This window comes from Danio aesculapii, chromosome 4, assembly GCF_903798145.1.
Source record: "Danio aesculapii chromosome 4, fDanAes4.1, whole genome shotgun sequence".
Classification (NCBI taxonomy): Eukaryota; Metazoa; Chordata; class Actinopteri; order Cypriniformes; family Danionidae; genus Danio; species Danio aesculapii.
Window position 1 is genome coordinate 19,951,392 of NC_079438.1, and position 70,627 is coordinate 20,022,018.

General features: G+C 41.0%; 18 non-coding genes and 1 pseudogene across 18 annotated transcripts; 16 read left to right on the forward strand and 3 right to left on the reverse strand.

The window, feature by feature from the left end:
• Positions 1-5,976, forward strand: part of LOC130222116 (gastrula zinc finger protein XlCGF57.1-like) — a 17,303-nt pseudogene extending 11,327 nt beyond the window's left edge.
• Positions 5,977-14,497: 8,521 nt separating this feature from the next.
• Positions 14,498-14,638, forward strand: LOC130224157 (U4 spliceosomal RNA). Its single transcript, XR_008837230.1, has one exon. It is a non-coding gene; the product is annotated as a U4 spliceosomal RNA (small nuclear RNA).
• A 358-nt stretch (positions 14,639-14,996) lies between these two features.
• Positions 14,997-15,078, reverse strand: trnas-gcu (transfer RNA serine (anticodon GCU)). Its single transcript has one exon. It is a non-coding gene; the product is annotated as a tRNA-Ser (tRNA).
• A 4,370-nt stretch (positions 15,079-19,448) lies between these two features.
• trnay-gua (transfer RNA tyrosine (anticodon GUA)) lies at positions 19,449-19,535 on the forward strand. Its single transcript is given in 2 exon segments — positions 19,449-19,485; positions 19,500-19,535. It is a non-coding gene; the product is annotated as a tRNA-Tyr (tRNA).
• Positions 19,536-21,842: 2,307 nt separating this feature from the next.
• trnar-acg (transfer RNA arginine (anticodon ACG)) lies at positions 21,843-21,915 on the forward strand. The gene has a single exon. It is a non-coding gene; the product is annotated as a tRNA-Arg (tRNA).
• An 825-nt stretch (positions 21,916-22,740) lies between these two features.
• On the forward strand, positions 22,741-22,827 carry trnay-gua (transfer RNA tyrosine (anticodon GUA)). Its single transcript is given in 2 exon segments — positions 22,741-22,777; positions 22,792-22,827. It is a non-coding gene; the product is annotated as a tRNA-Tyr (tRNA).
• Positions 22,828-22,921: 94 nt separating this feature from the next.
• Positions 22,922-22,993, reverse strand: trnae-cuc (transfer RNA glutamic acid (anticodon CUC)). The gene has a single exon. It is a non-coding gene; the product is annotated as a tRNA-Glu (tRNA).
• A 2,424-nt stretch (positions 22,994-25,417) lies between these two features.
• trnar-acg (transfer RNA arginine (anticodon ACG)) lies at positions 25,418-25,490 on the forward strand. Its single transcript has one exon. It is a non-coding gene; the product is annotated as a tRNA-Arg (tRNA).
• Positions 25,491-26,660: 1,170 nt separating this feature from the next.
• On the forward strand, positions 26,661-26,733 carry trnar-acg (transfer RNA arginine (anticodon ACG)). Its single transcript has one exon. It is a non-coding gene; the product is annotated as a tRNA-Arg (tRNA).
• Positions 26,734-27,558: 825 nt separating this feature from the next.
• Positions 27,559-27,645, forward strand: trnay-gua (transfer RNA tyrosine (anticodon GUA)). The gene is given in 2 exon segments: positions 27,559-27,595; positions 27,610-27,645. It is a non-coding gene; the product is annotated as a tRNA-Tyr (tRNA).
• Positions 27,646-27,739: 94 nt separating this feature from the next.
• Positions 27,740-27,811, reverse strand: trnae-cuc (transfer RNA glutamic acid (anticodon CUC)). Its single transcript has one exon. It is a non-coding gene; the product is annotated as a tRNA-Glu (tRNA).
• Positions 27,812-29,170: 1,359 nt separating this feature from the next.
• Positions 29,171-29,243, forward strand: trnar-acg (transfer RNA arginine (anticodon ACG)). Its single transcript has one exon. It is a non-coding gene; the product is annotated as a tRNA-Arg (tRNA).
• Positions 29,244-39,126: 9,883 nt separating this feature from the next.
• trnaq-cug (transfer RNA glutamine (anticodon CUG)) lies at positions 39,127-39,198 on the forward strand. Its single transcript has one exon. It is a non-coding gene; the product is annotated as a tRNA-Gln (tRNA).
• A 109-nt stretch (positions 39,199-39,307) lies between these two features.
• Positions 39,308-39,381, forward strand: trnai-aau (transfer RNA isoleucine (anticodon AAU)). Its single transcript has one exon. It is a non-coding gene; the product is annotated as a tRNA-Ile (tRNA).
• Positions 39,382-39,469: 88 nt separating this feature from the next.
• Positions 39,470-39,542, forward strand: trnaf-gaa (transfer RNA phenylalanine (anticodon GAA)). Its single transcript has one exon. It is a non-coding gene; the product is annotated as a tRNA-Phe (tRNA).
• A 1,637-nt stretch (positions 39,543-41,179) lies between these two features.
• On the forward strand, positions 41,180-41,251 carry trnaq-cug (transfer RNA glutamine (anticodon CUG)). Its single transcript has one exon. It is a non-coding gene; the product is annotated as a tRNA-Gln (tRNA).
• A 109-nt stretch (positions 41,252-41,360) lies between these two features.
• Positions 41,361-41,434, forward strand: trnai-aau (transfer RNA isoleucine (anticodon AAU)). The gene has a single exon. It is a non-coding gene; the product is annotated as a tRNA-Ile (tRNA).
• Positions 41,435-41,522: 88 nt separating this feature from the next.
• Positions 41,523-41,595, forward strand: trnaf-gaa (transfer RNA phenylalanine (anticodon GAA)). Its single transcript has one exon. It is a non-coding gene; the product is annotated as a tRNA-Phe (tRNA).
• A 6,571-nt stretch (positions 41,596-48,166) lies between these two features.
• LOC130224390 (5S ribosomal RNA) lies at positions 48,167-48,285 on the forward strand. The gene has a single exon (XR_008837448.1). It is a non-coding gene; the product is annotated as a 5S ribosomal RNA (ribosomal RNA).
• Positions 48,286-70,627: the final 22,342 nt, after the last annotated feature.

Sequence of the window (70,627 nt, forward strand, 5' to 3'; positions counted from 1 at the left end):
CACCACACTTATCGGCCTCATTCAGGACGGTGATGAGTCTGCCTACAGACAGGAGGTTAAGGAGTTGGCTGTCTGGTGCAGTAACAACAACCTGGAGCTCAACACGCTCAAAACAGTGGAGATGATAGTGGACTTCAGGAGAAACCCCCCTGCTCTCCCCCCACTGAGCATCATGGACAGCATTGTGGCAGCAGTGGAGTCATTCAAGTTCCTGGGCACCACCATCTCTAAGGACCTGAAGTGGGACACTCACATTGACTCCATTGTCAAAAAAGCTCAACAGAGGATGTACTTTCTTCGTCAGCTGAGGAAGTTTAACCTCCCAAAGGAGCTGCTGAAACAGTTCTACACCTCCATCATTGAATCAGTCATCTGCACATCAATAACTGTCTGGTTTAGGTCAGCTACTAAATACGACCTCCAAAGACTACGTCGAATAGTTCGGACTGCTGAGCGAATCACTGGTACAAACCTTCCTACTCCCCAAGAACTGTACTTATCCAGAGCGAGCAGAAGGGCTGCCAAAATCACTCTGGACCCCTCACACCCAGCACACTGCCTCTTTGAACTCTTACCTTCTGGTCGACGCTACAGAGCACTGCGCACCAGAACAGCCCGACACAGAAACAGTTTCTTCCCTCAGGCAATCCATCTCATGAACACTTGATGATAATAATTGCGGAACCAACATCACTACTTGCTATACACTTTTATACACATATACACTTATTTAACAACACACTTTACATGCCAATTTGCACATAACAGCTGCACATACAACGTTGTATATAGTAATAAACATGTACATACACTTGTCAATCTGTATATTTGCACTCACTACTTACTTCTATTTTTAAAAAAATATATTTATTATCTGTTTTTTGTCCTGTCTCTGTAATCCTGTTGCACTGTAGAAGCTCTGTCACGAAAACAAATTCCTCGTATGTGTGAACATACCTGGCAATAAAGCTCTTTCTGATTCTGATTCTGATTCTGATAAATAGCTTGAAGGACCGCACTGTTATCCCTCGCGGGAGCCGTCTCTTTCTTAGATGCAGCTTGCGCTCTGGGGTTAAAATTAGCATGGAGACTAGTAGGGAATTCCGCCACCCTACAGTTGCTTCGGCCTATATTCATCCTGATTCAAGTTGAATTACGCTCAGAATAGCTAGACTCCGACACTTAAACACTTATTTTCCAGTGTAGGTTTAAGGTAATAGTATTTAGAATAAGAGCAATATTAAACCGCCGCTCCAATCGCAAGTCCAAAACAAACAATATAACAATAATCACAATAAAACACAATACCCTCAGCCCGTATAACTCAAATGAAAGTGAAAGGTAAAAATACAAATGATTTCAGGCCAGCAGATTCATCAGATTTGAAAACGGGGAAAAATAATGGTTTCGGCAGCTGACTCCATGCCAGCGAGATAAATCGGTAAGTTGATTTTGTTCAGGACACGCTGCACTGAAGTCTTTGGTGACGCACTCATTCACAGACGTCACAAGCACTTCAGTAACAAGACAGCGGTTTTTGCTCTGTTGCTTTGATACGTACTTTTACTTTTGGTTTCTCACAGCCAGTCGTTAAGTTTACACTGCTCGTCTCGACCCAGTTTCTCCACTCGTTTCCTCTCACTGCAACAGTTCAGTCAACTTCTCTTTCTTCGACACACACAACATATTCCTGCCCTCTTCAACTCTCCCACTCTTTCTTTGTACTCTCACCCATTTCCTTTTTGCCGTCCCATGGGTGGAGACCAATGAAACAATGTTGACTGTCATCACAGAAAACACCAACAATCATAAATGCATGATTATATGCTGTCATGGCTTTGCAATCAAAAAAAAGTTGTTATAATAGAGGCCAATTAAGAAAAAACAGCCTTGAATATAACGAAAAGGGAGAAAATTTGCCCAGAGTGTATTGAGGTTTTTTTTATTTCAAAGCATTTTCCCAGAATATGTCAAAATAAGATGTCCAAAAATATCAGTTGGTTTGCTGAAACAGAGAAAGTTTTGGCCAAATTAAGCATTAAAATCACCCCAGAATGGATGAAAATGACCCAACAGCACACAAGGGGAAAGGTGCACATTTCAGCCTTTATGCAGATGCTGTACAGGCATGTCTCAGGTCTGTGAGGAAAATATTCAGCTGTTTGCTCAGCTGTTACCCCAAACTTTTTTTCTGATGCGTTTACCAGTCAGGCACAGAATGAACAAGTATTCCCTGTCTGCTTTACAAATTTTAGAAAAAAAATTGTTGTAATTATGAATATATATATGAATAAAAATAGGCCATTTACAGCTTTCAAATCTGTGTCTTATCAATATGACCAAAATGACTTTATGAGAAACGCTGAAAACTGGACTGACACAGTTTCAGTTTGCTACAACTTCTATGTTTAGCGGCTTTGACACAGTTACGTTGTAAAAGCACTAGATAAATAAAGTGGAATTGAATTGAATCTGCTTAAATGTGTACATGTTAATGGACCGAACATAATATTATCTGATTTATTTTACATTTAATGTGCATCAAAATTACACTGTGTGTAGCCAATGTTTCCAGTGTCTTTTCACTTTTCAGCTTTTGATGAGAAATTTTAAGATTTAATGAAAACTAATGTTTTATTTATTTATTTCAGACCTAATTGAAGAGAATGAGGGGAGTAAAGAGGAGGAACATCATGTCAAAATTGAGGAAAAAACCCATTTTCAGACTGATGGTATTTTGAAAAGGAGAGACAAGAATCGTTGCACCTGCACTCAGTGTGGAAAGACGTTGGCAAGCAAAAGCAAACTTAAGATTCACATGATGAACCACACTGGAGAGAAACCATTCAAATGCACTCAGTGTGGGAAGAGTTTCAGCCAATCATCACACCTTAATCTACACATGAGGATCCACACGGGAGAGAAACCATTTCACATGCACTCGGTGTGGGAAGAGTTTTAGCCAATCATCATCCCTTAATCAACACATGATGATCCACACTGGAGAGAAACCATTCACATGCACTCAGTGTGGAAAGAGTTTTAACTGCTCATCACACCTTAATCTACACACGAGGATCCACACTGGAGAGAAACCATTCACATGCACTCAATGTGGGAAGAGTTTCAGCCAATCATCATCCCTTAATCTACATGTGATGAGCCACACTGGTGACAAACCATTCACATGCACTCAATGTGGGAAAAGTTTTAGTCTGTCATCATCCCTTAATCTACACATAAGGATCCACACTGGAGAGAAACCATTCACATGCACTCAGTGTGGGAAGAGTTTTAGCCAATCATCACACCTTAATCAACACATGATGATCCACACTGGAGAGAAACCATTCACATGCACTCAGTGTGGGAAGAGTTTCAGCTGCTCATCATCTCTTAATAAACACATGAGGATCCACACTGGAGAGAAACCATTCACTTGCACTCAGTGTAGGAAAGAGTTTCAGCTGCTCATCACTCCTTAATCAACACATGAGGATCCACACTGGAGAGAAACCATTCACATGTACTCAGTGTGGAAAGAGTTTTAACTGCTTATCACACCTTAATAAACACATGAGGGTCCATACTGGAGAGAAACCATTTACATGCACTCAGTGTGGGAAGAGTTTCAGCCAATCATCATCACTTAATAAACACACGAGGATCCACACTGGAGAGAAACCATTCACATGCTCTCAATGTGGGAAAAGTTTCAGCCGATCATCATCCCTTAATCTACACAGGATGAGCCACACTGACGAGAAACCATTTACTTGCACTTAAGCCGCGGTCACACTGGACTTTTCTCCCCATAGACTTCCATTCATATGCACGCGAATGCGTCACACCGGAAACCAAGTTCGTGCGTCAAGTTTCACAGTTCACTGCGTTGCAAAGTTCAAGCTTGGTGAACTCTGACGTGCAAAATCGTATCACTTGACTGTAAGGCCAAACAAAGATCAAAATATGACCTCTCTGGATAGAATTTTAAAATGGCCAAACGCTCACTTTTTAAAATGTCTAATCATTTGTTTAATCCCGCCCCATTTTGCAGAGCCATACAACAGAATTTTGCATGCTCAAACTGTAGAGGTGGAACATCTGGATTGTTCTGATAGTCCTTAAAAACTGGAGACTCCGGTAAGAGAGTAAAGGGCTCAGAGAATTTCATCCAACAAAATCTTTAATGAGTGCCTATATTAGTACAGGTCACCTGTTGTTGGTATAGGTACAAAGGGGGTGTGAGTGTATGTGTGGTCTGAAACATAAAATGGGCAAATTGAATATCAAAAAAATATTACAGGTTTATCACTTAACAACAATCGTTTTCATTCTGATTACAACAGAAAACAATCTCCAAATATATTAATAAATTCCCTGTCAAACTGTAGTATATAAGGATGACTTTACACCATCAATCAAAATGTATACGTTAATTCAACAAAGAAATATGCTGTAGCATAAATAGTTTGAACTAGTATATTAGCTTCCCAACACAGATTGACATATAACATCAGATTATGCAAATATATGCATTAAAGGATTAATATAACATTACATATATTATCACAACAGTATTAATATAAGTATTGTACATATTTTTGGTGGAAATCAGTAAATAAACTCACTTTCTTGGCATGAACGCACACAGGGTAGATATCTTGCAGTCTCACCATGCCTCACATGTGATTTGTGCCATGTGCGTGCTCTTAAATTGATAGTTGTAAATGTCTGTGAAATGAGAGGTCCGCCATCTAGTGGGTACTCATAAGAACTGCAACCCCATTATAGGACATTCCTACACAAACTAGTGTGACTGCAGCTTCTGTGTGGGATGAGTTTCAGCAACTCCTCAGACCTTAATAAACACATGAAGATCCACACTGGAGAGAAACCATTCACATGAACTCAGTGTGGGAAGAGTTTCAACCGATCAGCAAACCTTAATGAACACATGAAGATCCACGCTGGTGTGAAAGAGTATACGTGCTTGAGTGTGAGAAGACTTTTGTTACAGCTTCAAAATTAAAACCACCAGACGGTTTAAACTGTAAAAAGAGGTTTAATCAGTTAACACATCTGAAAACAGAAGAGGATTCACACTGGAGTGAAACCGTACAGATCTGATCAGTGTCTACAGTTTCGCTCATTCGGCGCAGCTTAAGAAACACATGGACAAAAAGTTGCACACATGACATGAATGCAGCAAAACATTTTCTCAAGTGCAAAAAATGTTTTATGTCTGAATAATGTTTGAAAAGGCTGAGTGATGGTATACTGTTTTCCAACACTCCTACACTGCAGTAGGTGGGGTTGTAAATGTGTTGCGCTTCTCGCGTTTACCGTAAACACAATGATGGCAGCTGAGAGAAGAACAGTTTCATAAACATCTGGCAAAGAGAACCTCTGTGGCTTAAAATCTCTTTGCAGGTGATTGTACAGGTGTTGATACATCTGTACTCTACTCTCCAGTGTATTCATGTGGCTAGTGTAGTTTTGGATGATGTTCTCTGTCTTACTCCTGAATGAGAAACAAATCATTGTGAAGGCACCACACATTAAAGGTGGAGCTCCAGGACGGTTAGTTTGCAGTATACCAGTGCCTCAAGTTTAGAAAGCTCATTCAATTGTCCTGTGTTGCATCTTTTATTAGTGTTTTATTAGTTAAGTTTCTTCATTTTTAGGTTTAAGATTCTTTCTAGTTTACTACATTTACCTTTTTGAGTAGAATACAAACTTGATAAATATTTTATGATTTAGGCAGAGCGACAGGTATTAAGTTTTACAATATAAATACACTGTGATGATCCCAAGACTCCAGATTGGAGTATGTGGTAAATCTTGATTGGATGCCTGCATTACTTATGCATTACTACAATGGGTATATAAAAGTTGTTGTGCTAGCTACCCCAGGACGCTGTGGCTACTCAGGAGTCCTCATGTCAAGACCTGCCATCTCATTGACTCTTTAACCTTATGGTTTGTTTTGCATTACTTGTATTATGTGTTGTTGTGATTATATCCTAAGTTTTTTATCTTCATTATTATCCCTAGACATTTGTTGGTTGCTTTGATTGATTTTTCTATGAGTTACATTTTTATAATAAATAATTAGCATTCAGGCTATTTTGTTGGCTCATCTCTCTTTTATGTTGCAACTTAAACAAGCGGGTCATAACACTTTGAGATATTTTCCTTTCAGTCATGACCATAGGTGAGAGTAGGAACCTAGATTATGCGGTAAATTGAGAACATTGCCTTTCGTCTCAGCTCCTTCACCACAACAGACAATCACATCAACTGCATTAGCGCTGCCGCTGCACTGATCCATCTCTAAATCTCACATTCCATTGCTCATGAAAAAAATGCAGATACTTGAACTCCATTTGGGGTAAGGACTCTCTTCCAAACTGGAGATGGCTACCTTTTTTCAGTCAAGCACCATGGTTTCTGACCTAGAGGTGCTGTTTCTTTCCCTGCCATGTCACACTCAGCAGCAAACCCTCCCACTGCTTGATGAAGGTCCATGTCCTATGATGCCAAAAAGACGTTGTCTGCAAATGGCAGAAACAGTTCTAGCCTGCACCTTAAATTCTGTCAGTAAAAATTATTATATTTTTGAGATCAGCCTCTAAAATAACACATTTACAAAACAAAATAAATAAATAGATGGATGCATAGACATTGTAGTGGTGGAAGGGGAGGTAGGATGGCTTGTTCAACTATAAACCAAGATGGAGCTCTCTCAGGAGGGATGGACTAGTGCACAAGATGTCTCAGACTGAATGTGTAATAATGAAATAATTGCTCAGGAAGCTCCAACCCTTTTTTATCAACTGGCTGTTGCAATGTACTCCTATGCAACCAAGGATGCTTATTGTTTCAAAGAAATTAATTGACAGAGCAGAGCAGTGGTTCTCAATTCTGGTGCTTGTGCAAAATAAGTTGACAACAGTCCCAAATTAGTTTTAGCTCTTATTACTAGATCTTAGAATCACACCTGAGAAACCACAAAAGCAGAGATTTGGCTTATCTTTAACTGCTTAAGGTCAATTTGCACCAGATCAGCAAGAGACAACATTTGTTTGAGTTTCCTTCGCCGACTGACCTCGACAAAACACGGCGTTCCTGATTGGTTGGTGACTTCACTTCAGTGATGTCCTTGGGATTCACTCGCTTGTAAGTGGAAGTTTGTTCTGGGTTACAGGAAGAACATAGAACAGGAAGAGCTAGACAAAATTATAAATAGCTCTAAACCAGCTGCGTGTATATTGGACCCAATTCCAACAAAATTACTGAAAGAATTGCTACCTGTTATAGGAGAACCTCTTCTTAACGTTATCAACTCTTCTTTATCTTTAGGCCATGTTCCAAATCCTTACAAGTTAGCTGTTATTAAACCTATTATTAAGAAACCACAACTGGACCCCAGCAACTTAGCTAATTATAGGCCTATTTCAAATCTTCCATTTATATCTAAAATACTAGAAAAAGTTGTCTCAGCTCAATTATGCTCCTTTCTGCAGACGAACAATGTTTTTGAAGTGTTTCAGTCAGGTTTCAGAGCTCATCACAGTACAGAAACTGCATTAGTGAAAATAACCAACGATTTACTCTTAGCTGCTGACCAAGGGTGCATCTCGCTATTAGTTTTACTTGATCTTAGTGCGGCATTTGACACCATTGACCATGGTATCCTCATTAATCGCTTAAAGTCTACAGGTGTCCAGGGACAGGCCCTTCAATGGTTTAAGTCATACTTAGCTGACCGTTACCAGTTTGTGAATATTAATGGACAGCCTTCACAAATCAGCCCAGTAAAATACGGGGTGCCTCAAGGATCAGTTTTAGGCCCTTTGCTGTTTACAATATACATGCTACCCCTGGGAGACATTATTAGAAGACATGGGATCAGCTTTCACTGCTATGCAGATAATACTCAATTATATATTTCAACTCTAAACTGTCTAAACTGTCCAAGCTAACTGAGTGTATTAAAGATGTTAAAGACTGGATGACCAACAATTATCTTCTCTTAAACTCAGACAAAACAGAATTATTACTTATTGGGCCTAAATCCTGTACACAGCAGATCTCACAACTCGGCCTACAATTAGAGGGATACAAAGTTAGCGTTAGCTCTACTATAAAAGATCTGGGTGTCATATTAGACAGCAATTTAACTTTTAAAAATCATATATCCCATGTAACAAAAACTGCTTTCTTTCATCTGAGAAATATCGCTAAGTTACGAAGTATTCTATCCATCTCAGATGCAGAAAAGCTAGTCCATGCTTTTATGACTTCTAGGCTGGACTACTGTAATGCACTGTTTGCTGGCTGCCCAGCATCCTCTATTAACAAACTTCAATTAGTACAAAATGCAGCTGCCAGAGTTCTTACCAGGTCTAGAAAATTTGATCACATCACCCCAATTTTATCCTCCTTACACTGGCTGCCTGTTAAGTTTCGTATTGAATTTAAAATATTGCTTCTTACATATAAAGCTTTAAATAATCTAGCTTCTGTTTATCTAACCAATCTTCTGTCTTGCTACAGTCCAACTCGCTCTTTAAGGTCTCAAAATTTAGGGCTTCTGGTAGTACCTAGAATAGCAAAGTCGAGTAAAGGAGGTCGAGCCTTCTCATTTATAGCTCCTAAACTCTGGAATAGCCTTCCTGATAACGTTCGAGGCTCAGACACACTCTCCCAATTCAAAACTAGATAAAAGACCTATCTGTTCAGTAAAGCATACACTTAGTGCACCACTTAGCGGGCTTCCACACAGGTTTCTGCATCTTGCTGATATACACTGTGAACATCAGCTACGCTAATTATTTTCTTTATTCTCCATTTCCACCTGGGAATACTCTTCCCGAGGCCCTCAGACTATGCAGAGTCACTGATTCGATCCAAGACCAACGACGAGATGATCCCAAGGTTGGTTTCCATATCCTGGACCAGGCCGTATCCTGAGCAGCTACTGTGATGGTCATGGAAGAGTGGAGAACATGAGACTGATTCCTGTGACGCTCCAGAGACAGACAAGTCTTCGCTGAGGCCAGCTTCCAGCCTCCGCCACTGAGACTGCAGCTCTGCACAAGACGTTTGGCCAGCGGAGAAATTAAAATGATCGTCCCCAACTGAGCCTGGTTTCTCTCAAGGTTTTTTTTCTTCACTTTCGCCATTTAGTGAAGTTTTTTTTCCCCTCTCCGCTGTCGCCACTAGCTTGCATGGTTCGGGATCTGTAGAGGTGCGCATCGTTGGATTTGCCCTTCAATATTTGGACTCTCAGTAGTGATTATTAAACCACACTGAACTGAGCTCAACTGAACTGAACTACACTGTTCCTATTTACTGTGACCTTTTATGTGAAGCTGCTTTGACACAATCTACATTGTAAAAGCGCTATACAAATAAAGGTGAATTGAATTGAATTGAATTGAATGAAGCTGTAAAGTCTGCTGTGAGGAATAAGACACATTTGACCTCAGAAGGACATCTTAAAGTAATGATGTTCATAATTCTGTTAAAACTAAATTTGCAATCTCACAACTCATCAGTAAGAATCAAAAATCAAGAGGTGATTAATATTACAGCAATAAGGTACTGTAAGCAGTAACAGTTCTGTGTAAAGCAGTTGTGAAAAAACTGTGCACTTTTATTGCAACTAATATAAAAATTTATTCGGACATATGTGTAGTTAGTTTCATATTTGCTTCTGAAGAGCAGTCGTTCATAGTAATATGCTACTTAAGTGATTGTAAGAAGCCCAACTTACCGTGATGACACTGTAGTAGTGTTGACTGTAACTAACACCAAGTTGGTCTTGTCCAGAATCTCTCTGCAGTCCTCAAGCAGCTGCTTAATGTGCCTGTACATCATCACAATTGCCTGAGGAATGGGTAAGATTTTGTCCTTCTGGTCTTTGGGCCTGTTTCTTGCTTCCCTGAAGTTCTTCAAAAGCTTTAGCGTCACACATTCTGAAACCCAGTTGACATTAGGTCTCTGGGCAGCCTGGCCATGAATCATGAACAGTCTGTGGATATAAAAATGTTTTGAATAAATTATGTATGATCTGTATTTAATGTCTCATTATAGTTTTTTAGACATATAGATAGATTTTTTACATAGGCAGCATCAAAAGACTAATGTCAAATGTTACAGTTTAACCTGCCTCTCAGCTGCTTGTTGACCAGGGGCTGAGCCACTGCGCTTCAGTGAAGCTCTCCAAGGACCTTCCAAGGTTTTTTTTTTTTTGTTCTTAAGCGAATACTTGGAGGGGAACTGGTCAATGGCATCCAAACATGAATACAACCGCAAGATCTCTGCTATCTTGTTGGTAGATAAAGCAGTGATAGTGCAGTTGAGGCTGACGAGATACCCTGCCAAGTTGTCCACCGCATCCCATCCAGAAACACCCCTTAAGTCACATCTACTGTCCTGGGCCTCAAAGACAGCTACTAGAGGGTCAGGATCGCCAGCTGCAAGGTCAGCTGCATGGCACACAATTGTGTCAATTTCACTGTCATCTTTAGGCTCCTCTGCAGGAATTTCAGGCATGTCATTTTGATGTGGAATCAACTGGTCTCCTCTATTAGACTGAACCAACAAGTACTCCACTGCAATGCGCTCACCTGCAATAGGTTTAACACATTTTAAACACAGGAGACAGAGAAAGCAATAATCCAATGCTTTGTCCTGAGACATACTCTTACCAGTGGGTTTTCCTGGAGGGGTGAATTCTGGCATCGAAGCCCTACCAAGGACTCGTTAGCTTATGCTATTTAAATAAGACATTAAACACACATCAAATGTCCTGATGTTTGAGTATCTCGCCACAGACACAGCTTCTTTTCCCCGGCTCATGTTCAATCTCGAGGCCCCCTCTAACATGTACATTTGTGTGTGCATGGCATTGCATCTCCATCCTAGGAATTAAAAAAATCAGGTAACAGTTATTTTAAACTGAGAAAACAAAAATTTTATGACAGTAATAGAACAGTAACAAAATACAGAGACAACTATGGTTGTAAATTCCATGATAACAACTTAAATCAATAAATTTAATGAAAAGAAGCCAAATCCAGTTAGTGGCCAGGGTGCGACTATAATGCTTAAACAATAGTAGTAGTTCACTTATTTGCTAATAAGCTTAAAAATATACAGAACATTTTGCAATTTAACACTCAAAATTTACCAGGAATGAAGGCACAATGATGGCGGTTAAAACTTTCCAGTGAGGATGACCCCCTGCCACATCTAAGCACATTTAGGACTTTACCACCCTTCTGGAGTGTCCCTGTCTTTGTGTATGACTCCACATGGGGATTGTCCTGGATGCCCTCCAAGTGTTTTTGTTGTGTCTTCCAGACATGGTCCATGCTGTCAGGGTTAACCAGACGAAGACCTGTGGTGTCAGTAAGCTCCCACACTGACTCCAGCAGCCCTGAAATCATGACCCGAATCTCCTCAGTCTTGGTGTTCGCCGCCTACAATGCTTTGCGAGTTCACCTGGGCTGATGCTGGCCATAAGCTGTGCCTCAGTAGGAGTCTGTCCTACATGGCTACTCTTCCACTCCCCTCTTTTGGCTGCTTTCACATCGTCCTGATCCCAATCAAATATACAAGAGGAAAGTTTTGAACAAAAAAATACCATAGAGAGGGTGGTGCTTTGTTGTAAAGCCACAGTTAAATCTTCTCATAAAATGGAAGATATCTAGCCCAACAATAGACTTTCATGGCCGGAAAAGATTTAGCACCACAGGTGCACCTGTGAAAAAAATAAATGTTAGAGGGAAAATATAAAAAAAGAAAATCATGCATTTGATTTGATTTCAATTCACAATTCATTTTCATTTACAATTTAAAAACAATTACAAACATAAAAAAGACACATTTATCAAGATGATTACACAAAAACTTAATTTAATCAGAAATTAGTTCATTACAGTTTATGGTAAAAATTCAGATAAGAAAAGAAACTGCATTTTGTTGTTGATGTTGTTTTTCAGATATTTATTTATTTTTAAACGTAAAAAGTCAAATGTTTTAAATACAATTATAATTATAATATTTATAGTTATAAAATACATTAATGATGGGGTCAGTATTTATTAATTAATAATTGATTTTCATCATCAATAGGGAAAGGAGGCATTTTTAAGATTTTAAAGATTTAAAATTTTTGTCAAATGCACTGCACATTTAATACGATTTCAGCTGACTGACTGCAGCAATCCCGGTCAACATAGATGACCTCAGGCTCTGATTCCCCAGCATTCTGGTAGCGTCTGACGATGCCCTGGCACAGCTCCTTCAGTCCTGCACCTTCAGCTGTTGTAAGAACACTGTTCAAAACCTGACCAAGCTCGTTCCCAATGTTAGTCATCCACGCAGCCCTGTCCCCAATGGCACCAGCCACCTTTTTGGTAACCTCAAAAACAAACATAAAAAACGTAGACATTTTGGCAGGCCTGATATACATTTCCTTCTTTTTTTTGTCACAAATGCACACACTTTGATTACAATTAAATTAAATCTATTCTAATTATTTACATGAATTGCTGAAGATAAACTTTATAGTCAAACCTTCATGTATTGTATCTTTTTGTAGAAGTCCGTTTTCAGGATATGGCCATAGGTTGAGGTAATCACCCCTTTCACCTCATCCAGATGGCTGACAATGTCCGATGTGAACTCCTTCAAAATGCTAAGAGGGTGCGAGTAAAACACCTCCCACAGAATCACCAGTGCTCTCTCAAATACCAGAGGATAGTGAGCGACAGGGATGGGATTGGAACACATGCATGCAAAGCACAATCGATTAGCAGTCCATCACCCTTACCACTCAGCCACCTTGTCACATATGTTCTCACTTTCCTGATGGAGGCTAGACTGTGGCACAAATGTGTACATGTATGTTTTTGCAACTATTTTCGGTAAGATGACACTCAATTTTGCCATAACATGCTTCGAAGAGGGTGCAAGTAAGTTACCTACCACGTAAATACCGGGCTCTCTTAAACGAATGACCAGGCTGGAATTCGACTCACACATGCAAAGCACAACGGATTAACAGTCCATCGCCTTAACCACTCAGCCCCCTCGCTGCACATATGGGTGCTCTCCTAATGGAGGCTGAACTATGGCATATACGTATGTTTTTGCAGCTATTTTTACTAAATATTACATACAATTTTGCCATAAACATCCCTTAAGACGCTGAGAGGTGCAAGTAGGAAACCTTAGACAGAAGCAGTTGCCTCTCTCAAAACAGTGAAATCATGAGGATGGGATTTAAACCAGAACTTGCAGAGTACAACATACTAACCTAAGCACTCGGCCACCTCGTCATGCGTACGCACAGCGTTGTGCTAGAGAAAGGATTAACTTTTGGGACTCGAATGGATGTTCTTACAGAAAAGATGAAGATAAAGGTTGTCATAAGGAGCTTTATCAGTAGCTCTGATCAGTGCCCCAGAGTTAAGGCTGATTTATACCTCGGCGTCAAGCTCACGCGTATGCTACGGCGCAGCCTACACGTGGTTGCATAGCACCTCGCTGTGGCCGTCGGCGACATTGACGCGCACCTCTCAAAAAATGTAACGCGTACGCGTAGCTCTGAGATTGGTCGACTTGGTAGCGCTGACGAGTGTGGCCGGAGGTGAGAGCCGCACGAGCGTGAAGCAGCGGGTGTTTAAAAGTGTGGAGTCCTATGAAGGAGCTCCGCATGGAGACTGTTGTTTTGTTGTTACCTTTTAATGAAAGTTGTTGCACGTCCACTGGTTCCTGCCTCAAAATGAGGGAATTTGAGCCACATGCACATTAAGGAAGCGTTCAGACAACAAAACACCAGCGAAGAAACTCAACACAGAGAAACATAAACACCTACTGCCAGCTAGCGTTTCGGAAGTGTATTGCAGAGCAACAGAAACAGTGCGCAGAAGTATAAGTGCACGGCTACGCGCAAGGCTTGCGCCGTGGATCACGCTGATCACTTGACACAGAAGTATAAACCAGGCTTCATGGTTCAACATTAACTGCAACATGTTTCTTCTGGTTTTGTTGGAGAGAAACTAGACAGAATGCCTGAGTCTAAAAACGGCAGCATAGCTGACCTTGGATTTCTGTCAAAATATGGTTTCAGTGCCCTTGCATTCTTCATTACCTTACCCCAATCCCTGTACAGCCCAATAAATACATACCAATCTCAACCCTTTTCTCTGCCGTTCAACGTTGTGACTCCGCCCCCTTTACCAGATTACCTACAATTCTCTTCTCCCAGATTCACATAAGTAGTGTATACTTTTCTTTAAGTAAAAATGAAACAATGTATAAGTAATTATTTTTGGACAAATCAATAACCTGTTCTGCAGACACAGCATGCACTCATTGGTGCCAGAAGGCTGATTGCTGGCAGTTTAAAGTTTCATGCCACCTTGTCGTTGCATGTCCAGATTGGTACACAGAAGAGTTCGTAGCTGTTATAGCTATACTTTCGCAGAGGCAATATCGTAGCCTATGAGGTCTATCCGAGGCGTGATCATTGCTGGTTGAAAACTTTACCCAATACCTCGCTGAGATGACTTGAAATACAGTCAGCTCTGGCAATTTTTGTCAGCCTCTTAGTAGGCTTAATGTTCTGTTGAAAAGATAGCTGTGCTTCTGTTTCTTTAACATGTTGCAACTTTCGTGTAGCTCCTAAACATGCAGCAGGCTGGATTAACCTGTACCATAACATTCTTCAGAATGCAAGCAGAGTGCGTGTAAGAAACCTTCCATGGATGCACCAGGCTCTCTAAAACACTAAAGCAATTGAACGACAAGAATGGGATTTGAACTTACACAGGCGGAGCACAATGGATTAGCGGTCCATCCCTGCCAGAGGCTGGATTAACTTTTACCATAACATCCTTCAAAACGCTAAGAGGGTGCGAGTAAAACACCTTCCACGGAAGCACCGGGCTCTCTCAAAAACCAGAGCATTTGAGCGACGAGGATGGGATTCGAACCCATGCGTGCAGAGCACAATGGATTAGCAGTCCATCGCCTTAACCACTCGGCCACCTCGTCACATACGTTTCCACTTTACTGATGGAAGCTGGACTGTGGCACATATGTGTACGTGTATGTTTTTGCAACTATTTTCGGTAAGATCACACTCAATTTTGCCATAACATGCTTCAAAGCACGAAGATTACCTTCCACGTAAACACCGGGCTCTCTTAAACGAACGACCAGGCTGGAATTCGACTCACACATGCAAAGCACAACGGATTAGCAGTCCATCGCCTTAACCACTCAGCCACCTCGCTGCGCACATAGGTGCTCTTCTAATGGAGGCTGGACTATGGCATATACGTATGTTTTTGCAGCTGTTTTCGCTAAATATTACATACAATTTTGCCATAAACATCCTTTAAGACGCTGAGAGGTGCAAGTAGGAAACCTTAGACAGAAGCAGTTGCCTCTCTCAAAACAGTGAAATCATGAGGATGGGATTTAAACCAGAACTTGCAGAGTACAACATACTAACCTAAGCACTCGGCCACCTCGTCACGTGTAAGCACAGCATTGTGCTAGAGAAAGGATTAACTTTTGGGACTCGAATGGATGTTCTTACAGAAAAGAAGATAAAGGTTGTCATAAGGAGCTTTATCAGTAGCTCTGATTAGTGCCCCAGAGTTAAGGCTGATTTATACCTCGGCGTCAAGCTCACGCGTATGCCACGGCGCAGCCTACACGTGGTTGCATAGCACCTCGCTGTGGCTGTCAGCGACATTGACGCGCACCTCTCAAAAAATGTAATGCGTACGCGTAGCTCTGAGATTGGTCGACTTGGTAGCGCTGACGAGTGTGGGCGGAGGTGAGAGCCACACGAGCGTGAAGCAGCGGGTGTTTACAAGTGTGGAGTCCCATGGAGGAGCTCCGGATGGAGACTGTTGCTTTGTGTTTACCTTTTAATTAAAGTTGTTGCACGTCCACTGGTTCCTGCCTCAAAATGAGCGAATTTGAGCCACTTGCACATTAAGGAAGCGTTCAGAAAAAAACAAAACACCAGCGAAGAAACTCAATACAGAGAAACATAAACACCTACTGCCAGCTAGCGTTTCGGAAGTGTATTGCAGAGCAACAGAAACAGTGCGCAGAAGTATAAGTGCACGGCTACACGCAAGGCTTGCGCTGTGGATCACGCTGATCACTTGACACAGAAGTATAAACCAGGCTTTATTGTTCAACATTAACTGCAACATGTTTCTTCTGGTTTTGTTGGAGAGAAACTAGACAGAATGCCTGAGTCTAAAAACGGCAGCATAGCTGACCTTGGATTTCTGTCAAAATATGGTTTCAGTGCCCTTGCATTCTTCATTACCTTACCCCAATCCCTGTACAGCCCAATAAATACATCCCAATCTCAACCCTTTTCTCTGCCGTTCAGCGTTGTGACTCCGCCCCCTTTACCAGATTACCCACAATTCTCTTCTCCCAGATTCACATAAGTTGTGTATACTTTTCTTTAAGTAAAAATGAAACAATGTATAAGTAATTATTTTAGCCTGCAGCAGGCTGGATTAACCTGTACCATAACATTCTTCAGAATGCAAGCAGAGTGCTTGTAAGAAACCTTCCATGGAAGCACCAGGCTATCTAAAGCAATTGAACGACGAGAATGGGATTCGACCCCCCCACACAGGCAGAGCACAGTGGATTAGCGGTCCATCCCTGCCGGAGGCTGGATTAATTTTTACCATGACATCCTTCAAAACGCTAAGAGGGTGCGAGTAAAACACCTTCCACGGAAGCACCAGGCTCTCTCAAACACCAGAGCAAATGAGCGACGAGGATGGGATTCAAATTCACACATGCAGTGCACAATGGATTGTAAGTGCATCACCTTAACTACTCGGCCACCTCATCACGTATGCGCCTACTTCTTTGATGGAGGCTGGACTGCGGCACATATTTGTATATGTATGTTTCTGCAATTATGTTCGGTTAGATGACTTTCAATTTTGCCATAACATGTTTCGAAGCACGAAGATGGTGTGAGCAAGAAAACTTCCCCGAAAGCACCGGGCTCTCTTAAATGAACGACGAGGATGGGATTTGAACCCATGCATCCAGAGAACAATAGATTAGCAGTCCATCACCTCAACCACTTGGCCACCTTGTCATGCATTTAGGTACTTTCCAGATGGTGGCTGGACTATGGTATGTATTTGCAGCTATTTTCGGTACAGACGACATTACATTTTGCAGGAACATCCTTCAAAACGCTAAGAGGGTGCGAGTAAAACACCTTCCACAGAACCACCAGGCTCTCTCAAATACCAGAATATGTGAGCAACGTGGATGGGATTGGAACGCACACGTGCAGAGGACACCCGATTAGCAGTCCATTGCCTTAACCACTCGGCCACCTTATCACATATGTTCTCACTTTTCTGATGGAGGCTGGACTGTGGCACATTCTGCGGCGCGTTCAGTTCGCGAGGCTCAGTGTCTCTCCAGTTTCTGCAATTTTGCAGTATTATTCCTGCTCATTTCGGGTCTGTTCGTGCAGAACAGCAGTGCCTTTACGTCGTACACCCGACAGGACATCTTGGATATTGGTATGTGCATTCCGGACTGTTTTATTAACAATCTTCGACTTATCCCTGAGATCGCCAGAACACCCGGGCCTGAGAGCCCTACCCGGCCGGGCGGAAGTGCTCGAAGGCGGCGCAGAGAATGTAAACAAAGACGGGGGAAGCGTGGCGGGCTAAGAGCTAAGCTAAAGCTAACACCACACCGGCTCTCTTTACCCAGCATCTTTCTCGCCAATGTACGGTCACTAGTGAACAAAATGGATGAGATTCGACTGCACATCAACCACAGCAAAAGATTATGGAACTGTAATGTCATGATTTTCACAGAAACATAACTAAACAGCAGGATACCAGACAACGCTGTATCACTAACGGAGCATCAAACATTCCGAGCAGACAGAACGGCGGATGACTCCGGTAAGACCAGAGGCGGAGGATTATGCATTTATATCAACAAAGCTTGGTGCACAAACTCTGTCGTCGTTGGGAGACATTGCTCTGTTAACCTGGAATTTCTAATGGTTAAATGTAGACCGTTTTATCTGCCACGGGAGTTCACCTCCACCATAATAACTGCTGCTTATACCTCCCGACGCTGATGCCAAGCTCGCTATGAATGAACTTCATGCAGCCATCAGCAAACAACAGACTGCTCACCCGGAGGCTGCTTTTGTTGTTGCGGGGGATTTTAATCACTGAAACTTAAACACAGTGCTCCCCAAATTCCATCAAATTATTTTCTGCCACACAAGGGGAAACAAAACTTTAGACCAAGTTTACACAAACATGTGTAACACCTTCCACGGAGGCACCGGGCTCTCTCAAACACCAGAGCAAATGAGTGACGAGGATGGGATTCAAACCCACACATGCAGTGCACAACAGATTAGAAGTGCATCACCTCAACTACTCGGCCACCTCATCACGTATGTGCCTACTTCTTTGATGGAGGCTGGACTGCGTCACATATTCGTATATGGATGTTTCTGCAATTATGTTCGGTAAGATGACTTTCAATTTTGCCATAACATGTTTCGAAACACGAAGATGGTGTGAGTAAGATAACTTCCCGGAAGCACCGGGCTCTCTTAAATAAACAACGAGGATTGGATTCAAACCCACGCATCCAGGGAACAATGGAGTAGCAGTCCATCGCCTTAACCACTCGGACACCTCATCATGCATTTGGCCACTTTCCAGATGGGGGATGGACTATGGAACATAAGTATGTATTTGCAGCTATTTTCGGTACAGACGACATTACATTTTGCAGGAACATCCTTCAAATCTATTGCGCTCAGAGCTGCTTTCATGCCTGTGCAGTTCGAACATATCTTTGTCGCTAGAGCTCAAAGCTCACCATAGAGGTGAAAAGGAAGTTCCCTGACCGGGTCTCCGACCTTGGATCTCAGGTCTTCTATGGAGGGACTGTCAGGAATCCTGTAAGAGCATCCCATCCACACAACCTCTTGCCATAAAAACAAAGCAGACTTTGTGGTGACGGAACTCCAGGTTGACAGAACCTTGTCCTTATTTCAAACAATGTTCTAACAAGGTGCTGAACAGAGTGCCAGTGGCACAAAGGATAACGCTTATGACTATGGATGAGAAGATTCTAGCTTACGGAAACCATGAGACTATATGAGATCAGAAAGAACTGAAGTTTGTGCAGACTGGCCCTCACAAGTGAAATCTCCCATATGGTCTAGCGGTCAGGATTCCTGGTTTTCACCCAGCGGCCCGGCTTGGACTCCCGGTATAGGAAGGCTTGAGCGTTTTTGCTTCTGCCCTTTTTGGCCAGCAGTCGGACTGCAGCAACCTTAAGAGGGTGGGCTTGTGGAAAGCTCTCATAAGCCTTCGATAGCTCAGTTGGTAGAGCGGAGGACTGTAGGTGGGTTGTTGGCAATCCTTAGGTCGCTGGTTCGACTCCGGCTCGAAGGAGATCTTTTGCGCTCAGAGCTGCTTTCATACCTGTGCAGTTCGAAAATATCTTTGTCGCTAGAGCTCAAAGTTCCCCATAGAGGTGAAAAGGAAGTTCCCTGACCGGGAATCGAACCCAGGCCGCGGCGGTGAGAGCGCTGAATCCTAAACACTAGACCACCAGGGAAGGATGGCAGAATTTTGCCCTCAAGCCTAACTGTGGGCCTCCACGCAAGTATGCTGCAGCTGCTCTGTTAAAAATGGCACAACTTGCCATAATAACAAAGCACAGCATGTGTTGAATGAACTCCGTGTTGACAGAGCCGTGTCCTTATTACAAGCAACAAGCTAACGATGAAAAACTAAGCCGAGAGGGCCAGTGACGCAATGGATAACGCGTCTGACTACTGATCAGAAGATTCTTGGTTCGACTCCTGGCTGGCTCGCTTTGGTCTTTTTGCTTTGCTGTCAGTCAGTGCACTGCGGTCGCCTTCCCCCCCGCTGGAGCTGCTCAGTGCCACTCTGGAGTGAATCGAGTTTCTGGGGCCGCCAGCACAGAGCCCGTGGGGTGCTCCCCTGGTTTCAAAGGCTGTCCCAACTGCTGATTTTTCTTAACGTCTACTACAGCTACACCAACCATAAACCCAGCCAACTTTTTGCAAAAGTTCCTACCACTTTGAAGTCACCCAGCCAACTTGCAGCGTAATCTCTTCCTCTTGTAAGTCTCTGAGCTGCAGCAATACCTAAGTGCTCTGATAAAACATGCATAAAATAAACTATGGCTTTTAACCTCCTCTTGAAGAGAAGAGAGAGTCTCCGACCCTGGATCTCAGGTCTTCTATGGAGGGACTGTCAGGAATCCTGTAAGAGCATCCCATCCACACAGCCTCTTGCCATAAAAACAAAGCAGACTGTGTGGTGATGGAACTCCAGGTTGACAAAGCCTTGTCCTTGTTTCAAACACAGGGAAGGCTGGCAGAATTTTGCCCTCAAGCCTAACTGTGGGCCTCCACGCAAGTATGCTGCAGCTGCTCTGTCAAAAATAAATCTAATGCTTGTAACCTCCTCCTGGCGAGGAGAAAGTCTCAGACCCTGGATTACAGTTCTTCTAGGGAGGGACTGTCACATGCTCTGTGAGAGCATACTATCGACACCACAACTTGCCATAATAACAAAGCACAGCATGTGTTGAATGAACTCCGTGTTGACAGAGCCGTGTCCTTATTACAAGCAACAAGCTAACGATGACAAACTAAGCAGACAGCAACCTTAAGAGGGTGGGCTTGTGGAAAGCTCTCGTAAGCCTTCGGTAGACCACCAGGGAAGGCTGGCAGAGTTTTGCCCTCAAGCCTAACTGTGGGCCTCCACGCAAGTATGCTGCAGCTGCTCTGTTAAAAATAAATCTAATGCTTTTAACCTCCTCCTGGCGAGGAGAAAGTCTCAGACCCTGGATCACAGTTCTTCTAGGGAGGGACTGTCACATGCTCTGTGAGAGCATCCTATCGACACCACAACTTGCCATAATAACAAAGCACAGCATGTGTTGAATGAACTCCGTGTTGACAGAGCCGTGTCCTTATTACAAGCAACAAGCTAACGATGACAAACTAAGCAGACAGCAACCTTAAGAGGGTGGGCTTGTGGAAAGCTCTCGTAAGCCTTCGGTAGACCACCAGGGAAGGCTGGCAGAATTTTGCCCTCAAGCCTAACTGTGGGCCTCCACGCAAGTATGCTGCAGTTGCTCTGTCAAAAATAAATCTAATGCTTGTAACCTCCTCCTGGCGAGGAGAAAGTCTCAGACCCTGGATCACAGTTCTTCTAGGGAGGGACTGTCACATGCTCTGTAAGAGCATACTATCGACACCACAACTTGCCATAATAACAAAGCACAGCATGTGTTGAATGAACTCCGTGTTGACAGAGCCGTGTCCTTATTACAAGCAACAAGCTAACGATGACAAACTAAGCAGACAGCAACCTTAAGAGGGTGGGCTTGTGGAAAGCTCTCGTAAGCCTTCGGTAGACCACCAGGGAAGGCTGGCAGAGTTTTGCCCTCAAGCCTAACTGTGGGCCTCCACGCAAGTATGCTGCAGCTGCTCTGTTAAAAATAAATCTAATGCTTTTAACCTCCTCCTGGCGAGGAGAAAGTCTCAGACCCTGGATCACAGTTCTTCTAGGGAGGGACTGTCACATGCTCTGTGAGAGCATCCTATCGACACCACAACTTGCCATAATAACAAAGCACAGCATGTGTTGAATGAACTCCGTGTTGACAGAGCCGTGTCCTTATTACAAGCAACAAGCTAACGATGACAAACTAGGCTGAGAGGGCCAGTGGCGCAATGGATAACGCGTCTGACTACGGATCAGAAGATTCTAGGTTCGACTCCTGGCTGGCTCGCTTTGGTCTTTTTGCTTTGCTGTCAGTCAGTGCACTGCGGTCGCCTTCCCCCCCGCTGGAGCTGTTCAGTTCCACTCTGGAGTGAATCGAGTTTCTGGGTCCACCAGCACAGAGCCCGTGGGGTGCTCCCCTGGTTTCAAAGGCTGTCCCAACTGCTGATTTTTCTTAACGTCTACTACAGCTACACCAACCGTAAACCCAGCCAACTTTTTGCAAAAGTCCCTACCACTTTGAAGTCACGCAGCCAACTTGCAGCGTAATCTTTTCCTCTTGTAAGTCTCTGAGCTGCAGCAATACCTTAGTGCTCTGATAAAACATGCATAAAATAAACTATGGCTTTTAACCTCCTCTTGGAGAGGAGAGAGTCTCCGACCCTGGATCTCAGGTCTTCTATGGAGGGACTGTCAGGAATCCTGTAAGAGCATCCCATCCACACAGACTCTTGCCATAAAAACAAAGCAGACTGTGTGGTGACGGAACTCCAGGTTGACAGAGCCTTGTCCTTGTTTCAAACAATGTTCTAACAAGGTGCTGAACACAGTGCCAGTGGCACAAAGGATAACGCTTATGACTATGGATGAGAAGATTCTAGCTCACGGAAACCGAGACTATATGAGATCAGAAAGAACTGAAGTTTGTGCAGACTGGCCCTCACAAGTGATATCTCCCATATGGTCTAGCGGTCAGGATTCCTGGTTTTCACCCAGCGGCCCGGCTTGGACTCCCGGTATAGGAAGGCTTGAGCGTTTTTGCTTCTGCCCTTTTTGGCCAGCAGTCGGACTGCAGCAACCTTAAGAGGGTGGGCTTGTGGAAAGATCTCATAAGCCTTCGATAGCTCAGTTGGTAGAGCGGAGGACTGTAGGTGGGTTGTTGGCAATCCTTAGGTTGCTGGTTCGACTCCGGCTCGAAGGAGATGTTTTGCGCTCAGAGCTGCTTTCATACCTGTGCAGTTTGAAAATATCTTTGTCGCTAGAGCTCAAAGTTCCCCATAGAGGTCAAAAGGAAGTTCCCTGACCGGGAATCGAACCCAGGCCGCGGCGGTGAGAGCGCCGAATCCTAACCACTAGACCACCAGGGAAGGATGGCAGAGTTTTGCCCTCAAGCCTAACTGTGGGCCTCCACGCAAGTATGCTGCAGCTGCTCTGTCAAAAATAAATCTAATGCTTGTAACCTCCTCCTGGCGAGGAGAAAGTCTCAGACCCTGGATCACAGTTCTTCTAGGGAGGGACTGTCACATGCTCTGTGAGAGCATACTATCGACACCACAACTTGCCATAATAACAAAGCACAGCATGTGTTGAATGAACTCCGTGTTGACAGAGCCGTGTCCTTATTACAAGCAACAAGCTAACGATGACAAACTAAGCAGACAGCAACCTTAAGAGGGTGGGCTTGTGGAAAGCTCTCGTAAGCCTTCGGTAGACCACCAGGGAAGGCTGGCAGAGTTTTGCCCTCAAGCCTAACTGTGGGCCTCCACGCAAGTATGCTGCAGCTGCTCTGTTAAAAATAAATCTAATGCTTTTAACCTCCTCCTGGCAAGGAGAAAGTCTCAGACCCTGGATCACAGTTCTTCTAGGGAGGGACTGTCACATGCTCTGTGAGAGCATCCTATCGACACCACAACTTGCCATAATAACAAAGCACAGCATGTGTTGAATGAACTCCGTGTTGACAGAGCCGTGTCCTTATTACAAGCAACAAGCTAACGATGACAAACTAAGCAGACAGCAACCTTAAGAGGGTGGGCTTGTGGAAAGCTCTCGTAAGCCTTCGGTAGACCAACAGGGAAGGCTGGCAGAATTTTGCCCTCAAGCCTAACTGTGGGCCTCCACGCAAGTATGCTGCAGCTGCTCTGTCAAAAATAAATCTAATGCTTGTAACCTCCTCCTGGCGAGGAGAAAGTCTCAGACCCTGGATCACAGTTCTTCTAGGGAGGGACTGTCACATGCTCTGTGAGAGCATACTATCGTCACCACAACTTGCCATAATAACAAAGCACAGCATGTGTTGAATGAACTCCGTGTTGACAGAGCCGTGTCCTTATTACAAGCAACAAGCTAACAATGACAAACTAAGCAGACAGCAACCTTAAGAGGGTGGGCTTGTGGAAAGCTCTCGTAAGCCTTCGGTAGACCACCAGGGAAGGCTGGCAGAGTTTTGCCCTCAAGCCTAACTGTGGGCCTCCACGCAAGTATGCTGCAGCTGCTCTGTTAAAAATAAATCTAATGCTTTTAACCTCCTCCTGGCGAGGAGAAAGTCTCAGACCCTGGATCACAGTTCTTCTAGGGAGGGACTGTCACATGCTCTGTGAGAGCATCCTATCGACACCACAACTTGCCATAATAACAAAGCACAGCATGTGTTGAATGAACTCCGTGTTGACAGAGCCGTGTCCTTATTACAAGCAACAAGCTAACGATGACAAACTAAGCAGACAGCAACCTTAAGAGGGTGGGCTTGTGGAAAGCTCTCGTAAGCCTTCGGTAGACCACCAGGGTAGGCTGGCAGAATTTTGCCCTCAAGCCTAACTGTGGGCCTCCACGCAAGTATGCTGCAGCTGCTCTGTCAAAAATAAATCTAATGCTTGTAACCTCCTCCTGGCGAGGAGAAAGTCTCAGACCCTGGATCACAGTTCTTCTAGGGAGGGACTGTCACATGCTCTGTGAGAGCATACTATCGACACCACAACTTGCCATAATAACAAAGCACAGCATGTGTTGAATGAACTCCGTGTTGACAGAGCCGTGTCCTTATTACAAGCAACAAGCTAACGATGACAAACTAAGCAGACAGCAACCTTAAGAGGGTGGGCTTGTGGAAAGCTCTCGTAAGCCTTCGGTAGACCACCAGGGAAGGCTGGCAGAGTTTTGCCCTCAAGCCTAACTGTGGGCCTCCACGCAAGTATGCTGCAGCTGCTCTGTTAAAAATAAATCTAATGCTTTTAACCTCCTCCTGGCGAGGAGAAAGTCTCAGACCCTGGATCACAGTTCTTCTAGGGAGGGACTGTCACATGCTCTGTGAGAGCATCCTATCGACACCACAACTTGCCATAATAACAAAGCACAGCATGTGTTGAATGAACTCCGTGTTGACAGAGCCGTGTCCTCATTACAAGCAACAAGCTAACGATGACAAACTAAGCAGACAGCAACCTTAAGAGAGTGGGCTTGTGGAAAGCTCTCGTAAGCCTTCGGTAGACCACCAGGGAAGGCTGGCAGAATTTTGCCCTCAAGCCTAACTGTGGGCCTCCACGCAAGTATGCTGCAGCTGCTCTGTTAAAAATAAATCTAATGCTTCTAACCTCCTCCTGGCGAGGAGAAAGTCTCAGACCCTGGATCACAGTTCTTCTAGGGAGGGACTGTCACATGCTCTGTGAGAGCATGCCATCGACACCACAACTTGCCATAATAACAAAGCACAGCATGTGTTGAATGAACTCCGTGTTGACAGAGCCGTGTCCTTATTACAAGCAACAAGCTAACGATGACAAACTAAGCTGAGAGGGCCAGTGGCGCAATGGATAATGCGTCTGACTACGGATCAGAAGATTCTAGGTTCGACTCCTGGCTGGCTCGCTTTGGTCTTTTTGCTTTGCTGTCAGTCAGTGCACTGCGGTCGCCTTTCCCCCCGCTGGAGCTGTTCAGTTCCACTCTGGAGTGAATCGAGTTTCTGGGGCCGCCAGCACAGAGCCCGTAGGGTGCTCCCCTGGTTTCAAAGGCTGTCCCAACTGCTGATTTTTCTTAACGTCTACTACAGCTTCGCCAACCGTAAACCCAGCCAACTTTTTGCAAAAGTCCCTACCACTTTGAAGTCACCCAGCCAACTTGCAGCGTAATCTCTTCCTCTTGTAAGTCTCTGAGCTGCAGCAATACCTAAGTGCTCTGATAAAACATGCATAAAATAAACTATGGCTTTTAACCTCCTCTTGGAGAGGAGAGAGTCTCCGACCCTGGATCTCAGGTCTTCTATGGAGGGACTGTCAGGAATCCTGTAAGAGCATCCCATCCACACAACCTCTTGCCATAAAAACAAAGCAGACTGTGTGGTGACGGAACTCCACGTTGACAGAGCCTTGTCCTTGTTTCAAACACAGGGAAGGCTGGCAGAATTTTGCCCTCAAGCCTAACTGTGGGCCTCCACGCAAGTATGCTGCAGCTGCTCTGTCAAAAATAAATCTAATGCTTGTAACCTCCTCCTGGCGAGGACAAAGTCTCAGACCCTGGATCACAGTTCTTCTAGGGAGGGACTGTCACATGTTCTGTGAGAGCATACTATCGACACCACAACTTGCCATAATAACAAAGCACAGCATGTGTTGAATGAACTCCGTGTTGACAGAGCCGTGTCCTTATTACAAGCAACAAGCTAACGATGACAAACTAAGCAGACAGCAACCTTAAGAGGGTGGGCTTGTGGAAAGCTCTCGTAAGCCTTCGGTAGACCACCAGGGAAGGCTGGCAGAGTTTTGCCCTCAAGCCTAACTGTGGGCCTCCACGCAAGTATGCTGCAGCTGCTCTGTTAAAAATAAATCTAATGCTTTTAACCTCCTCCTGGCGAGGAGAAAGTCTCAGACCCTGGATCACAGTTCTTCTAGGGAGGGACTGTCACATGCTCTGTGAGAGCATCCTATCGACACCACAACTTGCCATAATAACAAAGCACAGCATGTGTTGAATGAACTCCGTGTTGACAGAGCCGTGTCCTTATTACAAGCAACAAGGTAACGATGACAAACTAAGCTGAGAGGGCCAGTGGCGCAATGGATAACGCGTCTGACTACGGATCAGAAGATTCTAGGTTCGACTCCTGGCTGGCTCGCTTTGGTCTTTTTGCTTTGCTGTCAGTCAGTGCACTGCGGTCGCCTTCCCCCCCGCTGGAGCTGTTCAAATCCACTCTGAAGTGAATCGAGTTTCTGGGTCCACCAGCACAGAGCCCGTGGGGTGCTCCCCTGGATTCAAAGGCTGTCCCAACTGCTGATTTTTCTTAACGTCTACTACAGCTACACCAACCGTAAACCCAGCCAACTTTTTGCAAAAGTCCCTACCACTTTGAAGTCACGCAGCCAACTTGCAGCGTAATCTCTTCCTCTTGTAAGTCTCTGAGCTGCAGCAATACCTTAGTGCTCTGATAAAACATGCATAAAATAAACTATGGCTTTTAACCTCCTCTTGGAGAGGAGAGAGTCTCCGACCCTGGATCTCAGGTCTTCTATGGAGGGACTGTCAGGAATCCTGTAAGAGCATCCCATCCACACAGCCTCTTGCCATAAAAACAAAGCAGACTGTGTGGTGACAGAACTCCAGGTTGACAGAGCCTTGTCCTTGTTTCAAACAATGTTCTAACAAGGTGCTGAACAGAGTGCCAGTGGCACAAAGGATAACGCTTATGACTATGGATGAGAAGATTCTAGCTCACGGAAACCGAGACTATATGAGATCAGAAAGAACTGAAGTTTGTGCAGACTGGCCCTCACAAGTGATATCTCCCATATGGTCTAGCGGTCAGGATTCCTGGTTTTCACCCAGCGGCCCGGCTTGGACTCCCGGTATAGGAAGGCTTGAGCGTTTTTGCTTCTGCCCTTTTTGGCCAGCAGTCGGACTGCAGCAACCTTAAGAGGGTGGGCTTGTGGAAAGATCTTATAAGCCTTCGATAGCTCAGTCGGTAGAGCGGAGGACTGTAGGTAGGTTGTTGGCAATCCTTAGGTCGCTGGTTCGACTCCGGCTCGAAGGAGATCTTTTGCGCTCAGAGCTGCTTTCATACCTGTGCAGTTTGAAAATATCTTTGTCGCTAGAGCTCAAAGTTCACCATAGAGGTGAAAAGGAAGTTCCCTGACCGGGAATCGAACCCGGACTGCGGCGGTGAGAGCGCCGAATCCTAACCACTGGACCACCAGGGAAGGATGGCAGAATTTTGCCCTCAAGCCTAACTGTGGGCCTCCACGCAAGTATGCTGCAGCTGCTCTGTCAAAAATAAATCTAATGCTTGTAACCTCCTCCTGGCGAGGAGAAAGTCTCAGACCCTGGATCACAGTTCTTCTAGGGAGGGACTGTCACTTGCTCTGTGAGAGCATCCTATCGACACCACAGCTTGCCATAATAACAAAGCACAGCATGTGTTGAATGAACTCCGTGTTGACAGAGCCGTGTCCTTATTACAAGCAACAAGCTAACGATGACAAACTAAGCAGACAGCAACCTTAAGAGGGTGGGCTTGTGGAAAACTCTCGTAAGCCTTCGGTAGACCACCAGGGAAGGCTGGCAGAATTTTGCCCTCAAGCCTAACTGTGGGCCTCCACGCAAGTATGCTGCAGCTGCTCTGTCAAAAATAAATCTAATGCTTGTAACCTCCTCCTGGCGAGGAGAAAGTCTCAGACCCTGGATCACAGTTCTTCTAGGGAGGGACTGTCACATGCTCTGTGAGAGCATACTATCGACACCACAACTTGCCATAATAACAAAGCACAGCATGTGTTGAATGAACTCCGTGTTGACAGAGTGTTGTCCTTATTACAAGCAACAAGCTAACGATGACAAACTAAGCAGACAGCAACCTTAAGAGGGTGGGCTTGTGGAAAGCTCTCGTAAGCCTTCGGTAGACCACCAGGGAAGGCTGGCAGAATTTTGCCCTCAAGCCTAACTGTGGGCCTCCACGTAAGTATGCTGCAGCTGCTCTGTTAAAAATAAATCTAATGCTTGTAACCTCCTCCTGGCGAGGAGAAAGTCTAAGACCCTGGTTCACAGTTCTTCTAGGGAGGGACTGTCACATGCTCTGTGAGAGCATCCTATCGACACCACAACTTGCCATAATAACAAAGCACAGCATGTGTTGAATGAACTCCGTGTTGACAGAGCCGTGTCCTTATTACAAGCAACAAGCTAACGATGACAAACTAAGCAGACAGCAACCTTAAGAGGGTGGGCTTGTGGAAAGCTCTCGTAAGCCTTCGGTAGACCACCAGGGAAGGCTGGCAGAATTTTGCCCTCAAGCCTAACTGTGGGCCTCCACGCAAGTATGCTGCAGTTGCTCTGTTAAAAATGAATTTAATGCTTGTAACCTCCTCCTGGCGAGGAGACAGTCTCAGACCCTGGATCACAGTTCTTCTAGGGAGGGACTGTCACATGCTCTGTGAGAGCATCCTATCGACACCACAACTTGCCATAATAACAAAGCACAGCATGTGTTGAATGAACTCTGTGTTGACAGAGCCGTGTCTTTATTACAAGCAACAAGCTAACGATGACAAACTAAGCTGAGAGGGCCAGTGGCGCAATGGATAACGCGTCTGACTACGAATCAGAAGATTCTAGGTTCGACTCCTGGCTGGCTCGCTTTGGTCTTTTTGCTTTGCTGTCAGTCAGTGCACTGCGGTTGCCTTTCCCCGTGCTGGAGCTGTTCAGTTCCACTCTGGAGTGAATCGAGTTTCTGGGGCCGCCAGCACAGAGCCCGTGGGGTGCTCCCCTGGTTTCAAAGGCTGTCCCAACTGCTGATTTTTCTTAACGTCTACTACAGCTACACCAACCGTAAACCCAGCCAACTTGTTGCAAAAGTCCCTTCCACTTTGAAGTCACCCAGCCAACTTGCAGCGTAATCTCTTCCACTTGTAAGTCTCTGAGCTGCAGCAATATCTAAGTGCTCTGATAAAACATGCATAAAATAAACTATGGCTTTTAACCTCCTCTTGGAGAGGAGAGAGTCTCCGACCCTGGATCTCAGGTCTTCTATGGAGGGACTGTCAGGAATCCTGTAAGAGCATCCCATCTACACAACCTCTTGCCATAAAAACAAGCAGAATATGTGGTGATGGAACTCCAGGTTGACAGAGCCTTGTCCTTGTTTCAAACAATGGCTACCAAGGTGCTGAACAGAGTGCCAATGGCACAAAGGATAACGCTTATGACTATGGATCAGATGATTCTAGCTTACGGAAACCATGAGACTGTGTATGAGATCAGAAAGAACTGAAGTTTGTGCAGACTGGCCCTCACAAGTGATAGTTCCCATATGGTCTAGCGGTCAGGATTCCTGGTTTTCACCCAGCGGCCCGGCTTGGACTCCCGGTATAGGAAGGCTTAAGTGTTTTTGCTTCTGCCCTTTTTGGCCAGCAGTCGGACTGCAGCAACCTTAAGAGGGTGGGCTTGTGGAACACTCTCGTAAGCCTTCGATAGCTCAGTTGGTGGAGCGGAGGACTGTAGGTGGGTTGTTGGCAATCCTTAGGTCGCTGGTTCGACTCCCGCTCGAAGAAGGTCTTTTGTGCTCAGAGCTGCTTTCATGCCTGTGCAGTTCGAACATATCTTTGTCGTTAGAGCTCAAAGTTCACCATAGAGGTGAAAAGGAAGGGACTGTCACATGCTCTGTGAGAGCATCCTATCGACACCACAAGTTGCCATAATAACAAAGCACAGCATTTAAACAACATTTACCGGTAGGAATGACGTCTTGGTTTACTCATTCCCTCTTTGTATTGCCGTATATACGGCTATTACACAATCATAATACACTGTGATAGCCTCGGTCGTTAGTTCGTTGCATTGTTTTGTTTTCTCACTACCATCGATCGGCTTGATCGAGCAGAGACCATCTCATTCAGGCGATCTCGGACCGATCGATTCAGTGAGATTGCTGAATTCACATATGCCAAACGAATTGCGCTAACGGGGCAAACAAGACAATTTCCGAAACAAATGTCTATGTGTGAAAGCACCCTAAGATTGTATTTACAGACAGTCACAGCCAAACTTTTGTGACAAGGCAGCACTGGCCTGATTGGGCCAGTAACATTCTGTACACTGGCCCAAGCGTCTCGCACACTGACCCCGGGCCATCGGGCAGTGTCAAGCCCTGAATTATGTTTCCTTTGGTTTGTTCGGTTTGTTTTACTTCATAACAGGATCTGCTGCCTAATTGAAGGCATGTGATAGCGACACCCGGTGGTTATTCATTGAATAATGCATTCATTGAATGTTCATTTTTGTATAGCGGGCCAAATTCTATTGATATTTATAAAAAACCTCGCGGGCCACCGTAGTTTGGACACCCCTGGTCTATAGATTCTAACTATCAAAATGTTACTTGTTTTTTCGCCAATTTTGTTTTCTTTCCTTCGGTTTTTAGTTGAACAGAACATGTGTGAGCAGCTCAGCTTTCTTGATAGCCTCTTATTCACCTGGTAGGTAACAAAGATGTTTTTCCCTCTAATTATAACTTGTGTTTGTGCATACAAATATGCATAAACATTCACAAAAGCATATATAAGATACCCTGTGACAAAACCTTTTCCTTTTGACACAGTAAAGCGATCACATACTGGCCATTTTTGCTACTTTTGGCCTTTGTAGATAATTGTTTGTACATTAATCACAAATGGATGAGAAACACTGTAACTTCAAACTCATTTGTGTTAATTCCAGGTGCTGTGAAATGTTGTGTATAATCTGCAGAGGTAATCAGGTGTAAAGTGCTATATATCTGATCCAGTCCTCCAGCATATTTTTTTGCTTCAAATTAAAGTCTTTTACACTAAAAGCATTATGAAATTGGTCTTTTGTTGGTGATAATTGATTTATATTATCTGAAATATAACTAATTGTATTATATTTAAATGTTATACATTTAATTAGTGTGAATTATCAATTAATATGAAAATATACATTTAAATATGGATCTAATTTTGCTTCAATATATAAAGATTTTACTGTGTATTGACCTGTTTGTGAAGCTAAATCTTTAACTTAAGTTGATTGATTTGCACTGATATTATGTTTTAAATTGCCGTCTTAAACATTTGCTGCATCAGCAGTGTTTATTTCTGGATTGTAAATGTATTCAGATTCATTATATTTTATATTATGATATATCTATAATCTACAACAAAGAACTGAATTGCACTGACTCTGGAAAAATAAGTCAAACTGACTCTCTCATGTGTCTTATGATTGGCTGTTTACTGCACTTGTGTGCTTGTGAGATTGGCTGTTTGCTGCACGTCACACTTTCAGCTGCGTATGCTCCAGAGTTGATCACAAACTAAAATCAAGTCAACAGGAAAGGTTTATATCAAGCAATGTCAAATCAGTTAACATCGTTGTGACCAGGTTTGGTTTATTTGATTTTGTCAACTTCCAGAGCTTCCTCACTTAACCAGGAGGAGGGAAGATGCACTCAATTTGCATAGTGACATTCTGAAATCCAATTGAAACTAGCCTAATAGACAAAAGTAATCAATGCAACCGAACCAATGCACAAAAAAATCACAACACATTAAAACGATACCAAGACAGACACACACAAGAGTTTTTTTTTTGTTGCTATGGGCACAAATCAAGCAACATGTAACAAACTAATCAAGAAAGCAACTTCTAGTCACAAACTTCCACAGCACAGCAGCTTCTAAATGCACCCACTCTGTCTCAGGCAGGCTCATATCTAGTAGCAGCTGGGCAGAGTTAATCTGAAAGCAAGTTAGGCTGCGGTCATACAGAGTTTTTTGCTTGCGAAATTATGTTGTACAGCGCTGCGAAAAGGGGCGGGATAAAACATTATGATTAGACGTTAATAAAAGCAAGCAATTACTCCATATTTAAATTTCATGTCCAGAGAGGTCATTTTTTGATCGTCTATTCGTCTCATGCTCTCACATGGTGCGATTTCAAGCTTTGGTCTCACCTTTGTCGTGTTATCCACTATCAAATCTGTCATCCATCTATATATTTAGAACTAGGAAATAATTATATCACAAGTGAAATTATTGTATAGACAGTTTATACAGGGTAATTCAACGACAAGAGTTCACTTTCATATCTACACAATGCAGAACTTTTAATGTGATTAACCTGTTACACCTACACCAACTACAGCATTTCTCAAACTTCTTTTTCACTATGGTGTAATTACAGTGGTGGACATCTCATAAAACAACAATTGCACTTACTCCTGTAACTTGTTTGCAACAATGAATTTAAATCTTTGTGTCACATAATCATTTAAATAAATCATTTAAATAAATGGATCATCATCATGTGCAGTTATCTTTATTAATAGATGCCTTATAGGCCAGACCATTAACTGGATAGAATTGTTTTACATATAAGAAACCTGTTAACAGGTATAGCTGTTCATGCCAATACCAACTTGATAGCCTAAAGCATTACATAAACAGGACCTGCCGTACATCTCTTAAGACAAATAAGCAAAGGTGTCTATAACAATACATGCTTGATTTCCCAAATCATTACAATTGTTACATCTGAATGGTGCCTTTTCACATATTTTTAAAAGCTAGACAACCATTAGTAAGCATAGTTCTTCACCAATACCAGTTTAATACCTCTCAGTATTGATTATTAAACCACACTGAACTGAGCTAAACTGAATTGAATTTAAACACTGAAAACTGAACTACACTTTCAATTTACTATGATCTTCTATGTGAAGCTGCTTTGACACAATCTACATTGTAAAAGTGCTTTACAAATAAAGGTGAATGAAATTGAATTGAGTATGTGTGTAAGAGAGTGATGTTTGCAGCTGTTGCAAGAAAACTCCAGAAAACATGTTGCTCTCCATGAACTACTATGGGTGATTCTATAGTTGCAGGTATATTTAGAGCCATTCTTTTATCAGCTTTTAAAAAAATTATATTTTTGATTATTAAAAAATGCGTTCATCATTTTCAGAAATCACTGTAAAAAGTCAGAATTCTGAAAAAAATCTCCTAATTAGTCAGTGTATTTTTCCCATCTTGTATCATTGTGCATCATTTTAATTTTACATTTATAAGCTATGAACTGCCAAAACTGTTACACCAATTACAAAAGGAAAACTGAATATTTTATTAATTACATAATGGACAATTGTCAAAATATTTTAATCCTGATTTCATTAGTGTCATATGATCTTTCCACTTCAAGTAGAATGTTTGGCTAAAAAGTTTACTAAAACTAAATATTATTACTGTCAATTCAGTTACAATTTAGTAACTAGCCATAATCATTTTTCTTGCTATGATATATTTTTATTACTAAATTCATCCATAACAGAGTTGACAAATAATATATAAGAAAAACTTTTTATTCCCTAAAAGTAAAACATTTAATCATTTCTGTTTGGCAAAAGCTGAATTATAAAAGCTAAATACTCTTTCACTAAGATGCTGGAAATAATTGCTGTTTTTAAAGTTTTATTCTTCAACATTCTGAAATATCAAATATACATGCAATATAATCACCCATGTTGCTTTAAATGCATATAATAATGTTTACAGTAACTGTAGTGTTGTCGCCATGCTGGAATTTCCAGCTCTGAGATAATACCTTCAAAAAATGACAACATTCGATTACCTTTTCTATACTTTGTGATTTATGTGTATTTCTTAATAACTATAATCAAACGTTAGAATAGCAGATCTTTGCATATTAGCCTACTTGTTAGTGGTAGATCGCTAATACATGATCATTTTAAAGGCCCGTGCACAGCGGAATGCTTTTTGCTCGCGTTTTCCGTCAACGTTTAATGCCTCGTGACTAAATAAAGGGCGTCAATGTGATCGTGCACACCAACGAGCAAAACGGCAGACGTAAAAGCATCATTTTAAAAAAACGCGCCACGTTAAAACCTTCTCCACCAAATCAGTTGGCACATTTGTTTATGTGCACGGAGCTGCTGAAGTTACAGTAAACAGCACTTGGAGGCGCTCTAGCGCAAAGCTGTTAATGCGAGCGCACATTGAAGAAGACACCCAGAGGCGATATGAATGTGAAGCTGCTTATTGCTCTTTAAACAATATTCATTTCTTCATCGCTAGAGCTGGAGCTGCTGTTTGAACCATCCATAACAACAAGCGTGTCAACTTTGTCTTCTTCTTCTGTGTTACAAGCGGGTGTCAGAAGCTTACAGTTGTGTAGCGCCATCTAATGTCAAGGAGTGATTTTGCGTACTCTTCTGCTTCACACAAATCGCTTGGGTTTAAATCCGGAAAAACGTCTTGAAAAACGTTGACGATAAACGCAAACGATAAGCGTCCCGGTGTGTATGAGCCTTTAGCCTATCACAAACATTTTTCAGAATTTATTTAACATTTACGCACAGATGGCATTTAGCCTGCTTTATTATAGAAATCTTTGTGTGTGTGTCAACCTGAACATCTTGAATTCTGTATGTTCATTATTGAATCCTGAATTTTCAATATTGCATTACACTATCTTTAAACACAACAGTGAACAGGAGCAGTTTAAGTCATCTAGTGAATCTGTTTTTGATGTTTTTCCCTTGTCAGTTAAAAAGTCCAATAACTGAAGAGATTGCATATAATAATTCGAGAGATTTAAAGGAGGGAAAGGACAACACGCCAATCGACAGCACTTTACACGACTTTCGTATTTAATTAATCGAGTCAGTGATATTGAAATGAGTTCAGTTACTAACTTCTCAATATTGTTTATACAAGTGAGGGACACACAGTGAGGGACGCAGCGGCACATGTCAAGAGAATAGATCTCATTTAAAGAGCAAAGCGAAAGCAAGATTATGTGTGGATATGTATCCAAATATTGATATTTTAACTCAAATTGCAACAAAGTGCTTTGAACGCGTTTGAATTTTGTATGTTGCACTTTGCAACAACTTCCCTGCTGAAACTAACTGTGATTTGTCAATTTCTGTGTCATTAACAGACAGTGAACTTAATATTCACTCTTTCTCTTATTTAAGTGAACCCAACACATCTCCCGATGATCCTCCTCAGTGCTGCTGAACTATTTGCTTTCTTTAAGACTTTCTGTTGAATGAATTACGACTGCATGAAATTATATAAAAGTGAAGTGCGCTTGGTAATACGCGCTGAGTCGTGTGATGCACACAGAAATCTGCGCTCGATGCTGAATTCGGTTCTCTTCATCTAATGCAGCTTGAATGGTTTAAAATGATTAAAACGGAATACATTAATCAAGATTGGAAATGACTCTGGTTTGCCGAAACATGTTTTTAAAGCTCACGGTCACATCGTAAGCTGCTTTCTCAGTTATGAAATGCATCGCAAAAAATTGTTATCTGATGTGGGACCAGGGTGGGCCAAGCTTCTGATTGGGCCCCCCTGTGGAGCCGGGCCTGGCACTTCATGCTTGTTTATGCATGTAAGGCCTACTTTGTATATCTTTTTGAACATTTAATAAAAATAAAAACATTAAAATGAGATCTAGTATATAATCCCAAATCTTATATTTGAAAACGTTGGTGGTATAGAGTTTATTTTAAAGTGTGACTGAGATTATTAAACTCATATTAGGCTTCAAAACTCTATTTGTTTTAAAGTCTCTTCTTTCAGTTTCTATTTTGCCCAGCTAACATTGCTGGTTAGTAAAAGTCATACATATATATGAAGAGTTTGGCTGCAAAATGCGATAAACGCCATTTTTTGACACTTGGTTTTATAATTGGAAATCACTGTTCAGATGTACCTTAATCTATGTGTGAATCGCTGCCATTAATAACATATAAGAATGTACGTTTTAGGCCGAGTACAAAATGTATTTTTTCACAAAACGCGATATCCACCAGACTAGTCTCTTTACAAAGTGTGATATAACGGTTATAGACCGTTCAGGAATCTGTGCGAGCTCAGCATCCCGTGGGAAGAGAGTCACCGCCGGTGAAGTGCTCCGAGATTGCTCATTGATTTAGAGATAAAATTAAAACAAAAAACACATTTTTAAAAAAAGGATTCAATAGACTAACCAAAAAACCTTTACCATTTAATTGTTTATACTGTCGGCGAGCTGTCAGTCACGTAAGCTCAACAGCTGTCTATCAGTCAGAGAATCAAAAAAGCTCCAGAGTCAAGCTAATGTCATGGATTTCAATGACGGATTGGAGCCGGTCATTCCAGCTGCTGTTGGGAGAAAGAGGAAGGCATCTAAACAAAATCATCAAAGGGAGAAGACCAAACGGGCAAGGCATTCAGGGAAAACATCCGAAGATTAATTATGGTCATCGTGAGAGAAATGTTGGTCTGTGTCGTGTTGACAAACTGTCAGACGAAGATGAAGCCTACATCACAAAAATGTATAAAAACACAACAAAAGTGGTCCAGGATAAAAGACTCCTGGCGCAACCGCCTAGCAATACCTTAGCAAACACCTAGCAACCTCTTAGCAACCACCTAGGAACGCCTTAGCAACCGCCTTTCAACCACCTAGGAACTCCTTAGCAACTGCCTAGCAACCACATAGCAACCACCTAGCAACGCCTTAGCAACCACCTAGCAACGCCTTAGCAACCGCCTAGCAACCACCTAGCAACACCTTAGCAACCGCCTAGCAACCACCTAGCAACACCTTAGCAACCACCTAGCAACACCTTAGCAACCGCCTAGCAACTGCCTAGCAACCACCTTAGCAACACCTTAGCAACCGCATACCCACCACCTAGCAACACCTTAGCAACCACCTAGCAACACCTTAGCAACTGCCTAGCAACCACCTAGCAACACCTTAGCAACTGCCTAGCAACCACCTAGCAACACCTTAGCAACCGCCTAGCAACCACCTAGCAACACCTTAGCAACCACCTAGCAACAGCTTAGCAACACCTTAGCAACCGCCTAGCAACACCTTTGCAACGCCTAGAAACCACCTAGCAATACCTTAGCAACCGCATACCCACCACCTAGCAACACCTTAGCAACTACTTAGCAACACCTTGGCAACCACCTTAGCAACCGCCTAGCAACATCTTAGCAACCACCTAGCAACACCTTAGCAACCACCTAGCAACACCCTAGCAACCACCTAGCAACACCTTAGCAACCGCCTAGCAACCACCTAGCAACACCTTAGCAACCGCATAGCAACCACCTAGCAACACCTTAGCAACCGCCTAGCAACATTTTAGCAACCACCTAGCAACACCCTAGCAACCACCTAGCAACACCTTAGCAACCGCATAGCAACCACCTAGCAACTGCCTAGCAACCACCTAGCAACACCTTAGCAACCACCTAGCAATGTCTTAGCAACCACCTAGGAACGCCTTAGCAACCGCCTAGCAACCACCTAGCAACTCCTTAGCAACTGCCTAGCAACCACATAGCAACCACCTAGCAACGCCTTAGCAACCACCTAGCAACGCCTTAGCAACCGCCTAGCAACCACCTAGCAACACCTTAGCAACCGCCCTAGCAAACCACCTAGCAACACCTTAGCAACCGCCTAGCAACCACCTAGCAACACCTTAGCAACCGCCTAGCAACCACCTAGCAACACCTTAGCAACCGCATAGCAACCACCTAGCAACACCTTAGCAACCGCCTAGCAACATCTTAGCAACCACCTAGCAACACCCTAGCAACCACCTAGCAACACCTTAGCAACCGCATAGCAACCACCTAGCAACACCTTAGCAACTGCCTAGCAACCACCTAGCAACACCTTAGCAACACCTTAGCAACCACCTAGCAACACCCTAGCAACACCTTAGCAACCGCCTAGCAACCACCTAGCAACACCTTAGCAACCGCATAGCAACCACCTAGCAACACCTTAGCAAACGCCTAGCAACATCTTACACTATCTTTCTCCCAGGTGGTCACATCGCTTCTGGTGATGATTCCTATGGGCTAATCGACAGCACTCTGCTATATATTTAGTGCTTTGATTTCCCACTTTGGACGCGCCATTGAATAAAAGAAAACTGTGACTTGATAGGGCTTCTGAAGGATTGCAATGATTAGTACTACACAGAACCGGCAAAGCTGACGTAAGGAAATTCGCTCTAAACCCTCCAGGTGCAACCAGCTTTGCAATAAAAGCCACTGTGAAAGGCATGAAAACACAAGTGGAGAATGCGGGCATCAATCCCGCTACCTCTCACAAGCTAAGCGAGCGCTCTACCATTTGAGCTAATTCCCCTTTTTACAAGCCAAATTGAACATTTTAGACGTGGTCAAAAAAGAAAAAATAAGATCACATCTGTTCTGTGGTGGCTTCTTTGCCCTGCCTGCCATTTAGTCGTCAAATTGCCTAGAATAGCGTGCTTTTCTTTGAAGGCCCTACCTAGTCCTGCTCCAGTAAATGTGTGAGGAGCCCTGCATGCCGAATGACGAGTTACTCAGAAATCAATGCACATTGGCCTTGCCTTGGATGGACCTTCTGCTACTTTCCTGCAAGGCCATTTTTTTAATTCATCATCTTCATGTCGGGCAGCAGCTCTATATCATCATAAGGTTCCATGGTGTAATGGTTAGCACTCTGGACTCTGAATCCAGTGATCCGAGTTCAAATCTCGGTGGGACCTGTTTTTATTTTGCCAGCAGCGCACAAAAAAAGTTAAAATAGCATCCTGTTCCCTTGAAGGCCAAGGAATGACACTAACTCTGGGTTTTCTAGCACACTGGTAAAAAAACGGCCGGTTAGCTCAGTTGGTTAGAGCGTGGTGCTAATAACGCCAAGGTCGTGGGTTCGATACCCGTACTGGCCAAATTTTTACTCTCTTATGCCTCAGATGCACTTAAGGGCTCAGCTTGGTCTCACAGACATCCCTGCTGCAGGAAAGCTGTGTCGTGGCAGCCGAAATAGCTCAGTTGGGAGAGCGTTAGACTGAAGATCTAAAGGTCCCTGGTTCGATCCCGGGTTTCGGCAAAGCAATGTTTTTGTTCTGTTTTGGACACAGGGTCAGTTGAATGAAAGTCACCCAAAAAGCCTAGCCGCTTCACCCTTAAGTCCACCTGCTTCCATTTGACCAAAACGCTATCTTTCTCCCAGGTGGTCACATCGCTTCTGGTGATGATTCCTATGGCCTAATTGACAGCACTCTGCTATATATTTAGTGCTTTGATTTCCCACTGCGGACGCACCATTGAATAAAAGAAAACTGTGACTTGATAGGGCTTCTGAAGGATTGCAATGATTAGTACTATACAGAACCAGCAAATCTGACGTAAGGAAATTCGCTCTAAACGCTCCAGGTGCAACCAGCTTTGCAATAAAAGCCAGTGTGAAAGGCATGAAAACAGAAGTGGATAATGCGGGCATCGATCCAGCTACCTCTCTCATGCATGCTAAGTGACCGGTCTACCATTTAAGCTAATTCCCCTTTTCAAAGTCAAAATTGAACATTTTAGACGTGGTCGAAAAAGAAAAAATAATATCACATCTGTTCTGTGGTGGCTTCTTTGCCCTGCCTGCCATTTAGTCGTCAAATTGCCTAGAATGGCGTGCTTTTCTTTTGAAAGCCCTACCTAGTAATGCTCCAGTAAATGTGTGAGGAGCCCTGCATGCCGAATGACGAGTTACTCAGAAATCAATGCACATTGGCCTTGCCTTGGATGGACCTTCCGCTACTTTCCTGCAAGGCCAGTTTTTTAATTCATCATCTTCATCTCGGGCAGCAGCTCTACACCATCTTGAGGTTCCATAATGTAATGGATAGCACTCTGCATCCAGCGATCTAAATTCAAATCTAGATGGGACCTGTTTTTTTTTGCCAGCACAGCACAAAAAAGCTAAAATAGCATTCTATTCCCTTGAAGGCCAGAGAATAACAGTTACTATGGGTTTTCTAGGACCCTCAAGTCCAGCTGCTTCACCCTCAAGTCCACCTGCTTCCATTTGACCAAAATGCTATCTTTCTCCCAGGTGGTCACATCGCTTCTGGTGATGATTCCTATGGGCTAATCGACAGCACTCTGCTATATATTTAGTGCTTTGATTTCCCACTGCGGACGCGCCATTGAATAAAAGAAAACTGTGACTTGATAGGGCTTCTGAAGGATTGCAATGATTAGTACTACACAGAACCGGCAAAGCTGACGTAAGGAAATTCGCTCTAAACCCTCCAGGTGCAACCAGCTTTGCAATAAAAGCCATTGTGAAAGGCATGAAAACACAAGTGGAGAATGCGGGCATCGATCCCGCTACCTCTCACATGCTAAGCGAGCGCTCTACCATTTGAGCTAATTCCCCTTTTCACAAGCCAAATTGAACATTTTAGACGTGGTCAAAAAAGAAAAAATAAGATCACATCTGTTCTGTGGTGGCTTCTTTGCCCTGCCTGCCATTTAGTCGTCAAATTGCCTAGAATAGCGTGCTTTTCTTTTGAAGGCCCTACCTAGTCCTGCTCCAGTAAATGTGTGAGGAGCCCTGCATGCCGAATGACGAGTTACTCAGAAATCAATGCACATTGGCCTTGCCTTGGATGGACCTTCTGCTACTTTCCTGCAAGGCCATTTTTTTAATTCATCATCTTCATGTCGGGCAGCAGCTCTATATTATCTTAAGGTTCCATGGTGTAATGGTTAGCACTCTGGACTCTGAATCCAGTGATTCGAGTTCAACTCTCGGTGGGACCTGTTTTTATTTTGCCAGCAGCGCACAAAAAAAGTTAAAATAGCATCCTGTTCCCTTGAAGGCCAAGGAATGACACTAACTCTGGGTTTTCCAGCACACTGGTAAGAAAACGGCCGGTTAGCTCAGTTGGTTAGAGCGTGGTGCTAATAACGCCAAGGTCGTGGGTTCGATACCCGTACTGGCCAAATTTTTACTCTCTTATGCCTCAGATGCACTTAAGGGCTCAGCTTGGTCTCACAGACATCCCTGCTGCAGGAAAGCTGTGTCATGGCAGCCGAAATAGCTCAGTTGGGAGAGCGTTAGACTGAAGATCTAAAGGTCCCTGGTTCGATCCCGGGTTTCGGCAAAGCAATGTTTTTGTTCTGTTTTGGACACAGGGTCAGTTGAATGAAAGTCACCCAAAAAGCCTAGCCGCTTCACCCTTAAGTCCACCTGCTTCCATTTGACCAAAACGCTATCTTTCTCCCAGGTGGTCACATCGCTTCTGGTGATGATTCCTATGGCCTAATTGACAGCACTCTGCTATATATTTAGTGCTTTGATTTCCCACTGCGGACGCGCCATTGAATAAAAGAAAACTGTGACTTGATAGGGCTTCTGAAGGATTGCAATGATTAGTACTATACAGAACCAGCAAAGCTGACGTAAGGAAATTCGCTCTAAACGCTCCAGGTGCAACCAGCTTTGCAATAAAAGCCAGTGTGAAAGGCATGAAAACAGAAGTGGATAATGCGGGCATCGATCCAGCTACCTCTCTCATGCATGCTAAGCGACCGGTCTACCATTTAAGCTAATTCCCCTTTTCAAAGTCAAAATTGAACATTTTAGACGTGGTCGAAAAAGAAAAAATAATATCACATCTGTTCTGTGGTGGCTTCTTTGCCCTGCCTGCCATTTAGTCGTCAAATTGCCTAGAATGGCGTGCTTTTCTTTTGAAAGCCCTACCTAGTAATGCTCCAGTAAATGTGTGAGGAGCCCTGCATGCCGAATGACGAGTTACTCAGAAATCAATGCACATTGGCCTTGCCTTGGATGGACCTTCCGCTACTTTCCTGCAAGGCCAGTTTTTAATTCATCATCTTCATCTCGGGCAGCAGCTCTACACCATCTTGAGGTTCCATAATGTAATGGATAGCACTCTTACGTTACGTTAGCAGGCTTACGGCCATACCACCCTGAGCACGCTAGAGGGAGCTAGAGTGAAACAGGAAGTGTGAGGCTGCAGACGGGAGAGAAAGGCTCTCCCTTTGTTTTGGTTTATTTTGAGTTTATTTAATAGTTTTTCTTTGGTGATAGTGGGCATTTTTTGATTTTTTTGTTTTTAAACCACCTGACAGCAGCACGTGTGCTTGCTGGAAGGTGGTTAACACTTTTTTTTTTGAGAGAAAATGGACTCACAAAGTAACAGCACAGATTTGTTTGAAGAAGCACGAGGGGAAAACATCACAGGACTGACTGGAGAAACACAAAAAGAAAACAGCACTGGATTAGGAGGGGAAGGACAACTGGAAAACAACGTTGGACGGGAAGGAGGAAGAAACATGGCAAACAAAGAACGACAAGAAAACCAACAACAGGAGAGGCAACAAGAAAGAAGTGGAAAAAGGTACACGAAGGAAGCAACGGTGATTCTAAATGTGGACAAAGTTAAAGAGGTGAGAGTTTTGGAAATAATTAATGCAGTAACTGAAAAGTGTGGACTTGGAAAATTCTTGAGAAGGCCGAGACAGGACAAAGAATATGAACTAACGTTAGAAAAAGAAGAAACATGCGATAAACTGATGGATGGACTAATTATAAAAGGAGAAACCTGTGAAGTGAAAATGCTACAAAATAGAGACTATGTGGTTTCCTTCATGCATTTGCCCGCTTACCTGGATGATCAATTAATTAGATAAATTAGAAGGCTGGGGAGTATTTCCCATAACAAAAATTAAAAGAAGGCTATATCGGGCACAGAAATAGAGGATGGACACGTTTTATCAAAGTGAGATTCCCCAGAGAAGTGATATCTCTACCTTACAGCACAAGGCTGGAAACGGCAGAAGGTCAGCAATTTTAGGGTGATGCACAGCCACCAGGTTAAGACTTGTAGGCTGTGCATGAGCCCGGACCATATGGTCAAAGATTGCCCAGACTTTAAATGCTATAAATGTGAGGAAAGGGGACATTTTGCCCGAGACTGCGATGCCATTAAGTGCCCGGACTGCCAGAATTATATAAATAAGTGTGAATGTTGGATGGAGGAAGAGGAGGAGGGAGGATGAGATCCAGGTGAGTGGGCAATGCATGCATGAAGGAAACAGTGAAAGGGAAAGTTATGAAGAGGAACAAACAACGGCACAAACAATACAAACTACAACAGAAGAAATAACATTGGATGAGGAGAAAACAAACGAAGAAAAGGAAAAGAAACAGAAACAGACAGTCAACAAATAGAGCATGAAGAGGGGTAGCATGGACACCAATGGACATAACGTCTAGCTTCAAAAACGTGTTGGATGTAATAGAAAAGGAAGATCTTAAAGAACAAAACAAGGGAGCAGACAGAGAGACTGGAAAACATGAAGAGGAAGTAGAAAAAGACAAAATTGAGAAAAGACAAACAAGACGATCGGCAAAAGCTTTATCAAAATAGAAACTGCTAGAAAAAAAGGTTTGAAAAAGGACAACTGAAAAGCCACAACAGATATGATTCTTTGAGAGGTTTGGGAGAGAAGAAGAGGACTGAGATGACGGTTTTTATTTCCTTTTTCCTTCTTTTAATGGTTTTAAATTGTGTGTCTTTTAATGCAAGAGGTTTAATGGACTTAAGAAAATTCCAAAATGTAAAAAAAAAGTGTAAAAGAGAAGAAATAATTATTTTACAAGAAACAAATTGGAAAAATGAGGTGATGGAGAATAAAAAAGATGGGATGGGGACTTTTATTATAGTAATGGAGATGGGAAAGCTGGGAGAGGAGTAGCTATTTTAATAAGAAAGAATGCACTACAAATGAGTAAAGTAATATATAAAGACAAACAAGGAAAATGTATGATTTTAGAAATAAAATATGAAGGGAAAGATATCATTTTAGTTAATGTGCATGCACCCAATGAAGAGAGTGAAAAGAAAAGCTTTTTTAACATATTGAGAAGGTTTTTAAACGACTATAAACAAATAATAGTATGTGGGGATTTTAACACTGTTTTTAGCAGACAGGACATAACAGAAGGTATGGTTTTTAAATCAGACACAGGAAGAAAAGAACTAAAATCACTAATGGAGGAAAAAGGAATGATAGACATTTGGAGAGAGAGAAACGGGAAGAAAAAGGAGTTTTCTAGAAGACAAATAGTAGGGAATTTTGTAACTCAATCGAGAATAGACTATGTGTTATGCACAAGAAATATAGAAATTTATATAGAAAAATAAAGTACAGATGAAACTGTTTTAAGTGACCATAAATTTTTATTGTTTAATTTTAATACAGAAGAAATACAAAGAGGCCCAGGGGTGTGGACATTAAATAGTGACATTTTAAAAAATGAAGACTATGTTAAAAAATAAAAGGAAATAGAAAAGGAAAAAGGAAACCAAATATATAATGAAGACAAAAGACTATGGTGGGAAAATGTCAAATATCTGATTAAAAAAACTACAATACAATTTTGTAGAATAATACAAAAGAATAAAAGACACCAAGAAAAAACAATAAAAGAAATCTTAGAAAAAGAACTAGAAAAAAATGAAAAAGACTACAAAAAATAAAAGAAATGGAGGAAAAACTGAAAGAAATTGAGGAAAAGAAATATGAAGGAGCTAGACTAAGAAGCAAAGCAAAATATGTAGTAGAGGGAGAAAAGTGCACAAAATTCTTCTTTGATTTAGAAAGACAAAAAGGAAAAGCAGAAACAATAAAGATAATACAAGGAGCAAAAGGAGAAAGCATAGAAGGAAATGAAGACATTTTAAAAGAAATAAAAACATACTATGAGGAGTTATTTAAAACACAGGGAGTTGATGAATTACAAATGGAAAAATTATTAAAACAGATAAAAACAAAAATAGATGAAGAGGATAAAAGAGAATGTGACCAAGAAATAAGAAGAAGAAGAAATAAGAAAAGCAATAGAAAGCTTGAACAAAAGGAAAAGTCCAGGAATAGACGGGTTAAATAGTGAATTTTACGTATGTTTTAAAGAAATTTTAATACCAATTTTAACTGAAATTTTTAAAGAAATACTGCAAAAAGAAGAATTAAATGAAAGAATGGGAATGGGATTAATGAAATTAATACAAAAAAGGAGAAAAGACATTGTTAAAAAATGACAGACCAATCACAATGTTAAACACAGATTTGAAGATTTTAACTAAGATTTTAGCAAATCGATTAAAAGAAGTGATGCCAAAAATAATTCAAACAACACAGGCCTACGCGATAAAAGGAAGAGACATAGCAGCATAACAATGAGCATAAAAGACATCATAGAATATATGAAGGACAAAAAAGAGGAAGGATATATCATAAGTTTGGATTTCGAAAAAGCTTTTGACAGAGTTGAACACCAGTTTTTATTTGAAGTACTTAAAAAGTTTGGTTTTGGAGAAGTTTTTAGAAAATGGATCAGGATTTTATATAAGGGTATTTTAACAAAATTAAATGTAATGGCTTTTTAACAGAATGTTTTAAAATAACAAGATCGATAAGGCAAGGATGTCCTCTGTCAGCACTCTTATATTCACTTGTGGCAGAATCCCTGGGCCTAGCTATCAGTGAAGAGAAAAAATAAAAGGAATGGAAATTGAAGAAAATAAAGTAAATAAAATGTTTCAATATGCAGATGACACTACATTAATAGTAAAAGGAAAAGAGAGTGTGAAAGAAGCGATGAAAATAGTACAACATTTGTAAAGGATCGGAAGTAAAGTAAATGAAGACAAAACGGTTTATATGAAGTTTGGAAAGGAGACAGATTTAGCAGATTGCACCAATTTTAAAGAAGTAGAAGAAATAAAGATTTTAGGGGTTTTAATGGGGAAAGATGCCAGAACAGCTAGAGATAAGATGTGGGAGGGTTTTTTAACAGATATAGAAAGGAGGTTAAATTACTGGAAACTAAGAACACTGACATTAAAAGGAAAGTTTTGATTATAAATGTTTTAATGGAGTCTAAGTTGTGACATGTTTTATATGTTTTAGAAATGCCAATGTGGATAGAAAAGAGGTTGAAAAAATGTTTTACTGATTTTTTATGGGGAGGTAAGCCACCAAGGATTGCTTTTAATACAGTTGTAGGGGAAACAGACAAGGGTGGGTTGGGTTTAATAGATGTAGAACAAAGGAAAAATAGTTTAAGAGTGAAAAGAATAAAGAAGTATCTAGAAAAAGAAAACAAAGCAGAGTGGAAAAAAACAATGAAATATTTTTTAAAAATGTGGTCATTTTAACATGGGAGATGGGATTTTATGGATGAAAACAAAAGCTTGGATGACAGAAAACTTACCTGAATTTTATAGAGAAATTTAAGTGCGTGGGGGAACTTTTTAACTATAGTGCAATATAATCCACATGGAAGGGAAAACATTTTAAACCAACCTCTTTTCTTGAACAACAACATTTTAAGTCATTTTTTAAGAAATGGATAGAAGTTGGATTTTAAAAGTAAGGGACATTTTATATGAATTTAAAGAAGGTTTTTAACTGAACAATATGTTATAGACACAATGGAGGAGGCGAAAGAGGAATACAACAGAAGGGAAATTGAGAAAAATCTTGACATAATTAAACAGGCAATTCCGAAAGAATGGATACGAAGCATAGACAATTTTGAAAAAGAAAAGAAACAAATGAAGTGTATGTGAAAATAGGAGAAAAACACACGATTTTAAAGAAGTGTACAGTGAAGAATATTTATTGTTTTTTTAGAGAGAAAGTTTTTAAAGAACCAACAGCAAACAAATACTGGATGGAAAAATACAATGTAAAAGCAAATGAAATATGGGGAAACATGAAAGGCAAGGTATGTAGAACAAAAGTCGAATGTCTAGAATTTTTAAATAAGGCACAAAGCCAATCTTTCAGATGTCATTTTAACAAGATAGGGATGGAAACAAAGTGCAATATGTAAGTATGTCAAAAAGAAGAAGAGGGTTTTTTACACATGTTTTTATATTGTCAAGAATTGGAAAGTTTTTTAAAAGATTGTAAAGTTTTAATTAAGGACTACTTGGAGACTGGGATGAAAATGAAACAGAATGGAGCAGAGTATTGATGTTGGGATGGAATAAGAATAATGAAAATAAGAAAATTGTCAACCTATGTATCATGCTGATGAAGAATGCAATGTGGGAAAGAAGAATTGTGGCAAAAAAGAGAAAATTGTGATGGATGTATGGCAATTTTAAGGAGGAAACGGAAGGATGCATGGAAAAACTGTATATATATTATAAAAACGAGGACAATTTAGGTGAACTGCGCAAAATCTTGACAACAAAGCATGTCAAGTTTTTAAAGAAATGAACTGGAATTTACCACAGTTTTAATGTTTTGATTCCAAATGATTTTAATATGTATTGTATTATGCTTTACCGTGTAAAATTGTAACTGAATTATTTTAATTAAAAAAAAAAAAAAAAAAAAAAAAAGGCAATGCCTGATCTCATCTGAACTCGGAAGCTAAGCAGGGTTGGGCCTGGTTAGTACTTGGATGGGAGACCGCCTGGGAATACCAGGTGCTGTAAGCTTTTTGAATTCCTTCATTTGGCAAAAAAAAATTATTAATTAATTAATTGAAAAAAAAAAAAAAAATACAGGTAAACAATTGAGGTGACAAGGGCGTAGTTTCTGTCGCTGCTGTGTCAAGGCAAGCGGAGTTGCGCTCGGCACCTGGTACTGCGCCTATTTTTAAATAGCCAACTCTTGACGACTGCTTTCGCTTACGGCCATACCACCCTGGCAATGCCTGATCTCATCTGAACTCGGAAGCTAAGCAGGGTTGGGCCTGGTTAGTACTTGGATGGGAGACCGCCTGGGAATACCAGGTGCTGTAAGCTTTTTGAATTCCTTCATTTGGCAAAAAAAAATTATTAATTAATTAATTGAAAAAAAAAAAAAAATACAGGTAAACAATTGAGGTGACAAGGGCGTAGTTTCTGTCGCTGCTGTGTCAAGGCAAGCGGAGTTGCGCTCGGCACCTGGTACTGCGCCTATTTTTAAATAGCCAACTCTTGACGACTGCTTTCGCTTACGGCCATACCACCCTGGGAACACTAGAGGACACTAGTGAGCAATACAGGAAGTGATCGGCTGCAGTTTGGAGAGAAAGGCTCTCCTCCATTTTAGTATTTTTGTTTTGTGTTTGTTTTTGTGGACTGAGTTAGAGTTTGATTTTGTTTTTTTTTTTTTTAAACCACCTGACAGCAGCATCCCGCTGACTGGAGGGTGGTTGTTGTTTTGTTTTTTTGCACTTTCCTGGGCATAAAATGGACGGATTTTTGGTAAACGAAACTGGACTGGATGCGGAGACTCTCATGGCAAACGAAACTGGACTGGACGGAGGAACAAGAATGGTTAACGACAATGGACTGGAACAAACAACGAGCTGGACAAAGGAAAAACCAACTTGGTGGAAGAAATATTTAAAAGAAGCAACAGTAATAGTGACACAGAAGAAGTCAATGAGGTAAGAGCTGTGGACATCATTAAAGCAGTGACAGACAAGTGTGGTCAAGGGAAAATTCTGGCTTTGAGACCAAGGCAAGGAAAGAGTTTGAACTTACTATGGAGAAGGAAGAAACATGTGAGGAATTGCTTGATGGACTGTTGATTAAGGGAGTGAACTGTGAAATCAAAAAGCTGCAAAACAGGGATTATGTTGTTTCTTTCATGCACCTGCCCGTCTATCTTGATGATAGAGAAATTTTAGAAAAATTAGAAGGATGGGGAGTTTATCCCATATCAAAAATAAAAAGAAGGGTTTACACTGGCACTGACATTGAGGACGGAACAAGGTTCCTAAAAGTGAGATTCCCTAAGGAGGTGGCATCATTGCCATAGCACAAAGCTGGAAACAGCAGAAGGGCCGCAGTACTTCAGGGTAATGCACAGCCATCAAGTGAAGACCTGTAGGCTGTGCATGAGCCCTGAACACTTGTTAATGGATTGCCCAGATTTTAAGTGCTACAAATGTGAAGAAAGGGACACTTTGCAAGGAATTGTAATACTGTCAAATGCCCAGAATGTAAAAATTTTTTAAACAAGTGTGAATGTTGGATGGAAGGAGAGGAAGGAGGAGGAGAAGATCAAGTAGATGGACAGGTGCATGAAAGAAACAAGAAAGGAGAAGAATCAACAACAAAGGTAATGGAGGAGGAAACAAACATTATAAGGGGAAGAAGAAGAAGAAAAACAGACATCAGAACAAGAACAGTGGACACAAATGGAAATAACTGACAGTTTTAAAAACTTTTTAAATATGGTGGAAAACGATGAACAAAGTAAGACTGATCAAGCTGAAGGAATGGAAAGTGATGAAGAACAAAGGACAGATTATGTAGAGAAGAACAAAGTGGAAAGAGGACTAATAAGAAGAAGAACAATAAAGGTAAAAAAATGTGGACAGTGCAAAAAAAAGATGATGACAAAGGTGCGAGTAAAAAACGTTAATAGGTATGAAGTGTTAAGAGGCTGGAAGAAGATGATGAGAAATAATGTTTTTTAACCATTTTATCTATTTTAACATGATTTTAATGTGTGTTTCTTTTTATGGAAGGGGCTGTTGGTTGAGTGAAAAAAAGTGGGTATGCAGAGGTAGAGGAGGAGACTAAAATAATGGTTGGTTTTAATATTTTAATATCTTTTATCATGTTTTTTAACATTTTATCGTGGAATGCAAGAGGTTTATTGAATGTGGAGAAATTTGAAAAATGTTGGTGTTATGTAAAGAAGCTGATGTGATTGTTTTGCAAGAAACAAATTGGAAAAATGAAAGTGTTAAAATGGTTCAAAGCAAATGGGATGGTCAAATATATTTTAACAATGGAGAGGATAAACTGGGTTGTGGAGTAGCGATTTTAATAAAAAGAGGTACATATGAAAAAGAAAAAGTCATATTTGAGGATGGAGTTGGGAAAAGCATGGCGATGAAATTAGAAAAAGGAGAAGATCATTTCATCATTTATAATATTCATGCACCCAATGAAGAAATGAAAAGTGAACTTCTTTAAAAACGTTAGTATAAATGTAAAAAATGGCAGAATGTTATTGTAATTGGAGATTTTAATACTGTTTTTACAGAATTAGATCTGGGGAGTAAGATGGTATAGAAAAGACAAGGGGAGGAGGAGCTACTGAAAATGATGACAGAATGCAATTTAATAGATGTGTGGAGAGAGAAAAACAAGACAAAGAGGGAATTTTCAAGAATGCAACTGGTTTTACATGAGCTGAAGTTAAGTAGGATTGATTATATGTTATGTAATGTAGAAATGAAGGATTTTATCAAAGTTTATTTTATAAAAAGTCAGTTTTAGTGATCATTCGTTTTTTTGTGTGAAATTAGATTGTGCAAAAGTTGAAAGGGGATTAGGTGTATGGATTCTGAACGCAACAATTTTAAAACATGAGACATACAAAGAAAAAATTACACAATAATTGCAAACAGTAAATTGGACAGAATGTATAGAGAAGATAAAAGAATATGGTGGACAATATGAAGTTAGACATGAAAAAATGTTCAATAAAATATTGTAAAATTGTAAAAAGAGGTTAAAAATAATAAAGAATGAAAATAAGAAAGGAATTAGAAGAGGAAATAAAAAGACTGCAAATAGATCAAAATGAAGATATTGGGAAAATAATAGATTTACAAGAACAACTAAAAGAGATGGAAAATGAAAAAATGCAGAGGGGCTATAATTAGAAGCAAAGCAAAGTACACTGTTGAAGGAGATCGAAGTACAAAATTCTTCTTTAACTTAGAAAAGAATAGACAGAAAGCAGACTTAATGAAGAGGTGTTGAATAAAAATGGAGAATTAAAACAAGGAACTGAGGAAATTTTAATAGCTGTTAAACATTCTATGAAGATATGTTTAAGAGTCAAGGAACTACAAGAGACGATCAACTGTTTCTCTTAAATCAAATAAAAACTAAAAGTTTCAGATGAAGATAAAGTTATTTGTGATGCAGGGATAACAAGAAGTAGAAATTGATGAAGCAATAAGACAGTTAACTACGGAGAGAAGTCCAGGCATAGATGGGTTAACCAATGAGTTTTTATAAGAATTTTAGAGAAATGATAGTACCTGTTTTAAAAGAAGTATATGATGAGGTTTTTAAATTAGAAGAATTAAGTGAAAGAATGAAGATAGGAATGATTAAAATGATATACAAAAGAAGAGGAAGTCCTTTAGATCTGAAGAATTATAGGCCCTTAACAATGTTAAATACAGATTTAAAATTTTAGCAAAGGTTTTAGCAAACAGATTAAGGAAAGTTTTACCTAAAATTATAAGCACCACACAGGCATATGGAGTCAAGGGGAAGGACATATTAGACACAGTTCAAAATATAAGAGATACATTATTATATATGAAGGAAGAAAAATGTGAGTGGATATTTAATTAGTTTTGGATTTAGAGAAAGCATTTGATAGAGTGGAACATGACTATTTGTTCGAAGTGATTAAAACATTTGGATTTGGGGAGAATTTTAGGAAATGGATCAACATTTTTATTATAATATTTTAACATGTATTAAATGCAATGGTTTTTTAACAGAATGTTTTCAACCAACAAGGTCTATAAGACAAGGATGTCCACTATCTGCACTACTGTATACATTAGTAGCTGAACCATTGGGACTAGCAATAAAAGCAGTCAATGGAATAAAAGGAATACAAATAGAAGAAAGAACTGAACATGAGCCAGTTTACCAGTATGCAGATGACACAACCTTGTTGGTTGAAGACATTCAAAGTGTAACAAAGGCAATGGGGATTTTAAATAGGTATTGTAAGGGGAACGGGAGCTAAGGTTAATGTTGAAAAGAGTGTGTGTATGAGGATTGGAAGGGCAGATGTTTTACTCAGCACATACATTTTAAGGAAGAGTATGAGCATATAAAGATTTTAGGCATTTGGGTTGGTTTGGATTTTAATAAAGCGGATCATTTTAATTGGGAGGGAGTTTTAAAAGGGGTTGAAATTAGAATTGAGGTATTGGAAATTGAGAAACCTGACATTGAAGGGAAAGGTTTATTGATTAATTCTCTAATGCTCTCAAAAATGGTGGTATGTGCTGAGTGTTACCTCATTGCCTTGTGAATACTATAAAAGAATTAAAAATGTGTTTAGATTTCTTATGGGGAAAAGGAGAGCAAAAATATCATATGACACGTTGATTGGAGGAAAGAAGTTGGGGGACTTGGGCTTTTAGACCCACTTTTAAGGAATGAAAACATTAAGGGTGAAATTGGTAAAATGTTTGTGTAGATGATAAGAGTAAAGAAGTGTGGAAAATGTCATGGATTACTTTTAAAGAAATGTGGTGGAGTAATAAGGGATGTAGTGTATTATGTATGAAAACAAAAAAAGAAATGTTGGACAGGTATACCAACATTTTATGAAGAGGTTTTAGAAGCTTGGGGAAACTTTTTAGAAAATATGATTATTGTACCTAAAGGAAGAAACCAAGCTGTTAGAACAACCTTTGTTTTTAAACCTGAACATCACGAAAGATGAAAATGTAATATATTATAAAAAATGGTGGCAAGCTGGAATTAGGGCAAGTAAAGGATCTGCTCTATGAGGTGATAAAAGGCTATCTTCCATTACAAGCAATAGAAGACATGTTATCTGAAAATGAAGTGAATGTAGGGAAAGGAACACTTGTAAAACAGTTTGAGGATTTAAAAAGAGCAATACCACATGAATGGATTGAAAGAATTGAACAAAACGAAAAGGGAGAAAATGGAGACATGCCTGATTTGTATTTTAAAAAGAAAAATGGAGAGAACAAGATTTTTATTGACTGTAAAGTAAAAGATTTTTATTTGCTGTTTTAGAGAAATGGCTTTTGTAAAACCAGTTGCAAACAATTATTGGAAAGAAAGATATGATGATTTAAATGAAAGTGAAATATGGCAAAATGTGGGAACGAATATATGGATCCAATTTTGGAAGATTTTAATTATTTATTGAGACATAATTGTATTTTAACTGAAATGAGGTTATGTAAAATTGGGGATTGAAAGAGATGCAATGTGTAAAGTCTGTAAAAATGAAGAAGAAGGTTTTTTACATGTTGTTTTTTTACTGTGAAGAATTGAGTGTGTTTATGGAAAAGATCAAACGTATTATTAAATCTATGCTAAAAGATAAATATAATGAGAACATGACTCAAAAGGAATGGGAGAAAATGTTTTTATTTGGTTACAAGGGTAACGGTTTTAATATGACTGTTTTTAATTATGTATAATAATTGCGAAGAATGTAATTGGCAAAAGAAGGAATATTGCAAAATTTGAAAAAAGAAAAGTAGATGTATGGATATTATTTAAAAACAAAATGGAAACAGTCATTTAGGTGTTACGGGAATATTTTTATTAAATGACAAATGAAGATGAATTTAATAGAAATGTTTGTTAGAACAAAATGCAATGTTAGAGCTTAATGTGAACTGGTGTTACCTGGATGTGGGACAAAATACAAATGAATATATTTTATAAATTATTTTTTTTATTTTTGATGTTTGAAAAGTCACTCAATGTATTGTTTTATTGTATTTGAAATTATTTTTAATAAAAAAAAAAAAAAAAAAAAAGCAATGCCTGATCTCATCTGAACTCGGAAGCTAAGCAGGGTTGGGCCTGGTTAGTACTTGGATGGGAGACCGCCTGGGAATACCAGGTGCTGTAAGCTTTTTGAATTCCTTCATTTGCAAAAAAAAATGAATAATTAATTGAAAAAAAAAAAAAATACAGGAAACAATTGAGGTGACAAGGGCATTGTTTCTGTGGCTGCTGTGTCCAGGCAAGCTGAGTTGCTCTCGGCTCCTGGTACTGCACCTGTTTTTAAATAGCCAACTCTTGACGACTGCTCTCGCTTACGGCCATACCACCCTGGGAACACTAGAGGACACTAGTGAGCGATACAGGAAGTGATCGGCTGCAGTTTGGAGAGAAAGGCTCTCCTCCATTTTAGTATTTTTGTTTTGTGTTTGTTTTTGTGGACTGATTAGAGTTTGATTTTGTGTTTTTGTTTTTTAAACCACCTGACAGCAGCATCCCGCTGACTGGAGGGTGGTTTGTTGTTTTTGTTTTTTGCTCTTCCTGGGCATAAAATGGACGGATTTTTGGCAAACGAAACTGGACTGGATGCAGAGACTCTCATGGCAAACGAAACTGGACTGGACGGAGGAACAAGAATGGTTAACGACAATGGACTGGACAAAAACAACGAGCTGGACAAAGGAAAACCAACTTGGTGGAAGAAAGTATTTAAAAGAAGCTACGTAATAGTAACACAGAAGAAGTCAATGAGGTAAGAGCTGTGGACATCATTAAAGCAGTGACAGAGACGTGTGGTCAAGGGAAAATTCTGGCTTTGAGACCAAGGCAAGGAAAGGAGTTTGAACTTACTATGGAGAAGGAAGAAACATGTGAGGAATTGCTTGATGGACTGTTGATTAAGGGAGTGAACTGTGAAATCAAAAAGCTGCAAAACAGGGATTATGTTGTTTCTTTCATGCACCTGCCCGTCTATCTTGATGATAGAGAAATTTTAGAAAAATTAGAAGGATGGGGAGTTATCCATATCAAAAATAAAAAGAAGGGTTTACACTGGCACTGACATTGAGGACGGAACAAGGTTCCTAAAAGTGAGATTCCCTAAGGAGGTGGCATCATTGCCATACAGCACAAAGCTGGAAACAGCAGAAGGGCCGCAGTACTTCAGGGTAATGCACAGCCATCAAGTGAAGACCTGTAGGCTGTGCATGAGTTCTGAACACTTGCTAATGGATTGCCCAGATTTTAAGTGCTACAAATGAAGAAAGGGGACACTTTGCAAGGAATTGTAATACTGTCAAATGCCCAGAATGTAAAACATTTTTTAAACAAGTGTGAATGTTGGATGGAAGGAGAGGAAGGAGGAGGGAAGATCAAGTAGACGGACAGGTGCATGAAAGAAACAAGAAAGGAGAAGAATCAACAACAAAGGTAATGGAGGAGGAAACAAACATTATAAGGGAAGAAGAAGAAGAAAAACAGACATCAGAACAAGAACAGTGGACACAAATGGAAATAACTGACAGTTTTAAAAACTTTTTAAATATGGTGGAAAACGATGAACAAAGTAAGACTGATCAAGCTGAAGGAATGGAAAGTGATGGAGAACAAAGGACAGATTATGTAGAGAAGACAAAGTGGAAAGAGGACTAATAAGAAGAACAATAAAGGTAAAACCAAATGTGGACAGTGCAAGAAAAAAGATGATGACAAAGGTGCGAGTAAAAAACGTTAATAGGTATGAAGTATTAAGAGGCTGGAAGAAGATGATGAGAAATAATGTTTTTTAACCATTTTATTTATTTTAACATGATTTTAATGTGTGTTTCTTTTTATGGAAGGGGCTGTTGGTTGAGTGAAAAAATGGTATGCAGAGGTAGAGGAGGAGACTAAAATAATGGTTGGTTTTAATATTTTAATATCTTTTATCATGTTTTTTAACATTTTATCGTGGAATGCAAGAGGTTTATTGAATGTGGAGAAATTTGAAAAAATGTTGGTGTTATGTAAAGAAGCTGATGTGATTGTTTTGCAAGAAACAAATTGGAAAAATGAAAGTGTTAAAATGGTTCAAAGCAAATGGGATGGTCAAATATATTTTAACAATGGAGAGATAAACTGGGTTGTGGAGTAGCGATTTTAATAAAAAGAGGTACATATGAAAAAGAAAAAGTCATATTTGAGGATGGAGTTGGGAAAAGCATGGCGATGAAATTAGAAAAAGGAGAAGATCATTTCATCATTTATAATATTCATGCACCAAATGAAGAAAATGAAAAAGTGAACTTCTTTAAAAACGTTAGTATAAATGTAAAAAATGGCAGAATGTTATTGTAATTGGAGATTTTAATACTGTTTTTACAGAATTAGATCTGGGGAGTAAGATGGTATATAGAAAAGACAAGGGGAGAGAGGAGCTACTGAAAATGATGACAGAATGCAATTTATAGATGTGTGGAGAGAGAAAAACAAGACAAAGAGGGAATTTTCAAGAATGCAACTGGTTTTACATGAGCTGAAGTTAAGTAGGATTGATTATATGTTATGTAATGTAGAAATGAAGGATTTTATCAAAAGTTTATTTTATAAAAAGTCAGTTTTAGTGATCATTCGTTTTTTTGTGTGAAATTAGATTGTGCAAAAGTTGAAAGAGGATTAGGTGTATGGATTTTGAACACAACAATTTTAAAACATGAGACATACAAAGAAAAAATTACACAAATAATTGCAAACAGTAAATTGGACAGAATGTATAGAGAAGATAAAAGAATATGGTGGGACAATATGAAGTTAGACATGAAAAAATGTTCAATAAAATATTGTCAAATTGTAAAAAGAGTTAAAAATAATAAAGAAATGAAAATAAGAAAGGAATTAGAAGAGAAATAAAAAGACTGCAAATAGATCAAATGAAGATATTGGGAAAATAATATATTTACAAGAACAACTAAAAGAGATGGAAAATGAAAAATGCAGAGGGGCTATAATTAGAAGCAAAGCAAAGTACACTGTTGAAGGAGATCGAAGTACAAAATTCTTCTTTAACTTAGAAAAGAATAGACAGAAAGCAGACTTAATGAAAGAGGTGTTGAATAAAATGGAGAATTAAAACAAGGAACTGAGGAAATTTTAATAACTGTTAAAAATTTCTATGAAGATATGTTTAAGAGTCAAGGAACTACAAGGGATGATCAACTGTTTCTCTTAAATCAAATAAAACTAAAAGTTTCAGATGAAGATCAAGTTTTTTGTGATGCAGGGATAACAGAAGTAGAAATTGATGAAGCAATAAGACAGTTAACTACGGAGAGAAGTCCAGGCATAGATGGGTTAACCAATGAGTTTTATAAGAATTTTAGAGAAATGATAGTACCTGTTTTAAAGAAGTATATGATGAGGTTTTTAAAAAGAAGAATTAAGTGAAAGAATGAAGATAGGAATGATTAAAATGATATACAAAAGAAGAGGAAGTCCTTTAGATCTGAAGAATTATAGGCCCTTAACAATGTTAAATACAGATTTTAAAATTTTAGCAAAGGTTTTAGCAAACAGATTAAGGAAAGTTTTACCTAAAATTATTAGCACCACACAGGCATATGGAGTCAAGGGGAAGGACATATTAGACACAGTTCAAAATATAAGAGATACATTATTGTATATGAAGGAGAAAAATATGAATGGATATTTAATTAGTTTGGATTTAGAGAAAGCATTTGATAGAGTGGAACATGACTATTTGTTTGAAGTGATTAAAACATTTGGATTTGGGGAGAATTTTAGGAAATGGATCAACATTTTTATTATAATTTTAACATGTATTAAATGCAATGGTTTTTAACGGAATGTTTTCAACCAACAAGGTCTATAAGACAAGGATGTCCACTATCTGCACTACTGTATACATTAGTAGCTGAACCATTGGGACTAGCAATGAAAGCAGTCAATGGAATAAAAGGAATACAAATAGAAGAAAGAACTGAACATGAGCCAGTTTTACCAGTATGCAGATGACACACCTTGTTGGTTGAAGACATTCAAAGTGTAATAAAGGCAATGGGGATTTTAAATAGGTATTGTAAGGGGACGGGAGCTAAGATTAATGTTGAAAAGAGTGTGTGTATGAGGATTGGAAGGGCAGATGTTTTACCTCAGCACATACATTTTAAGGAAGAGTATGAACATATTAAGATTTTAGGCATTTGGGTTGGTTTGGATTTTAATAAAGCGGATCATTTTAATTGGGAGGGAGTTTTAAAAGGGGTTGAAATTAGATTGAGGTATTGGAATTGAGAAACCTGACATTGAAGGGAAAGGTTTTATTGATTAATTCTCTAATGCTCTCAAAAATGTGGTATGTGCTGAGTGTTACCCCATTGCCTTGTGAATACTATAAAGAATTAAAAAATGTGTTTTAGATTTCTTATGGGGAAAAGGAAGAGCAAAAATATCATATGACACGTTGATTGGAGGGAAAGAAGTTGGGGGACTTGGGCTTTTAGACCCACTTTTAAGGATGAAAACATTAAGGGTGAAATTGGTAAAATGTTTTGTAGATGTTAAGAGTAAAGAAGTGTGGAAAAATGTCATGGATTACTTTTTAAAGAAATGTGGTGGAGTAAATAAGGGATGTAGTGTATTATGTATGAAAACAAAAAAAGAAATGTGGACAGGTATACCAACATTTTATGAAGAGGTTTTAGAAGCTTGGGGAAACTTTTTAGAAAATATGCTGATTGTACCTAAAGGAAGAAACCAACTGTTAGAACAACCTTTGTTTTTAAACCTGAACATCACGAAAGATGAAAATGTAATATTATAAAAAATGGTGGCAAGCTGGAATTAGGCAAGTAAAGGATCTGCTCTATGAGGTGAAAAGGCTATCTTCCATTACAAGCAATGAAGACATGTTATCTGAATGAAGTGAATGTAGGGAAAGGAACCTTGTAAAACAGTTTGAGGATTTAAAAAGAGCAATACCACATGAATGGATTGAAAGAATTGAACAAAACGAAAAGGGAGAAAATGGAGACATGCCTGATTTGTATTTTAAAAAGAAAAATGGAGAGAACAAGATTTTTATTGACTGTAAAGTAAAAGATTTTTATTTGCGTTTTAGAGAAATGGCTTTTGTAAAACCAGTTGCAAACAATTATTGGAAAGAAAGATATGATGATTTAAATGAAAGTGAAATATGGCAAAATGTGGGAACGAAATATATGGATCCAATTTTGGAAGATTTTAATTATTTATTGAGACATAATTGTATTTTAACTGAAATGAGGTTATGTAAAATTTGGAATTGAAAGAGATGCAATGTGTAAAGTCTGTAAAAATGAAGAAGAAGGTTTTTTACATTTGTTTTTTACTGTGAAGAATTGAGTGTGTTTATGGAAAAGATCAAACGTATTATTAAATCTATGCTGAAAGATAAATATAATGAGAACATGACTCAAAAGGAATGGGAGAAAATGTTTTATTTGGTTACAAGGGTAACGGTTTTAATATGACTGTTTTTAATTTATGTATAATAATTGCGAAGAATGTAATATGGCAAAGAAGGAATATTGCAAAATTTGAAAAAAGAAAAGTAGATGTATGGATATTATTTAAAAACAAAATGGAAACGTCATTTAGGTTGTTACGGGAATATTTTTTATTAAATGACAAAGAAGATGAATTTATAGAAATGTTTGTAGAACAAAATGCAATGTTAGAGCTAAATGTGAACGATGTTACCTGGATGTGGGACAAATACAAATGAATTATTATAAATTTTTTTTTTTTTTGATGTTTGAAAAGTCACTCTATGTATTGTTTTATTGTATTTAAAATTATTTTTAATTAAAAAAAAAAAAAAAAAAAAAAAAGCAATGCCTGATCTCATCTGAACTCGGAAGCTAAGCAGGGTTGGGCCTGGTTAGTACTTGGATGGGAGACCGCCTGGGAAAACCAGGTGCTGTAAGCTTTTTGAATTCCTTCATTTGGCAAAAAAAAATAAATGAATACATTAATTGAAAAAAAAAAAAAATACAGGGAAACAATTGAGGTGACAAGGGCATTGTTTCCGTGGCTGCTGTGTCAAGGCAAGCTGAGTGCGCTCGGCTCCTGGTACTGCACCTGTTTTTAATTAGCCAACTCTTGACGACTGCTCTCGCTTACGGCCATACCACCCTGTGCATGTGTGATAGTGGTACATTCCAGGAAGTGTTTGGCTGCAGTTGGTGAGAGAGGCTCACCACATTTTCTTCTGTTTAGCTTTATTTTTGACTAAAATACTTTTTTGTTAAAGTTTTTTTGAGTTTGTTTAGTTATCCTCCCAGCAGCGTGAGCTGTTCGGGAGGAGTTTTTTTTATTCCTATTTTTTTTTTTTGCAATGGACGGATCTACGGGTGACAGACCTGGCAATGGCGGACGGATTTGAGAAGGCAAATGACAATGGATGGACAGACGACAACGAGAAACAAAAACCGATCGGAGAAGGAAGCAAGGAAAAGGATTTATCTAAAAGAAGCAACTGTAACAGTGGATATGGGACAAACAACTGAGGTGAGAGCAATGGATTTAATTAAAGCAGTGACGGAGAGGATTGGGGATGGAAAGATTTTGGCTGTAAGACCAAAACAAAACAAGGAGTATGAAGTAACACTTGAAAGAGAGGAAGATGCTGATGTAGATATTTTAGAGAAAATGGATAATTGGGGAGTTTGTCCCCTTTTAAAAATTAAAAGAAGGTTTTATCCGGGCACAGATATTGAAGATGGGACGAGGTTTGTTAAAACCAGATTCCCCAAAAGAAGTGGCGTCCCTCCCGTACAACACAAGAATAGAGACAGCAGAAGGACCACAATACTTTAGGGTGATGCACAGCCATCAGGTGTGAAAACTTGCAGGCTGTGCATGAGCCCAGATCATGTGGTGAAAGACTGTCCAGATTTTAAGTGTTTTAAGTGCGAGGAAAGGGGCATTTCGCAAGGGATTTGTCACGATTGCAGGTTTGTGCGCTTTCCGGAGCGCGTTCTTTTGTCACGTGGGTTTGTTTTTTGTTTTGGTTGTCTACGTGTATTTGTTATGGTCACGTGTTTCATGCCGATACTCAGCTGTTTTGATTAGCTCGACAGCTGAGGTTCATTGTGGGTCTATATCTGGGCAACAGTTCTATGTTTCCTTGTCAGTTCGTTGTGTTTGCTCATGTATGTCTGTCTGTGCTCAGACTGTGAGGAGTGTCTGCTGGACCTGATTATCGTCTGTCTGTCTCCCGGTTGCTACCACCCTTACCCCTCGTCTCTCACTCATTTTTCCCTGTCCTGTCTGGTTATTTTGACTGTGTCAAATAAACTTTTTTACTTGCAACTTTGGATCCTTCCCTGTATCTTATACGTAACAAAACGAACTGACCTGAATATGGATCCAGCGAGTATATCACAGATCTCGGAATTCGTCTCGCTCAGCAATGCCAGGATTGATCGCAGGATGAGGCTTTGGCTACCACCGCACAGGCCATTCAGACTTTGGTCGGCAAAGTGTCTCTGCTTACCACTCAGGTTCAGCAGCTGGTTACTGGAGCGGCACAAGTTGCAGCCGTACCAGCTCCAGAAGTTCTACCAGCACCGGTGGTTGCCAACCATGCTGTCGAACCTCGCCTTCCTCCCCCGACCTGTTATTCTGGAGAGCCTCACTTGTGTCGGTCCTTCCTGTCTAAATGTTCCTTGTATATAACGTTGCAACCGTCATTATTTTCCACGGAGCAGTCTAAGGTTGCCTTCGTCATAACTCTCCTTTCGGGAAAGGCGGCTCTGTGGGGACTACAGCCTGGGAACAAAAGCTGCCATGTTGTGCTTCGTTTGAACTGTTCTCTAAAGAACTCAAGAAGGTTTTTGATCGGGCCGCTTCCGGGAGAGAGGCCGCCCGAGTCCTCGCTGAGCTCCGGCAGGGGAGTCGGAGCGTGGCGGATTACTCGATCGAGTTCCGGACCTTGGCCGCTGAATGCGGCTGGAACATGGAGGCACAGTGGGACATGTTCCTGCATGGTTTGTCTGATCGTCTGCAGGACGAAATCTATACATTGGAACTCCCTAAGACTCTGGACGAACTAGTAGATCTGGCTATCCGAGTGGATACCAGACTACTTCGCCGAGAGAATCGCATGCAGCACGGGAGATATTCGGATCCAGTCTCGGACCCTCTGGTTTTGGCTGCGGGCGGCGGAAGTGGGAGGTTTGACCCGGAACCCATGCAGGTGGGCAGATCCCGCCTGTCCGTGCAGGAGAAGCGGCGACGGAGAAATGAGGGACTCTGCCTCTACTGTGGTGGCGCTGGACACCGCGTGAATTCTTGTCCAGTAAAAGACAACACCCATCAGTAGGTAAGAGGTTACTGATGGGTGAAATCAGTCTGAATAAACCCCTCTGCGGCGACTACATTACTGCCCGCTACTTATCATGGGGTTCCGGAACCCAGAACACCCATGCCCTTATTGATTCCGGGGCGGGGAATTTCATTGACTCTAGTTTTTGCTTTCAATTACAATCACTCACTCTACCAACCCATAAAGCTTATTAACATCCGGAAATCATGTTGAACAATACCATTTCTTTTAACAGACTGTTCTAACACCACCGGTGGTTTTAGGGCATCCTTGGTTGGTGCTCCATAAACCTCATATCAATTGGGGCCTTATTACAGTATTTTCGTGGAGTGAGAACTGTCATGAGTGTTGTCTTTCGTCTGCTCGTTCTGCTGTGTCTTGTTCTGTGTTTCAGGAGGAGCGCATGGACCTGTCAAACGTGCCCAGTGAGTACCTTGACCCTGAAGAGAGTGTTCAGTAAGTCTCGGGCTGCTTCTCTGCCTCCTCATCGTCCCTATGACTGTGCTATAGATTTGTTGCCAGGTACATCTCCGCCTAAAGGCAAGTTATACTCTCTTTCCATTCCTGAGAGGAGGCCATGGAGAAATACATTTCTGATTCTCTAGCGGCTAAGATCATTCGCCCTTTCTTCACCGGGGGCGGGGTTCTTTTTCGTGAAAAAGAAAGATGGTCTCTTCGACCTTGCATTGATTATCGAGGGCTGAAAACATCACGGTGAAGAATACATATCTTTTGCCGCTGATGTCTTTAGCATTCGAGCGTCTGCAAGGGGCATTTTTTTCACGAAATTAGATCTCCGCAACGCATATCATTTGGTTCGCATTAAGCAGGGTCATGAATGGAAAACTGCATTTAATACCCCCAGGGGTCATTTTGAATATTGTGTTCTCCCTTTTGGACTTTCCAACGCCCCCGCAGTTTTCCAAGCACTCGTTAATGATGTGTTGCGAGATATGATAGATCAGTTTATTTTATGTCTACCTGGATGACATTCTGATTTTTTCCCGTTCTCTTAGGAACATGTGCAGCACGTCAGGCGAGTGCTTCAGAGGCTGCTAGAGAATGGGCTTTTTGTCAAGGCGGAGAAATGCGTGTTCCATGCACAGTCTGTTCCATTTCTAGGACACATTGTGTCGGTCGAGGGGGTGCGCATGGATCCAGAGAAGATTCAGGCTGTGGTGAATTGGCCAATTCCGGAGTCTCGTAAGGCCCTTCAGAGATTTCTGGGCTTCGCTAATTTTTTACCGGCGTTTTATTCGCAATTTCAGCCAGCTTCGCCGCCCCTCTGACGTCCTTAACCTCCTCCAAGACTCCCTTCAGGTGGTCGGTGCAGCACAGGCTGCATTCACAAAATTAAAGGGCCGCTTGTTTCAGCCCCCATTCTGGTGACTCCTGATCCTCCCGGCAGTTTGTGGTGGAGGTTGATGCGTCATAGGTGGGGGTGGGCGCTATCCTGTCCCAGCGTGCATCCTCGGACGACAGAATTCATCCTTGCGTGTTTTTTTTCACACCGATATCTCCCGCAGAACGTAACTACGACATTGGTAATAGGGAGTTGTTGGCTGTCAAACTCGCTTTGGAGGAGTGGCGTCATTGATTGGAGGGTTCGGGGGTTCCCTTTATCGTTTGGACCGACCATGAACCTTGAATACATCAAGTCTGCCAAACGACTTAGCTCCAGGCAGGCTCGGTGGGCATTATTTTTCGGACGTTTCGACTTACCATCTATTATCGACCGGGTTCTAAAAACATCAAACCCAATGCGTTATCCCGTCTTTTTTGATTTTTCCGAGCGCAATACGACTCTTGAACCCATCGTTCCTCAGAAGATTTGATTTCTGCGGTAACATGGGAAATCGAGCAGGGTTCGCACAGCCCTGGATGGGGTAACGCCCCCGCCGGATGCCCACCCAGCCGCTTGTTTGTGCCGGAGGAGATTCGGTCTGACGTCATTCGATGGGGCATTCCTCCAAAGTGGCTTGTCATCCTGGGGTGAGTCGTACTATATTTTTGGTTAAACAACGATTCTGGTGGCCAGCTATGGCACGGGACATACGTGAGTTTGTTTTGGCCTGTTCTGTTTGTGCTGTTTCTAAGACTTATTGACCTCCCGCTGGACTCCTTCATCCTCTGTCAGTGCCTTCGAGACCCTGGTCGCACATTTCGCTAGATTTTGTCACAGTCTCCCGCCATCTGGTGGCAATACGGCTGTTTTGACCGTAGTGGACCGGTTCTCGAAGGCCACTCATTTTATTCCTCTGCCCAAATTACCCTCAGCCAGAGAGACAGCGGATGCTGTCATTAATCACGTCTTTCGCATTCATGGCCTCCCGACGGACGTGGTTTCTGACAGGGGGCCTCCGTTGTCTCTAAATTTTGGAGAGAATTTTGTCGGTTATTGGGGGCGACTGTAAGTTTTCTTCTGGTTTCCATCCTCAGAGTAACGGACAGACCGAAAGGGCCAACCAAGATCTCGAGCGCATGTTACGTTGTTTGGTTTCCCAGAATCCCACCTCTTGGAGTCAGCAACTCCCTTGGGTGGAGTACGCACACAACTCATTACCAGTGTCTGCCACGGGCCTCTCTCCGTTTCAGTGTAGTTTAGGTTACCAGCCACCAGCTTTTCCAGTCTGGAATCCGAAGTCGCGGTCCCTCCGCCCAGCCTTTGTCCAGAGGTGTCGACGCACTTGGAACAGTGCCAGACAGACCGTCCTCCAAGTGGGTGCGCGCACCAAGGCTAAAGCCGATCGCCACCGGTCTAAGCCTCCCGTTTACGTCGTCGGTCAAAAGTGTGGCTTTCACCAAGAATATTCCCTTGCTTCCGTAGTATAAAACTTGCCACCTAAATTTATTGGCCCGTTCACTGTCATCAAAATCATTAGTCCGGTGGCAGTCCGCCTCAAACTTCCTCCACGTACAGGAGAATACATCCCATGTTTCATGTCTCCAAATTAAAGCCCGTTTTTCATGCGGCCATTAATCCGCCCACACCGGTCCCTCCCCCCCCGCGTCTCGTAGATGGGGAGACCGTTTATTCGGTTAAGCGCATTCTGGATTCGAGACGGAGGGGGCGAGGATTTCAGTACTTGGTGGACTGGGAAGGTTACGGTCCAGAGGAGAGAAGTTAGGTTCCTGCTAGGGACATATTGGATCACTCTCTTATCGATGATTACAATCGCCAGGTAAGCTCTTCTGGGAGCACCAGGAGGTGCTCTTAAGAGGAAGGGTACTGTCACGATTGCAGGTTTGTGCGCTTTCCGGAGCGTCTGTTTTGTCACGTGGGTTTGTTTTGTTTTGGTTGTCTACGTGTATTGTTATGGTCACGTGTCATGCCGATACTCAGCTGTTTTGATTAGCTCGACAGCTGAGGTTCATTTGTGGGTCTATATCTGGGCTACAGTTCTATGTTTCCTTGTCATTCGTTGTGTTTGCTCATGTATGTCTGTCTGTGCTCAGGACTGTGAGGAGTGTCTGCTGGACCTGATTATCGTCTGTCTGTCCTCCCGGTTGCTACCACCCTTACCCCTCGTTCTCTCACTCATTTTTCCCTGTCCTGTCTGGTTATTTTGACTGTGTCAAATAAACTTTTACTTGCAACTTTGGATCCTTCCCTCGTGTCTTATACGTAACAATTCCATCCACTCATTAAAACACTTAGGTCCTTAAAAAAGTAACTCTTTCCAAGTCTTGATTTGGAGCATGGATGTTACATATTGTTATTTCTTCACCGTTATTTATAATTTTAATAGTTAAGATCCTTCCATAGTTATCTTTAAATAAAACATCAAATAAGCATCCTATTCCTCTTCTAATTAATATTGCCATGCCTTTTTTCTTATTTGGGTCATTATTATACAATATTTCCCCGTCCCAACATTTTTTAAACTCATTAATAATCGTTTCATTCCATCCAGTCTCCTGTATACATATTATATCACATTTTTCTGTTAAAGCATAACATTTTCAAACTTCACTTTAGATGACAGCCCTCTTACATTAATTGAAACCAAACATAAGTTGTTCATTAGAAATATAAAAGAAAACAAGCCATCCAACAGAAGAAAATCCAAATTAAACAAACCATCAATCATTTGTAGTCTTCTTTATCTAAAATCTTAGATCAGTTCTGTCAGTTTTTAGTTTTGCTTTTGTTTCTTTTCGTAATTTCTGTTTCTTAAGCACTTGCTGAATGTTTATTTGTACAGTTTTTCTGCGTCTTCTGTTTATGCTGTCTATTGTTCTGTCTTTAGTCCCAATATTTATTTCATCATTATCATCATCGCTTACCTCTTCCTCAATTCTGCTTTCTGTATTTTTCACCCGCTGCTCCTTGTTCTTTTTCCATGTCCTGTCCATCATCTTTCATTAGATGTTGTGCCTCAGTCTCTACTGTATCTCCTTCATCCTCTTCACTCATTGCCTGCTCCTCTTCTTGTTCATTCAAACCATCCGCTGTTAAATCCTGTGCTTCATCCTCTCTTTCTTCATCGCTTAATTTCTCTGTTGGTTTATGCATTTCCATCACTTCAGTCTCTTCCTCATCCGATTCACATCTGCACCACAATGTTGTTTTTTTGCAGCCTTGGCACCGTGGGGCTTTACAGTCCCGCGCAAAATGCCCCTGCTCCAGACATTCTCTACACAAATTGTGGGCAGTCTTTTTTTCATGTTCAGTGCTTCCACATAATCTGCATGTTTTTTATCTGCTGATCATGTAACTCAAAAATATTTTGGTCCTTCCTCTGTATCAAATTTGACGTTGTAAGGAAGAGTCATGACTTCTTTCGGAAATTTCACCCTGATGAACCTTGTTCCGTCAGCCACAGTTGTTCCTGGATGATATCTTCTTCTTAGTGGGAGAATTGGAGAAACTCCCCAGTCCACAAGCTTTTGGATGACTTTACTATCTTGATATAGTTGGGTAAATTTAAAAAAGAAACCATTCTTCAGTTGCGCAGAGTTTTTGATATCTCACAGAATTGTTGGTAATTATGAGTCCATCATCCATTAAATGATCACAGTCTGTTTCATTTTCCATAGTGAGTTCATAGTCAAAATTAGATTTTTTTCTCAGTCCAAACAATTTTCCAACTCCGGTCTTTCCTTCCACAGCCTTTATAATCATAACTACTGTGATATTTCCAGGATCTTTCACAGTCATTGTCAAAGTTGTTTCTTTTTTATATTGTCTCTGAAATCTAGCTTGACTTTTCAGTTTGTTTATCATCTTTTCTTTGACTGTTTGTTGGGTGTTTTCCAAACGTTCAGCAACTTCTTTACCCTTAGTTTGTTGTATTTCTCCACTTCCTCCTCTACTTGTGTCTGACTTATTTTTCCTCCTTCTTGCCACAACAGTTGCCCATGTGTCATTATTGTCAATGTCCTTGTTTGAATCTCCTGAATTGCTATCTTCAGGAGTAGCTTTGTCCGTGCTGCCATAGTCGATATTCAGTTTCCTGTTCCTTTGTCAAAGTGTCCATTCTTTCAAAAGGTTTTAACCCCAAACAGAAACACTGTCTGGGGTTTAACTAAAACTAAACAAATTAATATAACTTATTTTAAGCAAAATCAAGAAAAAAACAATAAAGAAATCAAAATGGGAGAGCCTTTCTCTCCCTACTGCCACCTCACACTTCCTTAAAAGCAGTGACTCAGTCAAACTCAAGGGGGCGTGCTCAGGGTGGTATGGCCGTAAGCGAGAGCAGCCGTCAAGAGTTAGATTTAAAAATAGGCGCAGCACCAGGAGCCGAGCGCAGCTCAGCTTGCATTGACACAGCACCGAGAGTAACAAGGCCCTTGTCCCCTCAATTGTTTACCTGTTTTTTGTTTGTTTTTCTGTTTCTGCTCCGGGGCACCAACAGCTCTTGCTAAGTTAAACCAGCCAAGTCACTGTACCCACTTTCCCCCGAATGGAATCAGTCCCTACTACTTAGAAGTCACCCAGCCAACTTGCAGCGTAATCTCTTCCACTTGTAAGTCTCTGAGCTGTAGCAATACCTAAGTACTCTGATAAAACATGCATAAAAGAAACTATGGCTTTTAACCTCCTCTTGGAGAGAAGAGAGTCTCCGACCCTGGATCTCAGGGGTTCTCTGGAGGGACTGTCAGGAATCCTGTAAGAGCATCCCATCCACAAACGTCTTGCTATAAAACAAAGCAGAATGTGTGGTGACGGAACTCCAGGTTGACAGAGCCTTGTTCTTGTTTCAAACAATGTGCTAACAAGGTGCTGAACGGAGTGCCAGTGGCACAAAGGATAATGCTTATGACTATGGATCAGAGGATTCTAGCTTAGCAATCGTAAACCCCAGCCTACTTGATGCAAACGTCCCTACCAGGCCCAACCCTGCTTTTCTTCTGAGTTCAGATGAGATCAGGCATCGCCAGGGTGGTATGGCCGTAAGCGAGAGCAGCCGTCAAGAGTTAGCTATTTAAAAATAGGCGCAGCACCAGGAGCCGAGCGCAGCTCAGCTTGCATTGACACCGCACAACAACAGTAACAAGGCCCTTGTCCCTCAATTGTTTACCTGTTTTTTTTTTTTTTTTTCTGTTTCTGCTTTGGGGCACCAACAGCTCCTGCTAAGTTAAACCAGCCAAGTCACTGTACCCCTTTCCCCCGAATGGAATCAGGAAGTGGGTACACTGACCTGGCTGGTTCCAGAGTTCAGAGAGGAATTCAGAGTTGTTGTTTTTTTGTATTTTGGGAAGTGTATTAGCTGCCAAATGAAGGAATTTAAAAAGCTTACAGCACCTGGTATTCCCCAGGCGGTCTCCCATCCAAGTACCAACCAGGCCCAACCCTGCTTTGCTTCCGAGTTCAGATGAGATATATATATATTTTTTTTTTATTAAATCAAATATTACATTTTTACAAAGAATGATCACATCACAAAAATCACATGATACTTACAACACTCATTATTAGACTTCATATTTTTCCCATAACCAACTTAAAATGTTGTCCTTGTATTCAACCATTACGTTCCCTTTTACCATTATTTCTATAAATACATCCTCCTTTTCTTGTACTATAAGATAGTTGAATATCAATTTTACAGCCATCTCCATTCTGTTTTTAAACATACGCCATATATCCACTCTTCCCATCATGTTTAGCCATATTTCTCCTTATCCAAATCACATACTTAGCAATTGTTATACATGGATTAAAAGCATACATACCACATTCATTTTGACCAAATAAAAAAAAAATTTCCCAGTTTTTTGTTCATCCACATGTATGTCCCCTATTAACGATTTAGCAATTTTCTTAATTTTTCCATAATTCCTCCAACTTTTCACAATAGAAGAACAAATGTAATAAACCTTCCCCTTCCTTTATAACACCTTATATGTTATATCTTGTTCATTCCCATTTTACACAATCTCATTTCTGTTAATATGCCAATTATGTCTCAAAATAATTACAATTTTCTAAAATTGGTTCCATATATTCATTCTGACATTTGCCCATATTTCTTTTTCATTTAAATCCTCATATCTTCCTTCCAGTAGTTGATGCTATATGTCTTATAAAAGCCTTTGATCTAAAAACAACATAAAAACTCTTAACTGTACATAAGCTCATATTGATCTTTTCTCCATTTTTTTTCTTAAAATAGACCTCTGGTAATTCTTCCTTATCCCGCAACTCATTTTTTTTTTTCAATTTTCAATCCATCTTTTGGTATTGCTTTTTTTCAAATCATGATATTGTCTTTGTAATTTTGTTTTAGAAAGAACTGAATTTTTTGCCAAGACTGCCCTCGTAAGTGGCAGCTCCCTATGGTCTAGCGGTCAGGATTCCTGGTTTTCACCCAGGCGGCCCGGTTTGACTCCCGGTATGGGAAGCCTGAGTATTTTTGCCACTGCCCTTTTTCCAGCAGTCGGACTGCAGCAACTTTAAGGGGGTGGGCTTGTGTGGGACTCTCATAAGCCTTCGATAGCTCAGTTTGTGGAGCGGAGGACTGTAGGTGTGTTGTTGGCAATCCTTAGGTCGCTGGTTCGACTCCGGCTCGAGGAGGTCTTTTGTCCTTTCATGCCTGTGCAGTTCGCTATATCTTGATAGCAAGAGCTCAAAAGGAAGTTCCCTGACCGGGAATCGAACCCGGGCCGCGGCGGTGAAGCGCCGAATCCTAACCACTAGACCACCAGGGAAGGTCCTGCAGAAGCTCGCCCTCAAGCCTAGCTGTGGGCCTCCACGCAAGTATGCTGGCAGCTGCTCTGACAAAAATAAATCTAATG